At 45.1% G+C, this 71001-nt stretch overlaps 3 protein-coding genes across 6 annotated transcripts in view; 1 reads left to right on the top strand and 2 right to left on the bottom strand.

Annotated features, from left to right (window-relative positions):
* Positions 1–11670: 11670 nt before the first annotated feature.
* HORMAD2 (HORMA domain containing 2) lies at positions 11671–33849 on the bottom strand. Its single transcript, XM_010563342.1, has 12 exons — positions 33759–33849; positions 32774–32918; positions 31564–31627; positions 30503–30539; positions 29189–29209; positions 28428–28454; positions 26978–27045; positions 23955–24106; positions 23137–23390; positions 22103–22211; positions 20966–21030; positions 11671–11775 (listed from the first exon to the last, which is right to left on the bottom strand). Exons 1-12 carry the CDS (start codon positions 33807–33809, stop codon positions 11671–11673), a joined length of 1098 nt encoding a protein of 365 aa, XP_010561644.1. The 5' UTR covers positions 33810–33849.
* Positions 33850–36789: 2940 nt separating this feature from the next.
* On the top strand, positions 36790–53917 carry LOC104829243. Its single transcript, XM_010563376.1, has 14 exons — positions 36790–36939; positions 40460–40692; positions 41322–41421; positions 42366–42483; positions 43327–43469; positions 43564–43713; positions 44260–44354; positions 44629–44728; positions 46244–46384; positions 47181–47273; positions 47691–47798; positions 53000–53174; positions 53424–53487; positions 53791–53917. The coding sequence occupies exons 1-14, from the start codon at positions 36790–36792 to the stop codon at positions 53915–53917; spliced, it is 1797 nt and encodes a 598-aa protein (XP_010561678.1).
* A 6342-nt stretch (positions 53918–60259) lies between these two features.
* The window catches only part of MTMR3 (myotubularin related protein 3), an 82143-nt gene continuing 71401 nt past the window's right edge, over positions 60260–71001 (bottom strand). For 3 of the 4 annotated variants that reach the window (XM_010563338.1, XM_010563339.1, XM_010563340.1), the window contains 4 exons: positions 69087–70503; positions 66493–66603; positions 65874–65962; positions 60260–61873 (listed from right to left, as the gene is read on the bottom strand). In XM_010563338.1, the coding sequence (XP_010561640.1) occupies positions 61702–61873; positions 65874–65962; positions 66493–66603; positions 69087–70503 (1789 nt within the window). In that variant the 3' untranslated portion in view covers positions 60260–61701. The remainder of the gene's footprint in view (positions 61874–65873; positions 65963–66492; positions 66604–69086; positions 70504–71001) is intronic. The other variant, XM_010563341.1, reaches the window with a different exon arrangement.

Genomic DNA, 71001 nt, shown 5'->3' with positions numbered 1-71001 from the left:
GCCCAGATTTTCTCTAACCGGCTCCTCTGATTTCCTCCAGCTGCCTGCACGCGAGCGCTGCGCAGCAAACACCCGGAGCGAGCCGGCAGGAGAACTGCCGATGTCCCAGCGGGCACGTGGCCGGTGGCATCCAGCCGGAGGAAACCGCTGGGCACAGGTTTCGTTACCGGCACAGCTGGGGTGACGGCAAGGTGTCGGCACAGGTTTAGGGACTGAGCTGGATGGGGACCACCGAAATGGTGCCCAAGGATGGGAAAGCGGTGGGAAGCAGGGCTGGCACCAGCAGGTTTCAAAGCACGGATGAGTGTGATCTGGCAGTGACCGCGGCAGCAGCTGGTAGGGCACAGGAACCCCTCTTCCCCCAGCTGCCAGCTCATGGGATGATTTGAACACTTCAAGAAAGCCCTGACCCAGCCGGCACGGGAAGCATAGCCTGCCAGAAAGGATGGAAAAGCCCAGCACTTGCTTAGCCTGGAAAAGGTGGGGTGGGAGTTGCAGGGGCTGTGGCAGAGCCAGGCAGAGCAATCTGTTATCCGTCAGCAGAGGGTGGGACGATAAACCCCAGGCTTCGACCAGTGAGAGACGTTTAGGGGAGTTTTTCCTACGGCCAGGCTGGGGATGCGCCGGGTTTGCTGCCTGTTGAAGAGCCCCAGGAAGAGGCAGGACAGGGATGCAAAGCAGGCAGCTCGCTCCCACGGAAGAGCCACTCGCCACAGCATCTTGGAGCATCGTTCCCCAATTCCACAGACTTTCTCCCACCCTCAACTTCCTGGCCGGGATGTGCAACCGGTTTGGTTGAGAGCGGACGGAGGCGACAGCCGCTCGGAGACGTCGAGGGCAAGGGTTGAATTCAGGCAGCAGAATGGGTTTGCTGGTCTAAATCCCTTCTGGAGCCGGAAGGTTTTTTTGGCTTCCTTACAGCAGTGTCCAGCCTATTGTGGGAAAGCACTGAGCACCGATCACCACTTTGCCTCCGCTAAAGGCAGTGTCACGAGGTTCGCAGAGAGGGGCTGGGGAACCAAGTCATTTTTGGCTGAAAAACATCTTTTCATAACCACAGGGGAGGAGGGACCCAGCTGGGCAGAAAACACAGGCAGGACAGTTCCCTAGAAATATCCAAACTCCTCCAAAAAATAACCTGAGGTAACAACTCTCCCCACCCAGCCCTCCCCAGCCCCATGTGCACCCAGCCGGCTGGCCGGATTCATCCCACTCTTATCTCCAAAATCCCCTCGCTCTCCTGACCCTGCTAGTCACCCCTTTTGGGACAATTTCTGCAAAGTTCCTTCGGGGCTGGTCCAAAAGGCGGCGAGGCAGCCGGGGTGCCCCCGAAGCCTTTTTGCTGATGGCCACATTGCTGGGGCAGCATTGGAGGGCGAAGGCGCTGCAGCTTCCCTTCCCGGGAGCTGGAGGGGAAGGAAATGCGGCCGAGCCAGGGCTGGCAGTGGCCCGGGCCGCTGCCAGGAGCGGTTCAACACGCTGGCAGCCACTTCCTCTGCTCCGAATTGCGAAGCCGCTTCCTCGGGCACCGCAGGCAGCTGGCGGGGAGGAATGGGGCGCCACACGCGGGCAGGCGGTGGATGCTCCATCCCAGCCCGAAACACCCGGGCAGCGGTGACCTGCCATCCACACCGGGACGTGTGGATGCCAGATGCAAGTGTGGCCCCAGGGGGGGGTCAGCCCGCAGCCCTCAGTGCAATGTGCTGGGAGATATCCAGACCCGCTCGCGAGTTGGTGCTGACACAGTTAACTTTCATACCCTGAGCCTGGTCTAGAGCGCAGGATTTTGGTCTAACCATGAAGCATGTCAACATTGAGCAAGTGGCAACCCTGAGGAGCAGGGCAGGAGGGAGGCACGGTGTGAAATGCTGCTGTTCCCTGGAGCTCAGGCACCTCTCAGCCCCGAAGGGTGGTTGCTTTCGGGGAAAAGAGCAGAGGAGGCTGTTTGGTGCTGCCCACCTTTGATACAGGGACACAGCTGAGTGCCCAGGGCCATGGGGATGGCTCCCTCCCAGCAGCATGCCGCACCAGGGGAAGGATGGGAAGAGCAAGGCAGCTTCTCCTCTTTGACTCTGGATGGGAGAGCACTGGGAAGCAGAGCAGCTTGGGTGAGGGGAAATCCAAGGTCCTCCTACCTCTTTGCAAGGTTGTTCATGCATTTATTTCCCTGGGTAGGACGTCTAGCCCAAAAGCCCAAGGGCACAGAGCCACCTCGCTCCCGACATACCAGGGAAGCCACGCCACTGCTGCCTGCCACAGGGCTGGACCCGCTCTGCCCCATCAATGGAGCAGGCTGCAGCCCCGCAGTCCCACACAGCCTGATGTTTTCCATATTCCCCTTTGTCTTCCCCAGGTGAGTCCCTGAGAAGGAACTTCCCACCAAGAACAGACTTGCCTTGCTTCCAGCAAAGGGGAATCTGCACCCTCGCTTTGCTTAAGAATTTGCTCTTACTCAGAAGGCATCAAGGCTTCTTTGTAACCTCCTGCCTACCAGGGGGGCAGCTGTCGTGGCTGGCCTCCCTCTTCCTCCCAGCCCACGCAGATGGGTTCAGTTCCTTGCAAAAAGCTGCCTGTTCATGTGTTTTCTTAGCAAAGGTATGTTCCTTGGCTGCGGGAACAGCAGCAAAAGAGCAGGTGGGCCGCCAAGAATGGAGAACATTTTTCCCTCCTTCCTCGGCTTAAGTATGTCAGCACAGCCCTCGCCGCATCCTGGAAGCAGAAGGCTGGACCCGGGGGAAATTTATCACCCTCCTTTGCCTGCCATCTTCTTCAGACGATGCCGGTAGATAAGGCTCAAAAATCTGTCCCCCAAGTGCAGCGCGGCTCCCAAAGCACCTCATGGGAGTGTCCTCCCACAAATTCTCCGCAAGCCAGTTTTTTCAGCAGAAAACCGAGTTTCTGAGGAGTGGGAAATAGTCACCGAAAACACCCGAAGACAACCCAAAGCTCAGACCCCTGAATGATTCCCATACATTTTCATTCCATCTTTGCTCTGCTGTTACATGTCAAACCGCCTTCTTGCCCACCTCGCCCCAGCCTCGCACCCACCCGATGATGATGCTCGCACAGGGACGGGCAGGCGCAGGGTGGCCCATACACACGTCCCGGGAATGCTGTATACACTGCAGGATTTATGGGGATCAACTCTAATCTCCGGGATCACCAAACCCAAGGAAAGTGACTCTTTCTTTCTCAAAAGGCTGCAGAAATACTGCAGTCAGCAAAATTCTTGTCCTTCCTGCACCAGTAAGTGATGGCTAAACCTTATTTTAGATCAAAGGAAGACAGGAATGGCCAGATCAGACCTAAAGCCCATCCAGCCAGTCTCGGCCTCTGGCAGTAACTCACACCAGATGCTCCAGAGGCAGATACAAAGCCTCCTCGGTGTGCAGATGCAAAATAATCTGCCCATGCATGACTTCTCATCATCCCATACAAGGGCACAGGAGCAAGTCCCCTGGCTTTGCTATTCAAGACCAACGTGATGTGGATGGGTATTCACACCAGCTCATTCATAGACCAACATTAGGGGGGGAACGTCCCTCTACAGATAACAGAGAAAGAGAGATGAAAGACTTCCCTCAGAGTGATTCAGAAGAAGAGTCCATCTCTGCTCTGAATCATCCTGGGAAAGAGCTGATCTCTCTTCATTGACCAAATACGGTGTTTAGGGCCTTTGGCCTTCAGCTAGATCCCTCAAACACCTCAAATTAGGGTGAATACACCATCAGAAAGGGTTTCAGCTTCAGCATCCATGAAACATCCCTCTATAGGGACCTCTCTTACATGCCTCCCTCAAATATAAAATGTCTCCAGAACACACAGCTAAGGTGCAGACCACAGGCGAAAGTGAGATGGGATCCAGCAAAGAGCTGAATTTAGCAAAAACTTCATTTCCCAAAGCCCTGCTTCACAAGGCTCTCTAATAATATTCCAGATTAACAAAGGAAACTCTTAACAGAAGTCCACGCAATATCAGATAAGCATCTGATGAGAGCACCTTGAAGAACTGAGACCTCCGCCACATCACTCCTGGCAGAGGTGTGTGACCTCAGGAGAGTCACTTCAATTGAATTTAAGCTTCTCCCTCTTTATGGTGCGAATAAAGATGTTCAACCTCCTTTGCAAAGAACCTTGTGACCTGTGGATGAAGTAAGTACCGACGCCTTAATGGAATTATTGTCGGAAAGCGGAGGAAATACCAGTTGCAAGACACTGAAAAATCCAAGTCTGCCCACGGGCAGCATTTCCTGCCACGGCGATGCACGCGGGGCTGACTACGACACAAGCAAAGCCCTCGTGACGTAACAAGGAGCTCTCAGCACACCACCGTGAGATCACAGCAAGTCTGAACAACAGCCACAACACTTCAGTCCAACACGGTTTCCTCAGCTCGAGAAACCCAAGTGGCAAGGCGCTTGTGGAGTGACTTCAAAGGCATCCTGACATCAGCAAACACACCCTTCGCGTTTCCACCGGCATGGCCGGCTGCATTGCAGGTTCGTGGAGTTTCACACACTGTGCTCCAGGAGCAATTATCAAAGCACTTGAGTCATGAGAAGCCTCACTGACCGTTACTGAGTACTTCCTTTGTCCAACGTGGAAGGATGCCCAGGCAGAAATATCTGACTTTCACATCTAACTCTTTCCTAACAGAGCTTCTTACACAGCAAGCTCTGTTGCTGGGCTATAGGGAATTTTTGTCCCAGGCTTCTTGACGTGATCCTTTTCAGACAGAAAATCCTGACTCATGAAGCCGTGACGTTGAATATACTGCTGTGTAAGGCCTGATACAATTAGATACTTGGCATTGGCTTGCTCTTAATCCAGCCAAGGAGAATATATGCATTTTTGAGAACTGAATATTTTTATTTTCTACTTTTAAGCGACGGGCAGAGGAGGGAAGCCTTAGCAATGCCTTAGTAATGAGGGTCACCCAAATACAGTCAATGTCTCCCACTGGATAGTTAAATAAGTGAAATGGAAAAATAATGGTTTTCCCTTTTCCTTTGCAATCAGTGGCCAAATATGCTGATTCTCTTCCGGAATGAGCAGCTGCCAATTTCAGAGAAGAAAATCTCTTGTAGCCAAGTAGCTCAGCTCTTACATGCTCTAAAACAGCCTGGGAAAAGGAAAGCCAGCCAGCCAATCGGCTAAATAATTTCTGAAAATAAGTAGGTAATGGCCGTCTGAAACACCACCAACATAGCAAATTTACTTGCAAACTGACGTCTCTTTTAAAGCAGAAAATTGACACATCCGTGTCAAATCCTTCCCTGTGCTTGGACCTACTTCACAGAAGCATTGTGGGTTGACTGTGGGTCCAATTTCCAAGTCACCCGAAGCTTTCAAGGACACGAAGCTTCCCCAAACTTTGCGCAAGCACCAAGCATCTTTGGATGAGCCCATCTGGCCTTATCTAAAATGTATAGAGATGCTGAGAGTGTTTGGGTTTTTTTTGGGATATTCCTGCCGCAAAGCCTCAGGTTAAGCTCTCTTTGCAGTACTTTGAAAATAGAAAGTAAATGCTGTCAGGCAACTGGCCCACTTCTGTTTTTTACTTCAGTGTAATTCCACTGCATTGGCAGGGAAACCAGGTAACAGCCAAACAACCACAAGCCAGAGGAAATATTTGGTTGTGTACAGGCAACTACGCTTTGTCTAGATGTCGTGCTTACCAATATCTTCCACGTGTCTGAAGTCTGCACTGATTCAGAATCTCTTTACCATGGAATAACACCAAGATTGTTTTGAGGGAGTTTTGCTGTGTGCTGTGCTACAGTCTCCTGCTCCTCTTGAAGTTGGTCTACATGGAGGTTGGTGCCAAAACAAGAGGTCCTTGCTCCTTGACCCACACACAGCCCCTGAGCCTGTTTTCACCATTCCTCTTGCACCACTGTCAGCCCATTGGCCATGGGGAGAGCCAGATCAGGGAAAAGTTCTGGTTGAAAACTAACCCAACAAATAGGTAGTTGACCTAAGCTTTTAGGAGAATAGGTAATGCAGTGGTTGTAAGCTACCTGTGCTGTCCCTTCCCAGCTCTCTGCTTAAGGGACACAGCTAGGAATCACCAAAGCCCAGCTGATGCCTGATCTTATGGCCTAGTAGGAATGATCAATGGCAAGTAATTGCCTCCAACAAACAAGTTCCAGTCCCCAAAAAACGGGGGGGGGGGGCGCGGAGGGAAGATGCTGGGACTGGAGAGCTATGGAAGAGGCCAGCTGGAGATATGTGAGCAGAGCTCAGCAAAGGTCTCAGATGCCAGGGTGGAACAGCAGAGAGAAAAAAAAAAAAAACCTTTTTTTGCATGTAAGCAGAGCTCCTTCACTCTGGAAATACTGGTCATTAATGAAACTGCATCTCACTATGCTGTTTTATTAATGCTGTGGAAGCATCTAGAAATGTCTGACAAGATCAAAGCCCTGTAATGGCATCATCTCCTGCAAGGGCTCATGAGATGTGGTTCCTGCCCCCAAAGGCCAGTGCTCTCTAGAGGGGGGGGAAGAGTGGAAGTCCTTCAACAAACCACTGAATGCCCCCACTGGGGCGTGCAGAGAGGTCTCCCGCATCCCAGTGCTGTGCCTCACCCACATGGACATGCAGTTTCAATTTGCTGGTTAGATTGAACTTTTAAGAAAAAGTATTCAGGGACAAAAAGCAACTGTCCCCCTGGCTCTCCTGACAAGTCCCTGACCCGCGGCTGCATCTCTACCACCTGCTCGGGCTGACATTCACGGTTCTGAGGCTGGCAAAGGCTTGGGTAGATTCTAGCCAACTCAAAATGCCACTTTGTTTTCTAGAGACACCATTTTCCTGTGTTTTAGACAGTCTTACCCTCTGTTACTGAAAAAAGGTCTGTGTGTGATTCAAGGTCAATTTACTGCACAAAGGACTTGGTTTCCTGTTATCAAGCCTAGACTTTCATCAGAATAAACATCCCCTCACTGCACGTCCTGTAAAGAAATACAAGTAATATGAACAGAATATATCATGACATGCTCATAAAAGAAACCGGTATGTTATATTTGCCTGCCACATCCCCCTTCTCCCACTGGTAAATGCTTTCTCAAAGTCCTCCAGGGCAGGTCTTGGGTGCTTTCTTGTAAATAGCAGCAACAGGCCTTGAACCTTCCTGAACTATGCTTAAGTGTATGTCTTCTCCATAACAGATCCCCTCCTTAAAAAGGTGTTAAATGCAGAGCTAAACCATTAGCTAATCAGACAAGAAAACATCAAGATGCTTGCATGGGCAATCGTTAGCCCTTCCAAAACAAACCATGCAAAGTAAATGGGGACAGCTGTATTATTTCTGTAACAATCAGACCATACCATCACTGTGTTGACTCCACAGATATTTTACAGCTAGAGTATCTTAATTCCTATTTTTCTAGCATAAAAACAACAAACTCCACAGCAAGGTATTTAGAAGACGTCACAAGGTGGCCAATCGATTCTGCATTAGAACAGTAGGTCAATGATGCTCCGGGAAATACCATACAGGCATGTCTGGCACACAGATACCCAGGGCGGCGTTTCCTATGGAAAACTCCTGTGAGGCTTTCGAATCTCAGCCTCCGCTTAAAGGAAAGATATACATGCCAACCTGACTTAAATTAGCCTTGGAAACTGCTTATGGAAAACGTGCCAGCTCAGATGCAAATCCCTCTTACTTACCTCGTGATGACAACAAAAGCCTGATGAAATTTTACTCATCCATTAACAAAAAAGACTTTGCCCAGTGACACATGTGGGTGGGATTCCAATAGGGTGACATTATGCTTTTGGCACGAGGATCTTGGCCCCCAAGAATGGCAACCCTGTGGCATGACAAATGCAGGCACTCCACTACAGCAGGCCACAACTACATACTTTACCTGCTGACTCAAGAGGAAGAATGCAGAACCTACAAAAATTAAAGTTCCAGCCAAAATCCCGAGATGGTAATCTCATGGAACAGTTCTTCAGGTAAAGATTTAAGATTAGAATTATACCCGTGAAAATACTAGCTGATTTCTAATCACATTTATAGCAATGTATATTCAAGGTATTTCACTGGTATCACTTCAGAAATCCACTGGAGGAAAAAAATGATCGCTTAGCTCATTTGGACAGTGTTAACAATATGATTTTTGTATTACCACCCCAGATAGAGGTTCCTCCACACTCCATTGAAATCAATGGCAAAACTCTAACTCTCCTGTTTTAAGTGTGGAAGAATCTTCATTTCTCCTCCTTCTGTGTTGTGTTTCATTTCTTCTCTCTGCTCTCCTTCCAAAACTGAAAGCAGCAGCTATCAGATCAGATGATTTCCTAGAGCGCATGAAGCAGTGGAAATCCCGAAAGAATCCTGTTTTCAGGTGAAAAATGAATGTTGACACCTGTCCGTAAGATTACTGTGCAGTACCAGGGGCTGGGGTTATTTTCTTGTTGAGGACAGTGTATTTAAGGATGTGGTTGAGACAATGCATTTTCCGTTTGACTTCAGTTTGACTTTCAGTTTGAAACAGAGATACTACTCTTCTCGTTAAACGCTATCCCAGAAACAAGGAACGATTTTTAGAAGCACCACCAACCTGTTTGTGGCTCGGCAGGTTAAGGATATCCACATTATATCTATTAAAAAGCCTGTGGTCACAATAAACGAGAAAGGGTTCCCCTTCTTCACTAATTTTCTGAAAAACCCTGTGAAGCATTCACTTTCCCCTTACAGAATGTTCCCAATATTCTGTTTTTTAAAGGGGCTTGTAATCTTAATTGCTGTTCGTATCTTTGGGAGATCAAAGGGAGGATGTCTGTGATTCTTTGTATTACTCACTGTTACATTAGCACAAAGATCACCTATTCATTTATTTTGGTTTAAGAGGTAACAGTCTCCTTTCACTGCATGCACATAATTACTGTAAGCATTCAGGGGACTTGCCAAATGATGCATGGGGGGAGGAGGAGAATCTTTGAAGAAAATTGTTCAAACGTAATTTAGTTCACTAATTGGCAAGGGACCGTTACTAACGAATTGCTTCTGTTTTATGTCAGTAGTGAATCAGGTTGATGATGTGTAACATACATCAAGTCAGTTAATGAGTATTAACTAGAAATGCGACTGAAACACAAGAAAAAGGTTTTTTTACCTTTAGCTAGCCAAGCAGAATTGCTAATAAATAAAAGGATATGTGTAAGTGGCTTATATGATTCCAATCTGCAGTGGAAAGACTTTTCTTAGAATCTGATGGTAACCACAAGTTTGTGGGAAAGAAAAATCAGACGCTTACTGTGGCAGTTCATCACAAGTTACTTTATTTCTAACCAAGCCTGAAATGAAAATGACTAAAAGTCATTACCGTAAAATAGCTGATTAGAAGCCAATGTGAACTGAGACAGTGAGTCTCTGGCCATGGCTACAAGACCAAGACATCATGCAGTCAACTAAGCTGTGGATGTACTTCGTGGTGTCTGCGTGCACACTCTTACTATGTGGTAACACAAGATAGCTTACTTAATTTTCACTGTGGGACAAGACACTTTGCATATTCCAGTGTGCACCAAGCAAGGTGGCATGCCCCTAAGCCTTGTGGTATCATACTTATAGGAGAAAGACTAACTCACTGGAGTAGCCATAATCACAGACACGTTTGACTTTCTCCTACAAGCAGAACACAGCACATGACAAGGCTTTGAGCGCAGGCAGGAGTCAGTGGGCTGAAGGAATATGGAAGCCACACGCTCTAGCAGTGCCAGGGCAGAGCTTTCAGGTCAAGGCAGGTCCTGAGCTGCAGCTGTCCTGTGAAGAACGCAGGCCTCCCAGGGATGTGCAGGCATAGGAGCAAATATCATTACAAAATCTGGGCAGAAGGAAGAATTCTGGTTTGCTCTGGCATGTGAACAAACTGGCTTATTAGGCCACCGGTGCAAAAATGAGAACACAGGACTGAAAGTGAGGATAAAATGGAGAACTCTCATGTTCTACAAGTTTTGTGAAATAGGCATCAAGCCACGAAACCTGCCAGACACTGCTGCAGGCTCACGGACAGTCAGTGGTCTGTCTGCCTTGGGCCAAGTAAGGACAGCTGTGGTATTAGCATTAGGATTGCCGTGCATTACTCAGCTACCTGGAGAAGAAGGTTGACTGAACATCTAGGGGTGGTCAGCTTCAGCGTTATCTCTCCCCAGTCAGCCAGTTCTAGTCTGGCTTTCAACTCTTTCAGTTGGTCAACCAGAGTAAAAGCACAAGAGAGATGCGTCAATCCCCACTTTTTATCCAGTCAAGGAAAGATCACTGTTTCAGCAGTGAGGAGTCTCATGTCTGAAGCCAACCTCAAGCACTGCCACAGCAGAAGCCATCACCATATTAATGGTGATAGGAAACCTGGTGTGTCAAACGATGGCACTGGTGGCCGAGGTCCTTCAATCAGATGCCCCAGCCACCATGGGTCACATAATTGTCAAGCAATCCTCACTGCTTTCTACAGAGCTGTCTGACATACACCACGAAAGAAACACCTTACATCCAAAACCACCGCTGCTCTTCAAGTCCTGTCCTGAAATATCTTTGCCGCATATCTGAAATGTCAGGGATGCTGCTACGCTACTGGGTGCATTACTCTCTTGTACTCTAGTGCTTTTACTTCCCCATCACCCTAAGATTTGAACACTTCAGGCAATCAACATTATGTTGGGAAGAGAGTACACTACATTCCCTTCTTCACTGTTTCCTATTTCAGAATCTCTTTTGCGATGTGCATAAAGTAATGCAAAGGCTGTTCCTTGAACATCTTTTTTAAAATGTCTAAGACCAGTTAAGACCATTTTTCTCCTCCCACTCCAGTAACAGCCATTAGGTCGTGACAGAGTGCCTGCCAGGCAAGCTACATGACACAAAGCACATCACCTTTGCTCCAAGGTACACAGAAATTTTTTCTTTTGTTGCAGTTGTTCTCCTTACCTGTATTTGCAACCACAAGGTACCTTTACTAAAGTTAGGTTTTAAATGTGATCTATTTCAAGACAACTTACATCGTACAACTGTCTAAGGCTCTTGGTACATGGTGGGTTGCTGTTTTAGAAATAAGCTGATAATACAGCTATAGCAACACTACTTGCAGAGTCAGAAAAAAAACATTCAGCACCAGCAGAAAATTTGTATAGATTACTTTATCTCTGTATTCAAAATAGATAAAAACCCTGCTTTGAAAAAAAAAAAAAATCTATGCTCCGGAAACAGTAGATAGGATGAAGCTAAGCACAATCTAGTGAATCATGAGACTTGTTGCTTGCTGGCACTGATACCTCTGAGAGTTCATCTTGCAACAGCGCCATTAAATATTGATGACATATTGGCAAAGGACAGTCCAGCCACAGAGGAGGAAATTTAGCCGAGGCGGAGGAGGAGTAGAGGGGGGTGAGAGAGATGGAGAGAAAGAAGCACAACAGACACCATTCACTTGGAATCATAAATCCTCAACTTTAGAACATCAAACAAGTGCTGTCGGTTGACATTGTCATGACAACTATGGTGCTTGCTGTCTCTTCACAATCCAAAGTTTTCACGAGACAAATAAACATACAGAAATACATGCGGTAGGTGGAAGAGTTAAATATTGGAAGAGAGTAAAGGTCTTTACTAGCCAGATGACAATGTGAACTCACACCTTCTAAAATGTGTCAGAATGAACATCATTTCCTGCCTTCCAGAAGCAGCTTCTCTGGTTCACTGACCTTCCTTTTCTTCTTGGGTCCTATTACCTCTTCCTGGCTAAATGCAAGGTTCAGGCAGCTTATCTGTAAGAACCATCAGAAACAGTGATCATTCTCACGGTACAGGCTCCTGCTAGATGAGTCAAGAAATACAACTTCCAAAACTACAATGTGTTTTCCTGGATCCTCTTGGGTTTGTTCAGTGTGATCCTGTTCTCCAGCAAAGTAATTAGGCAAGGAATCAAAACTGGAATGCTGGATGGAACTGGGACTGTAAGATTCGTGAAAGCAACAGGTTCAGCTTCAGGGACAGAGAATGGTTTTGGTGGCACAAGGAACAGTACCCATCTTCCCACCACCAACAGAAAACACCAGGAGCAAGGAGACCTTTGAGAAATACAATAGCTTATATGGCATAGTCTGTTTCACCAACCTGAAATAATCATAAAAGTATTTAAAAGCGGGGGGCATGTATGTCAAATCTGTGGTCACTGGAAACAGCCTTCCGGGAGGAGACATACAGTACCTCTATTTGTACATCAGGGAATTTCAACGCGAGTTGGTCAATCTCAGACTTCAAAGACTACCTGAGTCTGTGAAAAATAACTGATCAAAGCAAGCTTTTTTCCAAGAGGCTTAACTTCCCTCTAGAAAGACACAAACCTCCCTCCAAAATATTCAGGGGCCTACAAACCAAAAGGTTAAAAAACATGGATAAATATATGTTAGAATATAAATGGGTCAACAGTACAGGCAATTCGGACAAACCACAGAGAGACGGACAGCCAGAACAACAGTTGAAGTGTTGGCTGTGCCAAGTGACAAACTGACTTTTTCTCATTATTACTTAACATATTTGCATTTTTACAATGATAATCTGGAGCTACAGAGAGTAACGTGTGTTGTTGCCCACCCAGAAGGGACAAAGCACACAGTCTAGCAATGTAACCTCTCTTGCTCTCACTGGAACTGAGCTGAAGGGACACATCACAGCACACTGCTTCAACTTTGCCTCCAAAAGAAAGTTCATTTGGATGAAAGTAAGGTGAATGAAGAGGGAAAAGAGTGCTAACCGAATTCCTGCTCCAAAACAGGAGTACCTTACTCCAGTTCCACCATAAAACATGAGGAATCCCGAAACTGAAGCAGGATAAACACAAGGAGTTAATAAAGAGCTATTCCAGAATGCATCCTGGAGACAAGCACAAGGTCTCCAGATTACAAGATGTGGTCATTATAGAATTCCCCACTCACGTCATCAAGGCTTTCTTTCTATCTGACCTTGGTATGAGGCTTCGGTAATCTCTACATAGCAATGGTCTTTCTAATGTGTGAAATAACTCTGATTATGGATGAACAGCAAAATAGTTTGAAACAACCTCACTTCGCCTCTCTATCATGTTTCAAATTGTTTTTCCTCCCCTCTTCCCTCCTCTTCATTATGAGCAATAAAATATTGCTTAATGCAGAAAGTACAATTTCCTTTCCATAAAAACAGAAAACAAGAATCTGCCAAAGTGGGATGGGCAGGTTCTCCTTCACCCTGCACACTCAGGCTGACAAAACTTCCAATGCTGCCCAAGGCATATTCGCTTGAGGAAAGAGTGATGAGTGGATCTCTGTGTTACAGCTCCTGACCTGATATCCAGCTGCTCAAACTGGCATTTTAGGCAGTTATTTACTTTCCTCTCCCTGGCATCGTCTTAACCTGTCTGCTTCCTTTTTTGAAGTAAAGGACCCAGAGGGGGGAAAACACTGCATCCAGAAACTCTCCAGTGCTAACACAGCTGCAGGGTTTGTACCCTGTCCTGCTGGCCACACAATAAAGCAAAGTGATGATCCCCAGTCTCCCAGCCCCCAGTCACCTGAATAAGGCAGCTCTCCTTCTATTTTAGCCTAAACTGCATAAAGAGAGCATCAGCTAGAGTCAGTGCTTTTATTTCCTCCGTTGAGGAATGGATCTTCTGCAGCACAGACAACTACTCAGTAAAGTTTTTACCCCTTTGCTATTCCTCCTAAATTTTCTGCATGGATGGGATACCTTTGAGCAGGAGAAATAGCCACAATGAGCAGCTGCTCACGCAGAGTCCACTGCAACTCTCCCACAGTTTTCCTCCCCTCTACCACAGGCAGCATGACCACCTAACCTGAGATGAGAAGAGTAAAAACATCTATGCAAGCCATCCAGTGCTCTAGGCAGGCACTATTCATCTATTGAATGAATAAGATGTCAACTGTGTGACGTATTTCACCAAAGCCAACATGTCCTGTCCTGCCCCTGCCAGGCTACAAGTTCATGTAGGAACTCAGAGCCAGGAACAGACCCCAGGTCCAACTTCCAGGTCCCATCCTTTACCAAACACTCAAGCTTCTTCCCCAGAAATGTTGCTCTAAATGGGATTAAGTCAGATCCTACTTATGTTTATTTGACTTTAACCAGAAAGTAAACCTCTTAAACGGTGTGGTGAAAAGCAGGAAATCCCTCCCATTGACTAAACATACAATCAAAGCCTCCAGAAGTTGATTAATTCTAATTTTTCCCATGTACTTGACTTAGACTAACTGATGGGAGAGCTTGCGCTGTATAAATGTTGTTTGTCTTACACAACCACTACAGGCACTTGGCTCACTGAGGAGCCAGGTGCTATAAAAGCACATAGGACAAGGCGCAGGCCCTCGCACGCTTACCCTGCAAAGGGACCATGCTGACTACGGGACAGGTGGGACAAGTCCAGATCAAGTAGCAAAGAGAGGAACAGACCCGTGACCTCCTGACTCTGAGTCCAAGATGTAGTTTTGGATCGAGGTCATACCATGAACACACAGTGAGTTTGAATCTCCTGTTTTACAACACTGCACTACATGTGGAAAAGTAGTATGTTGCTGCAGAATTTTTCTGTAAAAATACAGCTAACTTGTGAATCATACAAGTGTTACTAATTTCTGGCATAAAACTAACAGGACAGCTGCACATTGTCTGGAGAAGATATCAGGCTAAAAATAGATTAGACTTAGATTAAAGCCTTCCCAAGGCAGACTGGTGGATGAAACAGAATGAGCAGACCACAGCTACACTGCTATTCTTAGATAGACAAAATCAGGACCTAGTTTTGTGCTCTGCAATTTTCAATCCCCAGTGTCCCCATGTATTCCAGCCAAGAATTCCCAGCATAAATCGAAGCAAATTTACAGCTCTTTTGACATGTGTTTTGCTTCCCAAGGCATCCTATGTAGAAAAGCTAAAATTGCACAAGAGCATTCAACTGTGTCCCTTTTTGTCTGTGGCCTGCCCCATGCTGAGGTTTGGCACTTGGCAAATTTTATGCCCTCAGAAGAGTTCCCTTTGTCAGGGACACAGGAGTGTTTAGTTTGGTACCTTATAACTATCTTGACAAATTCAGAAGCACATTAATGTCAAAAGAAGTCCAGTTCCATCAAGCAAGCTAGAAGAATAAGGACTGAGATACAAGACTCAACTGCTGAAATAAGGCAAAACGATCCTCAGGTGCCAGGACAATAAACAGTACCTGCAGGGGACGTCTATCATCATCATGAAACTAATCAGAGAGAGCCAGTGCCTGATGTATCCTGTGATTTCAGCTGCAGCTAACATTGACTTGATAGCACAGCAAATGCTTGCCACTTTCAAAAATCAAGTCAGTGACTCTTTAAACTGATCCGGTTGACGGCAATAATTCCCATCTACTCACTGACAGTTGGCTGCTCCATGCTTTCCAAGCACAGCAAAAATCAAGGTTCACAATGTACATCATGGTGTCCAGTGAAAGGATAAGAGGAAATGGACACAAACTGAAATACAGGAAATTCCATTTAAACATAAGGACAAACTTTTTTTTTACTGTGAAGGCAATCCAATACTGGCACAAGTTGTCCAGGGAGGTTGTGGAGTCTCCATCCTTGGAAATATTCAACACCTGACTGGACAAGGTCTTGAGAAACCTGCTCCATTTCACCCTACTTTGAGCAGGTAGGTTGGACGTGACAATCTCCAGTTGTCCTTCAGCGATTCTCTGAAGGCGGCACAGTGGTTAAACGCTCGACAGAGGGCTCAGCACTGGTGTCGTATCAGTTTCCATTAAAGTGATCACACTGACATCAGTGGAATTAATCCTGGTTTTCATCTGTACAAGTAGAGGAGAATCATGCTGGTTAGCATGAAAGCCAATTTACGCAGGTGGAAGAATGAAAGACACTCACTGTGGTGCTTCTGTGGAAGCTTGCCACATTTTTGTCCCCAGGAAGCCATGCCAACACATCACTGACTACCACTAGTCCTCTTCCTTTCCATAGCTCACTGTTAAAATCTTTGACATTCAACGCAATTTCTTTTTCACAAACTGGAAGTCTCACAGGCCTACTCTGTACCTCATGTATCCTGTAGCATTTAAAGGACTAATGAACAGATTTTTCCAGAGTGTAAAAAAAAACTTCTTCAAAAATACCTGTTGAAAAAAATTTATCCATCCTTATAATCTCTTCCAGGGCCTTCAATCACACTGTACACTGCCATGCCGGCCATTCTGATTGCTGGAACACAATCTGATATGCCTCCCCAAACCAGAAGCCTTCCCCTGTAAGATTACAGCATTGTAACCGAGGAGGTGAAAAGCAATGGACACTCCTTCTACATACTAGGCTGCTACCCAGCTTAGTCCCTCATGGGATATTAGATGTGTCCAACCTTAATTTATGCAGATTTCTCTAGAGGGTCTGGTTGCTAGCATGTACATTATGAACATAAGTAAAGGCAGCCAGTGCAGAAGCTTCACATCTTCCTGTGGATGTTCCTGAGGTAGCTGCCAGAGAATCTGAGGGTGCAAGGGTTAAATCTCCCCGGATCTGCGGGGTGATGGGCCTCACCTCTGAGTGAAGAGATCACTAGGAAACTGTTTCCTGCACACTAGACAGGGATAACTCATGCAAGGGATGAATGGTCCCAAGATACAGCTAAGGATCTGATGTGAATTGAGAGAAGCCAGGAATTTCCTGACCTCCCTGTCTCACTCCTCCCAGAATGGCCTGAGCTCACAGGAAGGAGAGAGGCAAGCTCATCTCCGAGTCTTTCTCTCTTCATTGTTTGGGTCTGTGTAGCCTCAGCTGGTTTGGAGGAGAAAATGTTCTGGGAACTTCTCATCAGATATAGCTCTCTTGATAGACAGTTAGAGATAAACCTTTCTTTTTTTTTTCTTTTCTGCAAAAGTTCAAGATAATGACATTGCCACAGAAAAATGCTTTCCTATTGCTCTGCAAATGGTAGGCTTCACCCTTCAACTGTTTTCTGTCATGGCAATTTTAAAAGTGGTTTGCCTGGGAAAAATCAGACAACAAAGGTCTTGATCTCCAAGCTGTTCTGCAATTGAATCCACTTGTGCTGACCTTCACTTTCAGACAGAAGCTGTGTAAAACACGGAAAGCACAAGAATCTCCATCAGGATGACCACGACCCTGGGCACCAACAGGACACTGATCACTGGCAAACACGGCAGATACTACTCGCAATGTGTCATCCATGAAAGACTGTGTTCACACTGGCTTCTATCGCTGCCACAGTCCCTCTGAGAAAGAGGACATGGCCAGGTAGCCAAGGAGGAGCAGCAGCTGGAGGCGAGACAGGCTATCCTCTAAGGTCTAAACCAGCACTGATTTACAATATTTAGGTATGAAATCTCTCCCTAGACATATAACTTTCAGACAGCTCCAGTTAAGAGAGCTAATCTGCATGGCAGGAGTATGCCTACAGCAGGCAGTGAATCCCAGTGCAGAGATCCCTGAGCTATCATTGATTCAAACTGGTATGTCCACGCAATGCCAAGTGTCAACACACTTCCTCATGTCCCACAGCAGTCTAGTAGCATAAGCACAGCCAGTCTAGCAGCTTAAGCAGTGTCTGGCGCTAGCTAATGAAGCCAGAAACTTGGGAGGCAGAGCTGACTTCTGCTGTGCTGATACGGCCACACCACTTCCAGCTCTGGCGCAGGCTCCGTCAGGGGCGATTCAGGGCTCTCTGCGTGGCTGCTTCACGGTGCAGTGAGACTGTGCTCTAAGGACCACCCCAGAACTTCAGCCCACAGCTTCCTGATGGGAGATAAAAGCCTGCAGAGGCGTCCACATGGTCAGATTTTACTCATCTTCTAGTTCTGTTTAATTCCAAACTCATTCCACTGCAACACATTTGCTTACATGAAGACAAAGCTGACCAAAATCAATTTGCAGGATAAGAACATTAAAGGATTCATAAGACGATAAAGGAGGATGCTGAAGAATTCAAAAAGTTATCTTAAGTTCAATGCAGGAAGCCATTCTCATCAGCAGATTCCTATAAGCTAAACCAATGGGCAGCAATTCCCTATTCTACCCAAATCTTCACAACTCCTAGAATGCCAGTGGAAAGTAGCAAGGCGCATAAAGATAGCACACTGGGCCAAATCTTTGGCTGATGCAATCAGAAAAACTCTCCTGAAGTCAGCAGAGGTAGGCTAATTTACATGCTGGTGTCTAACTCTGGATGATTAAGTACAGAGATGCTTTGCTGGGAAAGGGCAATCTCTCATTTGATCCTAAGTATCATCAATCATGAGATTGCAGATAACAAGCCAGTTGAGTGCATGTAAATTTTCCTCCAATCTGAAAAGCCCTCTGTCAGAGACTCTCCATGGCCATTACTATAGGCCAGTTACAGTTCTAACTGGACAGGAATAGCTGCTTCTCTTTTGGCAGATCTGCATCCTTTGCCTCTCCTATGTCGATTAGATAAAAATAAGCCTTTAATACTTTCATTCCTGGTTTTCCTGAAGAGCTATAGGTCAGGAAGATAATGACCAATAAACTCAGTTCCAACAGCACAGTTTTTATTTTTGATAACCAAGGAATCAGAAGGAATAAAGCAGCTCACTTCAGGTGAAGAGCAGTAATGGGCTCGTCCACATTTCCAAAAGCAACTTGTGACTGTGGGTACCATTTCTGAACTCAGCACTTCTTGAATATTAAATCCTTGTACAGACATCAAATTCTGGGACACTGCAAATTGTTTTAGTTAGTTTTGAAAATCTTGGCCTGAACATTTAACTGTACAGAGAGCACCTTTAAACCCTGAGGTGCTGCTCCATGGACAGCTGAACAGCTAACACTGTGTTGCCACCAGAAGGGCATGTCTCCTTCTCAGACCCTTTTTGCCCGTTCCTTGCCACCCAGTCTTGCTCGCTCCCTTACAGTAGTGCTGGTACGTGAGCAATCATTCAGTAAGCTAGTTGAAGGCAAACTTCTTCTGATGGAAACCTAACAGTGTCACGCACTAGTACTGCAAATCTGAGGGCTCATCTCTGTCTCAGTAAAGGGAGACCTCCATGGCTAAGGCTATGTTGTTCCCCAAGGCCCTTCACACACCATGCTAATTAAACTCTGAAATCCAGGATAGAACAAGTCACTTTGAACACCTTATAGCTCTTTAAAGCAGAGAGCTTCTCTGAAAACACCTGACAGTATGAAAATGCCATTACTTGGCTGGATAGCAACAAGGTGTTTGCATTCATATCCCAACAGGACTACTTCCACCCAGCTTAACTATATTTGACCCTGTTAGATAATACCTAACTCATACTTCCCATCCACCCAAGCTTGTCCTCATTTTTTAAGACAGACTTCACTCACCAGCTTGGCTTCCTGATTCAAGCGGAATATACAATGGTCATTTGTTTTAACCACTTCCCTCAGAAAAGAAGGGAAAGTCCCTCTCATATGGAAAATAGTGTCAAATTTTTATTAGTGCTGGCTTTACAATGATGATCTGCACTTTTTAACTAGTGACTTGACTTTGTTTTTCCCTAAAATGACTGAAATATTAGCCAACTTCTAAGCTATGATGGTTTAAAAAATAGTATCAAAGAATACATTAAAAAAAACCCTCTGCCATGAAGAATCTACCAGGCAGAGGCTTGGAATATTTTTTTTTTCTTTTTTAAGTCTTTGGAAGTACACAATGGATAAAGTGACTCTTCCATTTTTCAGCAACTAATGCTGTTTCCACCACCTTCAAACACTCTCACTATTGCTACCATATTCTAATGAAATTCACATGCTGCAAGAGAGAGGTGTCTGGTGCTCTGCTTACAATCGTGACAGACCCGAAAGAATGTCAGAGCATGAATCAGTGGGACAACCATGAGCTACAAACAAAAAACGCTCCTGTTTTCACACAGACGACAGAACAAACAATGATCAGAAGGAAACTGGAGGATGTGACACAAAAAAAAATGTGGTTAAAGTTTGAAAAATACCAGCCTAGGCACAGAAGTTCATTTCTAAGATCCAGAGTCAAGGCAAATACTTCACAGATGCCTTTTGAATGACACGTTAAGTTGTAGTCTCCAGTTGCTGTCTGGGTTAGACACCCCGGGATTCTTTTCAACAGAGGCGGGGAAAATTTTAGTAGCAATTTCCTACCCTCATTAACTTATCCTGTAAAGATTCAGCTTCTGAACATTCAAGCTCACACGATTTTCAACTAATTTGAATGGGAGGAGGATCAAGTGGCAAGTCTGGTGGTATTCAGAGATTTGCCCTGTCACTGAAAAAACCTCTGCACAAGCCCATGAATTTGAGCTCTGATTCTGACTCAGGGTTTGGCCTGGGCAGCCTTCAGGATGGAATTAATTTCACATAACTTTACTTGTCTAAAATTACATGTCTGGTCTACCCTAGTTCTTTGGGTTACCCCAACAACCTCTGAAAAAGAGATCAGCATCTCCAGGGGATAATTCTTTCTATCCTAGAGAGGCAGCCAAAAAGGGATAGAATCCAGTAGGTACCTGTGACTCACATGTAAAGATAGTCTGGAAGCAAGAAAGGAGAAGTGAAGACCATGTTAGGCAACAGACAAACACACCCTTCAAACCTAAAACAGGGTGGTGATTTCAGAACCTTAATCCAAAAACACACACAGGTAAACCAGCCTGGTTGGGACACCAATACGTTTAGTCTGCATGTGTAATTCACAAGTGCCAACTCCAAAGAACAGTACAAAATTCTTGTACTGGATGTATGAAATAAGCTGGCCATGGAAAGTTTTCTCCTAAATGCTTCCAGTTCATGCTTATATCCCTGTGCCCTAAAACTTTGTAGCCTCTATGTATTGTGGTACTGTACAATAAATCCACTAAGGTTAGTTGAATCTTGTGCCATCCTAGATGACATAAAGTTCCATGGCAATGAATTCCACCTTGCCTGGTGTATCTTAGAGCCACTAAAATTTCCTCACCTGCTGAGATGCCCTTGAGCAAGGCATCCTGACCATCTCATTTATTCCTGTCTTCTTCTTTCCACCTACAATCCAAACATTGAATCAAAATTAGCTCCAAAGTTAAACCCCTGTATTTAATTGAAAAAAAATAAAAATCCAGAAGCCTGACTAAATCACTGTAGCAAAATCCCATGCCTGATCTGAAATTGTGTAACCTTTGCTCTCAGGCACTGCCAACACTGGCAGTTTATTCCTGGAAACAGAGATTTCAGAATAAACTGTCAGCTGAATGTGTAACACTTGCAGCAGCTCCTATCAATTATACTTAAGCTCGATTTTAACCTGTGCCTGCATGTGGTCTATCCAAGTGTGTGTATGTGTATGGGGAAGGAAGGGAGCTGTACCCTGACCAATAACTATTGACCTTATTAGACAGTTTCAATAAAATTTGATGGGGAGTCCCAAAGCGCCTCAGTTTCATGAAGATAGGCAACTGGTTAGAGGAGGAAGGTCCTGTTAATATTCCCAGAGTGGAAAAGGTGGCAGTATGAGTTCACCCCGTATTAGTCATCGGAGAATCTGCAGGAGAAAGACCTGAAAAGGTGACTTCATAGGCAGACAAGCTGCTTTATTCCACTGCTTGGGGATCTCAGGAATGCTATTTACCATTTTGTCACTAGATGGTATTGTTCCACAGCCTATATCTGAGAGCCTCAAAGGTCAAATACAGCATGGTATATCAGAAGCTAGGTTGATTGAAGTGAGAGAAAAGGCTTTTTTCCATGTATCTTCATGTATGTTTTCACATATGGAAGTCATTGGCAAAATCATACTGTAACAGCTAAAGGAAAAGAGCTTTGGCGAAAATGTAGATAATGTAACTCGGTATTGATGAACTGTGCATTTCCTCCATATCTGAAAAAAAACTGCTGAGATAAAGAGGTGGAAAGATATTGATAAAAATTTGAATGTTTCTCTTAAGAAACCAAGCATATACAACAAGCCCTCTATTATAGTTCAATCTGATCTGATACAAAATTCAAACAGCCTGACAAACTCTCTTCATCCATTTCAAAGTAAGTGAAAAAACCTAAATATTATGCTAGGATACAGTCATGAGCACAAGCTCCTTCAGTTTTGAAACTGGGTGTTTACCTGTATCTTGAAGGTAAAAAGAAGATGCTTCCGTTTTCCAGCCTGGGTGGGGATCACTTTTGTCCTTTCCATGCTCACTTGAATCTGCTCTGAGAGGGAGAGGGTGATTCTGTAAAGAAAATGATGTTTTGTCTTAATAGAATAACCTAAAAAATATGCCCAGTTGGTAAATCCACAAACCCAACACTAATAGGGATGAGATTTTCACAGCTCCTCAGTGTCCAGGCCTTCCTTCTCCCAAGCACTCTTCCTCAGGGGGAAATGGAGAAGACACAGGTCTTTCAGGTGAGAAATTTTCTAAGACAAGACAGAATTCCAACCTAAATGGCTTCCTATCTTCAGGAGTTAGTTATGCTGGGGTTTACTCCCTGACACTGACCACCTAAAATTAAATTGTCAAGTCTGAGCTACCAGTCCAGGCTGCCCCTTCTGTCATTTTGGAGAGAGGCTCCAGCAGAGGACCATTCATTCCAGCCTACCTTGATGTCTAAGGAAAATATCAGAATTACCTGCTACAGATGCCTCCTCCTTCACTAAGTGCAGAGGGGGGCTAGAGAAATTAGACACAACACACAATTTTTAGATGGCTAGAGCAAAATGGAAGGAATCCCACCTAACTACACAGTGGAACATGGCTTAGTCCTGAGAAATGTCAAGTGGAGATGCAAAACTGTTTGCAATTTTCTCCATTTTGTGCATGTCTGTGTATAAGTGTGCGTGTGTGTGTGTGCGCGCGCTTGTGTGTGTGTGCACGCGCATGTGTTGGGTCTCTCTGTACAATCACTGCCCTCTTCTGGGGGAACACACTAGACTCAGTAAATCAGTGGATATGCTGGAATGAAATTCACTTTATGTCTATGGATTTCCAGCCTTGGCGTTCAATCCGCTGTAGCACTGCTGCCCAACGCAAGCTGAAACCCTTATTAAACCCTTATCAAATCCTTAGGATTCTGAAAAAAACGTTTCTTTTAAGGAGAGTTTTGCTAGATAAACTCCATTCCTCTAGCAAAAAACAAATAGAGCTATTTCTATACCTTTGTACTGCCCTCTTCTTCCTCTTCATCATAGTCTAACCCTTGATGTGAGATCTCCGTAGGGCTATTATTCTGGAGCAGGTTGCTTTCAACAGTTCCCATTCTTTTCTTTTCAGTTGTCACTCTCACTTTCATGAGGTGGAAGCCAGTAGAGACTGACCCTACTTTCAGGTTGACAGGATCGCCATCGAAAAACAGGTCACCAGGGCTGCCATCTTCCTTAAAGCCAGGAGGCTGGTAATCTTTGGGAGTTACTACAACAGGGAGAAAGAACCCACTGAAGTCAGAGAAATCAAGTTCCATCTCTCCTTAGTCTGATTTACAAAGAACAAGTGTATACCAGCCTTGAGTAACAACACCAACTACTAAAAATATTCTGGTGGTTTTTTTCAGGAAGAAGGGAGAGAATTCAAAGATAAAAATGAGCTGAGCAAATGTCATCAGGAAGCTCAAAGAAAGAATGACTTTAGGATGCTGAGAGACCATTAATGCGGTCAACTTTCTGGAGCAGAACCTGACACTGCCTGTTCCTTAAAAAAACAAAACCAAAAAACAACAGTGAAGGAGAAGGATGTCTCCTTTTCACACTGCATGGCTGTATGTCTTACACAGATGCTCAAACTTTTCTTAAAAAGCATCTGCCATCCCTGTGTGTCAGAAGGCTTTATTATGTTTTATACCATTTCTCACTGTTATCAGCTAACAGCTTCTACCGCTTCACCTTTCTATGCTTTATTTACTTTATAGGGGCTCACAATTATTACAGAAACTGATGGAAAGGGAATTTTTCCCCACAGCACACACTGTTCTCCACCTACCATCATTGTAGTAGAGGAGTTTCATGGTCAGGGTAATGTCATTGGGAAGCGGTCCAAGGTTTTGCATTAACAGGTACAGTTTACGGATCAGGAGCCTGCTGGCCTGTTTAACATCCTTGCTGCACACCCCATTCACAAAGTTCATTTGGTTGCTATAATTGGAAGAAGAATAACAGATTTGTTTTCCTCAGTCATGAATATTCACAATCTAATTACAAATACAGAGCACCCACTGACTTGTCTGAAACCACCAGCACAAAGCTACAATGCCTTTATGTAATTTCCAGATAAACAGGGAAGTGAAACAGACTCCAGGGATGGGGTGGCATCAGCAAAACAACAGCTCTAAACTAAGAGGCATGGCATTTACATTTGAACAGACTTCGTAGCTGGGGCAATGGACCCCATTATACAAATGTCATGACTCACTTGTTTGAACATGATTAAATTGGATCAAAGGACCATAAAACAAGTGCCTTTCACCTAAGCAATTTCAGGAATGAGAGGAATGAGGTGAGAATCCCATATAAAGCCGATTCATCACAGGGGCTATTTTCAAGTCCATTTTGCAGTTTGAAGAGAAGCGAATTGCGTGTTCTCACTTCAATTCCATGTAAGAAAAACTAGCTCAGAAGCACATTTTTCAAAAGTGACTAAGGGGCATTCCTCTCACCTCCTTCACCCATCCAAATGTCAGCTGGCTAGTCTAAGCAAGCAGTCTAGACTGAGATAAAAGTATAACAGAAGTGGGATGAATCGCCCTCTGGAGGAGTTTGTTTCTCTTGACTACAGAGGTAGATGAGATGAGTAACTTAGATCAGCCATCTACTTTAGATGGTTGAAGATGGACTAGATGAATCACTGCGTGACTAAGGAACCTAAACTTCCTTAACTTTCAATAAGAAGGGGCCATAAAAAGAATGTAATTCCTTCACTACATCTTTGGAAGACCACTGGCAGGTGAATGAAACTCTATACAGGCTGGATGGTCCCTGATACAATCATCCTAAATTGCTTCAAAAGCAGTAAGTAAGCTAAGAGAGCAGAGAGGATCCCAGGGCTGAATAGGACTGAATAAATCACTGGAAGGAAGAGCTTCATTAGGACTGATCTCCCCTTCCAGTTGAAACTTCTTGGCTCGTTATGAAAACGGAGTGGCTGTTGAACAGCTTCAATTCCCAGGGTATGCAGGGTATGGTTTGGTAGGCTCCAAACTGCCAACAGCAAAACTCTGTGCTGAGCACACTGTGCCATTTAAATTAAATCCTGTATGTTCAGAAATGCACATCAAGTGAGAGGACAAATGCTCGCAATGCCTAAGGTGGAGTAAAGAGAAAGTAGGCCTTCTCTTACACATCACCTTTACAAGTCTCGGGATTAGCAGAATAGAAATGGTATGGGGAAAGAGTATAAGCAAAAAAGAGATGAGACTTCCATAGGAGTTAACAGGTCAAACACTGGTTCAGTATGGGAGTAACATTGTGGGTTTGATGCAGGAATGTGTCAAAAGGTAAAAGCTGAGGAACTGAACCTCTCTGAAGGACTGGGATCCATGGCAAGGAATTCCTCCAAAATCCATCTAAAATAAGGCAGAGACCATTTAGGAGAAAGTTTCCCTTTACCACTCAGATACAATGATGCAGACCCACAAAACATCTCTCATGGAACATGACAATAAACCTTGCAGGTGTGCAAAAGCAGTTTTATCAGCTGAAGGAGCTGATAGCAAAGATGACACAACACTCTGATCAATGCCAGAACTTCAGTTTACTAACGACTGCAGGTACATGCAGTGTCATTCACCAAGGAAACAGAACAGAGCCCAGGAACCCGATGCCATGGGCTTTGAAGCCTCAGAGCAGCAATAAGATTTTGACAGAGCAGATATAAACACAACAGCAAGATTACTTAGCCTCTTCTTGGCCAGTACGATGGACACCAAGGGATGCTGCATTCCATTTGGGGACTGTTGTTATTTCTAGCAACTAATGACTGATCTGAGTAAGGCTGATTAAAAAAATCAAACTACTCAAGAGCTATCTATTATCTTTCAGATCCCAAAGGTCTCCTCTTTCCCTCAATGTTGTGAGGACAACTGACAGCAGCTTCAAAGCAGAAACAGAGGGTACAGTCAACAGGACACTCTAGGCTCAGACATAGTTCAGATTTTCCCAACAGAAAATCATTTTGCCACATACTACAAATTATTTGGATGTGTTTAGTGAAAGAGCAGCAAATGGCACACTACAGGAGCATTGCAGAGGGGCTTCCTGAGGAGCATATGGGACAGCAGAGCTCTCTTGCTGTACAGGCAGGTTCCAAGGCCCAAAGATCCATCTTTCAACAATGGCAACTGCAGAAGCAAACTAAAAATGGGTTAATTATTTTTCTTTGCTTTGGTTATAGCCAATGGCCTTTGATAGTATTTAGTTTAAACTACACAGGATTATGGCCTACTAAACACAGCTTTAAAATATCTAACAGACAGAGAGAGCCAAAAAGATGCAAAAAGCTGCTGCTTCCTGCCACATATTTTGCAGCATCAACTCAGGCATCATAAGCGAAAGTTCTCTCTGGTCACCCACGCAAGACTGCTCAAGCAGAATACACGTATGCAAATGCCCAAGGAAAAAAAATCGTGGGTGCAGGATCATGGTGAAAGGGGTCAAACCTGAAAAAGGCTATCTTGTGAAAGTGGAAGAACACTAGCTATTAGTTGAGACAGTAGCAAGCTCAACAATGCTGCTGGTTTCTGCATCGTTACCCTGATTAGGCACCATTTCTATAAATTGTCCTTAACTTGCTTCTGGTGCACTTTAAGTGCCTCACTGTGCTACGTGACAGCATTTCTACTCATCAGCTCAGCAGATCATATCCTGTAGGGCAACTGTCCTCAACTCTGATGATATTTACAGCTGCTTAGCGACTCAGACATGCTCTAATCATAAAGTGCAGTTTCTTCTTAATGCTTCAAGAAAACAGTTTTCACAGTGTAATTCTGAGAAATAAAACCAAACCATTACCTGATGATGTCCATCTGGGGCACCTTCTTTTTGTACTTGAATTTGAATTGATACAGTTCAGTCACTGTCTAGACATTTAACAAGAGAGGGGAAAAGAAGAAATGGGTCTCTTTCAATAACAACTATAAAGATGCACACTGAACCTAGCAGTGTCCTTTCATGACTTTATGCCAGAGCACAGCATTAATTTAATGACACGATGACAGCTTTAACTTTATTATTGCTTGCGTGGGCTTTGGCTAATTTTCTTAACCACCACAGCTTACCTAACACTGAAAGAATCACAAAAAAATGACAAACTTCCTGCTTCCTCCTTCCACTTCCTCTGTGGGCCTAACTCCCCAGCCTAAACCTCTAACGAGGCACCAGGGCCAGCCAACCATCACAACGTACATACGTATGTCCTCCCTTACTAAAAGGAAAAATGTGAGGCTTCAAGGGTGATGGAGTGTCACAAGAAAGCCTGGCCCAGTGTTCTGTACGGAGACAAGGGCCTGAAGGACTCTTCCTACTAGGAAATACAAACAATACTGCATGGGCAAAAGTTGCTGAATTTCACCGGTCTCAGAGTTTTCTGAGGGACATTAAAAAACTAGATGATTTTCCATTTGAAAGGAAAGGATTTGTTATGATTTTAGAGAATGAAATAATTAGGAAGAACAGACAACTTCACCACACGAGAAAGGATCTATTGTAGTCCAATTCCATGCTTATAATTCACTCTTTCCAGAGGCAATGAGGTCAATTAGTAGGAGCTCAGCTGAGCCCTTAACTCTAAGCCTTCCTTACAAATCCCAGCCTTGGTATGGACTAATCTCTTGCTGTCTCCCCAGATGCTGAGGTGCGACGCAGCAGAACTGTAATCAGGTGAGCAAAGATTCTGCAGCCGTTCTCTGTATCTGCTCTGCAGAGACAGCATGGATGCAGAACCTCACTTATATATCGCACCACCCAGTCTGTCTTCACCAGCTAGATGTAAACAAAACAGAAACACAACAGAGAACACCGAATGGATAAGGACAGGCACTATCCAACACATACATCCCAGGTCTGAAGTGATTCATAACTTCTGTCCTAAACCTCTCTGCATGAAAAAAACAGCTCTCTTCTCAACACTACTGTTAAAAAGATGGTTCATAAAAGAATTATTTTGAACTTCCCATTTCTTCTCTTCAGGCAAGGAAAACAAAATTGCAAACATGCCCATTAGGTGCCTGTTAACATCCCTGCCTGAGGCCCTAGATGGGCCCAAAGCCGACTGCCTGGTAGGAGCGTTTGATCACAATCCAGCTCACTGAGCTGTCATTCTTGAGTGAAGGCAGAAGAAGAGAAACAGGGTCACCAAGCAGCTATGTCAGGGTAGAATTTAAGCCTACAAGTGCACTCTGAATACAGATCTACTCACCCATGCCTTCAGTTGCCTCAAAGATTAATTAAGACTCTTTCTTACCTCCGGTTCCTTGGGATTCGTGTAAATCTGTTATAAGAAAGCACAGTGAGGGCATTCTCCCCTTGGATAACTTGAACCAGTGAAAAGTGTCTGAACAATGATATTTTCACTTTACAGTAGAGATTGTACTATCTTTAGCGTGGGATCAGAGAAAGGAATGGAGAAACAGCCCTCCTCTATCAGCAGTCAATACTTACCACTTCAAAGACAGGTAGAAGACACTCATCTGTGTAATTGTGGAGGAATGAGGTTAATTCCCATTCCAACCTTCACAGGCAACTATTGATGCCTGAGATTTAACTACTCAGATTTTGCACAGAATAGATGCATAGCATAGCTCTTGGTGCTTTACAGAGGACCAGGGCAAAAGACTTGCCTTGTAACCACCAGTGTGTGGTTTCTCCAGGATCAGATTAATAAAGAGCACTCTTCTTCAGGGGGAAATGGCGAAGACACAGCAGCTTCCAAGGGTGGAGGCAAGAGTTTAAAGGAAGCAATGATATGAAGCACATAAAAGCACTTCCAGGAGTTTAAAGATGCATGCAAGGCCTCAGTCGGAAGTCTGACATACTGAGAAAAATATGAACTTCCTAGGCTGCGTGGGAATATTTACCATATTTAGGAAAGGTGACAGCTCTATTAAAAGCCACATGCATTTTGACTTCCCCTTAAAAAGGCACAAATACATTGGCACAACTTTGACGCCCTATATCTTTCAAGCAGGGTGGGGGAAGAAAAATGCCTTGTATTTGTTTACTTACTGCGAGGACAGCAATGTGTAACTAAGGAGGGAAAACCAAAACAAAACACAAAATCAAAATCTAACCTTAGTGAGCAAAGGAAAAGAAAGACCTATCAAAATCTAACCACCTACATACAGTGAAGGAATAGATACATTCAACAAACTAGGAGTTAAAAACCTCTATGCAGATTCTTCATAGTACAGCATCAGCAACACCTAGTGGCCAGTTTGCTTGGCTTTACTTGCAGTTCCCTAAGAAAACAACTGCATGCTCAGACTTCTCTCTTGGGACACTTTCTAAACAAATCTCCAAAGGCTATGCCGATTTAAAACTCTTTTACAAGAGCACCCATCCCTGCTGAAGACTAATATTTGCTCTCTGCTATGAAACTCCCCAAAGGTATTATTTCATTTATCCCACAGCAAGAAAATGTACATGGGACTCCTCTTGAAAACAATCCTACAACATGTGTTAAGTATCTCTGTTTCTTCCTTAAGCCTTGTCAAATAACAATTAATTTATGTGTCTCATAAATAGCAGAGGACTAAATACCTCCTAGAACTGTCAGCAAGCAATAAACTAAGTTCAAAACATTTTGAATTATCTGATGCACATTGACAGTTGTACTGATGTCTAAGAGCCCATCTGATCATCAGTGCCGAAACTAACACCACTTAATCTGATCTAGATGAGAGCTGGTTTGATGAACAGTGCTGACAGAGATGACAACAGTTGGTGCTTTTTCCTGTGCAGAGCTGGTTTTATGTGAGAATCAGCAAGGAATATGATTACTTACTAGCTGATTTTGTCCTGGAACCAGTTATATACCTTACTTGATGAATTACCTTCCAAAAAAAGTAATAAATTCTGAACCCCAGAGAAAAGCCAGGAGGGTCAAAGAAGATAAGAAGGGAAAAGACTAGGGGAAGGAGATGAAGGAAAGCAGAAGCACAGAAGAATCTCTCTCAGGAAAACAGGCATGGAGATCAAGACCTCAGTTCTGACTGTCAGTGTCTCTATCCAGACATTAGACAACACAAATGAAGAACACAGAACTAAGGAAAATCCATTTCAGGCTGCAAATTAGTTCACACACCATGTACAGGCAAGCCTAGAGAGCAACAGCAGTCAGTATTTGGGCTCAAGGAATAAAATCCCAGATCTCACATGTATATACTCAGGGCAGGGTCTTCCCCCTGTCCCACAGCTGTAAATGTGTGTTGTGTGCATGCAAGATCACTACCAAAATATAAAGCTGGAGTGGAAAGATAGTTTTGTCCATTCTTTATGAAGAAATAGGAAACTCCATTAAAAAAATGTGAAAAAACTTACATACTGTCTCTCCAAAGCATCAAAACAACCTTGAATCCTGCCAAGGAAAAAGCATATTAATACTAACCAGCAATATTTATCTCCTGATCTGTAAACACACACTCATTAGATACACTTTAAAGTGCATTTTTTTCTGGAATTAAGACAACACAGCTAGCAACATTTTGGGATTGTAAAGTCCTTTTCAGGTCAATCATAAAGGCACTGTCCTCCCTTCTGCATTTGTGCATTGTTTATACTTCTAGGGCCACATCCTGTCAGCCTGGAGCCCACCTAAATCCTGACAAAGACCAGAATTTGAGGCCTAAGGCCAGCTCTGAGTAGGTCTCTGCTCAGTGCTCTACTCTAGCTCCCCAGCTTGATCTCTGATGGCTCTTTTTCCCATCGGCCTTGTACAGAGCTTGGCTGAAACTTCAATCTGAATGCAGCCTGACATGTCTGGTCTTGTAAATTTTTGTTATCTGATGCATAGTTTACAGCTATGGATTTTCTCAAAGTAGTAAATATTATTTGAGGTAGCAATGGTCAGATATTTACTCTGAGTCAAAGGATGTGCAGCTACGTATCTCATTAGCACATCAAAGTCAGACTCGCTGCTTGTTGGGAACACGCCAACTCTGAAATGTATCCTAAAGAAAGCTGTAGGGTGCTTAGACACACAATATCCAGGGAGATAAAATACTGCACATACTAAAAACCAAGCTACAAGAATCCCTATAAAAGTGAAATTAGAATAGACTAAACAACAAAAGAATCAATCTCATTATTTCCTTCACCCTCTCTCTGTACCTATGCTGCCTGCGTGTGCTCTGGGGCCTGACCACGAGCTCACTACAATCAACACTTCAACAGACCTTCAACTCACATGATCTTCGTCAGCTAATTCTGTCTTGCTTACGCACAGGGCCAAGCACACATGCTGCGGCAGTGGGAGTTGCACTGGCATAGTCGATAACACTACTGGGCACAATATTTTCAAATTCAGGAAGAAGAAGAATGCGAGGGGTAGATGTCTTGCTGTTCAGCACAATCTTGTCTTAGTTTCGCTGTTACTCACTTACCACTTGACTATCTGCAATGATCCCAGACAGCTTTTATCTTCTCGGAGAATTTTTAGACAGAGGTCTGCAAAACCAGATTTAGCACATAGTTACAATCCTTATCACAGCTGTTGGGCAAACAGTGGCACTAAGCCAGTCACCCTCCCATTTTTGGATAAAATGTGTTATCTGGAGGTCCTTCCTGAGTGGAAATGTTGGTTTTCCACTGAGTCCCAGGTGGGCTGACACAAGCTTATTGCTGCATTTTCAAATGTCAAGACTTTCCTCAGATGCTCTGGGCTCTCCCAGAAAAAGTGCTAGCGTTATGGCTTAATTTCAAAACACCAGCAGCTTCTGTCCTCTCCTCCCTCCTCTTCTCCACTCCCATCTATTCCACCATTCCCTAACAACAGCTTCACTTCTGCATTCAGACTTCAGCAGCCTCCCTACAACATAAATGACTGTACACAGAATAAACTACTTCTGTTGAGCTTGTCCACACAGTCCCTTCTACCTCTGTTTTCAGGCATTCAGAGTGGCAAGAGGAAACCCATCCTGCAAATGAAGAGGTGAATTAATACCACCTCAGGATTCAACCAAGGAGCCCTCAAAGGCATGAGCAGGCCAGATGTTAATATTCCTGATCAAAAAGGCACTTGAAAGACCTGCCATTTGATTAGAAAGACTAGTGGCTTTTCAGGGTTAGGTGATCAAAAGCCAGTTTGGCTGTGCCCTCAACCAAGTCCACCAAGTACATGTGACCATGTTTCAGGTCAACTGAGTAAGTGAAAACATGGGAACAGATTGGAATGTATGGAGACATTTCACACCGTACCAACACATCTTGAATGAACATAAAGATGTTAGTGAATCAAAGCATCACTCATTCTTGTGATCCTATGACAAGACTTTGGTTCTTAAAGTTCTTTTTTTTGTTAAAGTTCTGGTTCCCGAGAACATGTGGTTATGTCAGGTTGATTATAAATGATTATAAACCAAAAGAAACATTAACAGAAAAGCCATGAGTTGCCAATAGCTCTAGGTTGTTGTCTATGCTCTCTGTCTGATGCAGAAGCACTGCGTACATCCAGACTTGAGAAGGCCTGTTAGCTAACTTCCTAATAAACTGAACTCATGCATATGTGAGCAGCTGGAAGCTAACATCTAAGGGATATAATAGCTAAAATATAGCAAGTAGAAATAAGAATTCAGCACAAATTGAAAGTGTTACCATCTAAACAGCGAGTTCCGTAAGAGCTCTCTGGGAACAGCCCTCTCATGTATGTTATACAGGATACAGAGATGGCCAGAAGTCTTTTCACCAGCGCCACAGACTGCTGCTCAGTAGCAACTTTGTCAGGGAATAACACTGATTCCTGAAAAAGAAGGGTAAAGCCAAAAATAGCACCGTTTTTGTGTAACACAGGGATTATATTTAGAAACAACTCTAGGAAACAGGTGGAAAAAGAGAGTAACTTAGAAATGTAATTTTAGCATTTCTCTGGTCTTCATATTACACAGGGAAGACTCACGTCTAACATGGGTGGGATTAAATGTTTTAAGGATAGTTATCAATAGATCTGACATGATTTACTCAGATACAGACTGCATTGGTTGGTCATTCCCTCCCCTTTTATCAGGGCTGAATGTTCCCACCCCTTCCACTGCACCAATGCTTGCACTTAACTGACAACCACCCCTAAAAAAAAAAGTGTATAGTTTTCTGCCAGCTTAGCTCTACAGAGTTAATTGTGGAGTCAAACAAATGCCAGTGCTGCTGGGGCATTCACTGCTGTACCAGTGGTTCTGACAGCAGACTGAGTCTGTCAATGCTGTACGCAGACCTAGTTTTCAGAGTGATTTTAATGCAGAGTTGTAAACAGTACACGTCTATGATTGGAGAGGATTTAAGTACTAAACACTGATTTTAACATGAACAATCTCAGCGGAAAGTATACTACATTTAGTTACTCCATTAGTTCGTTGCTTTTCTTCCTGCTAATAAGGCTCTGTGCACACCTAATGAGCCTACATTTATTTAGTCAAATACATGTCAAAGCCCCATGCTGTATCTTCCTGGACTCACTAAATTGGAAATAATCCAACTAAGAACAGCACAAGCAACAGAAAGTGTTCCTGTTCCCACCTCACCAGGCACAGACATGCCAGGTCCAAAACTGAGAGCTAAGATTGTCAGTACATTTCAAGTTCTTTACCGTAGAGGACTTTTTCTTTTGCCTAGTTTGTAAAAGCTGATGAGTAGCCATCCTATACTTCAAAGACCTGCCTTCCACTTCTAATTAAAACCTGAAAAAAAAGAAGATATGAGACATCTGGAAAATACACAGTCATTGCTATTTCTCATCTTTCTTAAACTGAGAACAAGACTCTTCAGCTTATTCAGGTCTGAAAGCTAATTGGCAGCCAGGACGCCTAAAGCAAAGCAAACCAAGGATACTCCATGGCACTGTCTGAGAGTCTGCAGAGCAAGAAAACTCCCTATTCACTGGTAAATGATCAATAGTATTTGAAATTCAGGGCCATAGCTGTACCTGGTGTCAGCTGGTGCCACTTCAAAATGCATTTCTCATATTCCAAACCACAAATGTTAATTCCTACCACCATTAAAAAGTGTGAAGGGGGAATGTGAAAGAACTGGAAGTCTGCCAATAGCAGCCAATATTTTAGCAAGGGTAGGCAGGAAATACACTAACATCAATCCTGGCCGGAATAAAGGAACGATTCTTCTGGGACACCTTGAAAGGAAAAAAAAAAAAAAAAAAAAAGGGGAGAGAGAAGTCCACATTGTTTCAATGAAAGCCGGCCCTGTTAGACAAGCCTGGGTTAAAGAGGAAAATATTCTTTTTAGAAGAATGGAAAGCTGATTGATAAAGGCAATAATGTGGACATTACATGTTTCGCACTTTGGTGAGGTGCTTGATTTAGCACTGTCTGACATCTTGATTAAAAACTTCCATTAGATGGAATTAACAAGGCACGCGTTAACTGGTTTGAAAAATGGCTCGCTGGGAGATCTCAACATGTAGTTGCTAACAGGGAGACGTTAATGAAAGGAAACACCACAAACAGGTCCCCAGAGGACCGTTGCCTTGTCCGCAGCTAGTCAATATTTCTATTAACAATTAAAATAATAGCATAAACATGGTGGGTTGATTTCAATTGTAACCTAATGCAGTGAGCAGCGGACTTCTATCAACACAATTGATCTAATCTTGTTCTGCATTTGCACCTTTTCAGCTTTTTTCCATGAAAGCCTCACTTCCGTTTGTTGGCAGTCATTAAGACATGTTGATTGGAACATGTTGACAGCTTTTATGCTAAATTTAGCACTTCATTTAGTAATGAGGACAGATTAGAGCTATAAAAGTATATTTAAACAAATATACACCTGCAAAATTTTTAATATGTTAAATATTTTAGGAAAGTGGTTTTTTGTTTTTTTTACTCATGATTGGCTAAGCGCTGTGAACGGGACTGGAATGCAATTAAAGCAGACAAAAGCATTATTCCAGTGTGAGGCTATTAGCTAAACAAAGCCGATTTAAGCGAGCCAGAGAGATAAGAAAACACGTTTTCTACAACCTACCACACTCGAAACCCATTTCTTGAGCAAAGGAAACATCACCTAGGCTGAGCTTACCCACTCGGACCCGGTTGTTTCGGCACGTGCGATCCTCCAAGGCCTCGCGTTGGCCAAACCTGCACCGGCTCCCGCACTATGAGAGAGAGAAGGGGAAGAAGGAGCCCTGGCTCTCCACAGCCCCGCCGCTCGCCCACTTTATCACACCGAGTATCAGGAGATTAGTATTAACTGGGAGAAGCACCCCAGAAACCCCTGTCCCCCCCTCAGGGACTTTGCCCCCTCAGCCCTGCGCCCACACAACGCCTGCCCCTTCAGACTGATTTTCAGGTGAGGTGAGGCTACAGCAGGCCCTAAAAAAAGCAGCTGCGGCTCCAAAAAAGTGGTTTTAGAAGTCTTTTTTTTTATTATTTTTAATGCTTCTGTTGTTTTGAGGTGAAGCTCAGGCCCAGCCGGGTCCTGCCCCCTCTCCCGGGTCTCCTGAGGCCTTCTCCTCCTCCTCGCCCCCGGTCGGGCCGGAGGCAGCCGCCTCACACCGCCATGGCAGGCCCGGCTGAGGAGAAGGGGTCGGTGGGGACGGTTTCTGCTGCTGAAAAACCCGGTGGTGGCACCAGCACCCTAATCCGGGGCTGCGGGTGTTTCAGAGGGCTGGTGTGAGGGCAGCCGGCTCCTTCCCCTGGCCCTGCATGGGGGTTTAATGCCGGACCTCACCAGTTCGGGCAGAACAAGGTGATCCCGGGGAAGGAACAGCAGCACAGCTGTGGGCGGTGGTGTGGCATCATACCTGTTTAAAATCGCTTTAAAGTAAACCACTGGTTTTATTAGCAGCATATCGCCCCACGTTAGGTGCAGGTTTTAAATGACTCAAAGCCAGAAGACAGGTTCTTAGAATATTCCGGTACTTCCCGAGGGAAAGGGAGACTTTTAATACCATCCCAACTCAAATTAAAGACAGCAGGGACTTAATAAGCAGCAGATTATTTTGGAGCTAGCGTCACAACCCACGCAAGGAGGATGGATTCTCTTATTTCACCAGTATCTTATTTACAAAACAACCCGTCTAAACCATTACTTCCCATTTCCAGGCATTTTGTTACCCTTCAGATGAGGAAATGTATTTTTTCCTTCTCACCTCTACCCCGTTACCATCCCAAGCAATTCAGGGGGATGCTGGTGGGAACACAGCCCCTGGTTCCCCCAGCTCGGGAAATGTCAGCCGGTTAGGATGGTTTGCCTGGCTCGCAGGGGAGGACACAGTGTTTTCTGAGTACTTGTATTTTTCCAGGCTGCTTTCTGATCTCTTTCCAGAGACCTTTTCCCTAGTTCAGTTGACAACAGCTGTGGGAAATCTCCTCCCTGAGGGAGGGACAAAGACATGATTGATTTTTTTTTTTTTAAAGAATTGCTTCACAACATCAAAACAAAACAGGATTGGTGCTGCTTCCAACCGAGGAAAGGTCTGGCGGTGCGTGACACGCTCGGGGCTTTGCGGGATCATGCTAACCCATCGCCTGCCTTGGTGGAGATCCAGTGCTACCTGCAAGCTGTGGCAGTCAGGTCGCTTTCTGCCTGGCGTCTGGGAGAGGTGCCAACCGCTGAGTCGTAAAGGAGTTGACAGGACCGCAGGCCAGGGGCAACAGGTCATCATGCAGCAGGAACAAGTTTTAGAGGATCTGGAAATACCCCTTGCAAGGAGAGAAGCTGAGACCCTCTTCCAAGAGCAGCCTGAGACTGGGAACCCATATTTGGAAGATGCTTTGCTTCGGAGTTACTTGAAAACACACCTTCCTCCCAAGGTCTGGCATGCATGTTTGTCTTTCTGTGTGTACACACTACAATTCTGGCTAGGTCACTGTTGAAGACTGTGAATTGAACACTTCTCTGAGCCCTTTGGTGCCTTCGAGTGTTTAACTGGGGGGAATTTATCAGCATTCTTTAAAACTTGTTATCTTTGAATCAGTGCAGGGGTGGTGAAAAATACTGGCAGGACATAAACAGGGAACAGCCTGGTGCACTCCTGTGACTACTCTGGGTGTTGTTGCAATGAGGGTGTTGTTTTGGGATTGTCAGCCCGGGCATTTGTTGTCTGGTCATCCAGAGAAAGAAATTTCAGAGAAAGGGAAAAAAATCTAAGGTGATTCCAAACTCTGCTGTGCTCTTCCACTTGTCTCTCCCCCCCCCAGGGAAGAGGGGCTTTTAAGGAAATTCCTTTCCAAAGAAAGGGGAGGTGGGGACATACGACTGTTCTCAGCTGAGTGCTCAAGAGGATACAAAGGTCCATGGAGGTTTGCTTGTTCTCAGCACAGGTCATTGGCTTTTCTGGGTTGATTTTCAGACAGCAAAGGCTCCGTACAGATTGCAGGGGTACAGAGAGGTGGGGTGAGATCCCTGAGCTGCAGATCTCTGTTCTGTGAGGTCCGGTCCTACAGGAACCACTGGGAGTAGGCAACTCATCTCACTGGCTGTCCTGTGCTGTCACCCCAAGGACCGCAACTGTTTCCCACTTTGCAAGGACCAGATCTCATGGAGCAGAGGGTGACCTCTCTCCCTGATTTACTCCAGCAGAAGCAATGCAATGACCTGTAAAGCCACCGGGTGAGTAGCAGGGCAGAACCCGGCTTTCAGTGACCCTCTTCCTGCCACTGCTTGCTCTCCAGGTCTGTGAGACCTTGCAGTCATGGGTAGTAAGAGTGTGGTGGCAGGATTGGTAGCCTGCTTTTGTCACAGCCCTCAGGAAAGATGGGAACAAGGCCTCCCTAAGCACCACTGTGCCCTTATTGCCAGACAAGAAGATGGGGGAAAAGGAGGATGCCTTTGGGCAACCATGAAGGTCTTACTCCTAATCTGCACCTTTGGAAGCAGCATGATTCAGATGTCCTGAAGACTAAAAGGAGCAGTGATGTCTTTTGCCAAGGCCGAGAGCTGCTCTCCGCTCCTTCCCCAAAGAGACAAAGCGGCTGCAAAATCTACTAGAGAATCAGCAGCCTCTCCCTTAAACGTTTCTGTGCTTGGTCCCAGCGGGGCAGTGTTGCCTCACCGCTGAAAGGGAGAGCAGAGTCTGCCGGCTGCTTCATGCTGCAACTGGAGAGCTAGCCCTCCATGTGAACACCTTCCTGCCCAGGAGAGCAGCAACAGATGAAGCTTTGTGTGTTCCACTGAACCAGACACCATGCTGGAGGTTGATTCCTGTTGTACTAGTCACCTGTGTTCAGTGGTGAACACAGAAGTTTTCCTGGAATGGAGCAAAAGATTTCTTTCTTTCTTTGAAGCTGATTCCTGGAGAACACAGAAGAAAGTACCTGCTTTTTCTGGGGACCGTTTTGGAGACGTGTCTGTTGGTCTTTGATCCCCCTGAAAATATGTCCTTTAATATAAAGGATCATCCGTTAGCGCTATTTGTGTGCAATAATTTGTGCTTTTCCAATATATTCATCCCTGGGACATCAAAGGACAGATCAGGGTGAATGAGACCACCCAGCAGATGCTGCTAGGTAGCATCTTCAGCCCTGGCCCTAATGGTTTACAGATGCCATCTCCATAGCCTGGTGCATGTTTTTTGGAGTGCCCAGGCTGCTATATGTTACATTCAGCAGTCACAAATGTAGGAGCCCTGATTTTGTTCTTTTACCTTGGAAATAAGCACGTTCACTTGGGCAACACGGTGATTTGTAAACCTACAAAACCCAGCTCACAGCTAAGCAGTTGGGTTTGGTTTCTTTTAGAATACATGGATGAGGTGAAGGGACTGTTGTAGTTTGAGTTCACTGTAGTGTGCTGACCAAGAGACCCGTTTGCTAAACTCATGTTCTTCTGCCCACAAAAAACTACCAGCTAATCATTTTAAAGGTTTTTGTGCTTCAGGGATCAGTGAAGTCCATGAACCCTGGATTCTTAGGTTGTGCCTCTAAAACAACCTTCAAATTGTTGTCAAGATATGAGAAGCATTGGAGGCATACACCCATCCCAGCTGAATTCCACCAAGAGCAAACAGGAGTGCAGCATGAGCTGTACCAGTTGACAGGGCTCTCATGCATGGGTTTTGGCTTGTTTTGTGATTTTTAACGCTGAGTATTTCACTGCTCACCTGAAGGAAAACTGGCTGGTCTGAGGATGGAGACTTCCAGAGTAGTAACTGGGAAGTGTGTGTTGGATCCTCATTACACACACTGAATGGCAGAGTGATGAAAGAATCAATCATATGGGATGTAGTTTAATGAAAAGTCAACACAGGGGGAGGCAGGGAAAGGAAGAAGCAGTGTTTGTAGTTCATCATCAGCAAATTAACGTGTTTTATAATTGCACCATTTTGGGTACAGCAACTATGGCATTCACCTCCACGATTGTTATATTGAGAAGGAAATGAGCATCTCTTGAGGGGTAGAGAACAGCAAAAAATATTCCTCTGATAAAAGCAAATCTAGATCAGGTGGTTCTCTGACCCCCAGTACAGTCTTGGATGTATTTATGCTAACAGGGGTCCAACAGTGCTAGAGGTTGGGTCCGCCTGGCCTAATTTTAATCATCTATAAGTCAGGTTATTTAAGTCTAGGCAACTTCACTAGGCTTTGGCCACAGACAGTGAAGACCACTTGCAGAAGGCAATTCCTGTCACCTTGGAACAGGTATCTAAGGGGGCTGGAATGAATCACTCCTCTGTGAGTGCCGTTAACTATGGACAGACTACTTGGTCCAGGTGACCCAAGCCTGGCTGAAATGAGGGCACATGAATCCTTATCCAGGGCCTTTCAGGAAGCTGGATGCAGGGTGGAAGTTTGAATCTAGATACACTGGGTGCCAGGCTGAATTTCAAATGATTGCTCTGTGCCTCCTTTTCTAATCTGTTAGGCAGGTAACTACTGAGCCCAGTGGAAGTTTTCCTATACAGAGGAAGGGTTTCTGTTTTTGGCAGCTCTTCCTCTGGCATTCTTCTCCAGCAGTAAATCACAGAGTGGCTGAGGTTGGAAGGACCTCTGGAGACTGTCTCGTCCAACCCCCTTGTTCATGTGCATCTGTGTCATTCTCAGCCCTGATACAAAAGCTCTTCTGTCTTTTGTAAAATCCTGAGGTAATGCCAAAAGTAACTTGAAAAAATGATTTGGGGGAAGAAAAAAAAAAAAGTGACAGCTGAGCACAGCTGTGCCAGCAGAGGCTAAGAGACAAGCTGTCCTGTTGCATTACAGAATGCATGGAAGGGCCAAGTGGCAAGAGACCACTAGCACCGCAGGACCATATGGTCAGTCCTCTGCCTTTCCAACTAGGACTGAGGCTTCTTGCCTTCCAGGGGGATGCTGAAGGGCTCTTCATGTTGCTTCACAGGTACTCGAAGAGGTGAATCAGGATCTGGAGACATTTGGAAACCGTCTGCTAACCAAGATCAAACATCTAGGATGGGAATGCGAGTTGAACCCCCCTGTGTTTCGGCAGTATGATGCCTGGGGGCGGCGGGTGGATCACATTGTCACCTGCTCGGCCTGGAGGAGGATGAAAGAGATTGCAGCAGAAGAGGGGCTGATTGCTGAGGCCTATGAGAGAAGATACTCCAACTGGAGGTAACTGGGGGAGAATGGGAATGACATGGTGCCTTCCTGGTTATTCTTAGCAAGGTACATTCAACATCTTGTAGGACTGAACTTCTTGTTGTATAATGGGTAACAGATGATGCATGGACAAAAGCACACCTACCGCTGTACCGAACAGCAGTGTCTGTCCACTGTAATGTTCCACATCGGCAATGATAAGCCATAACTAATGGCCTACAGTTGATCATAATATTCTTTGATGTCACCTTCCTGATTCTGGGGCCTGGCAGTTCCCTGCACTGCTCCAGCTTTACATGCATTAGCTTTAACATGGCTAAAGAGCTGGGATTTTACTTGCAGTTTCATTGTATTCCAGCCTCTGGAGATAGACCCCCATTTCTTATTTTTAAAACCTGCACCAGCTGACAAGCAATGCTTTCCATCCAGCCTTGCACTGGCAGCTTCTCTGGGACCCAGAAACACTGCTGCTCCTCTTCTCTCTTCCTGGCTGAAACAGTTTTTGCCCTCTCAGAAATGAGCAGTCTGATTGTCACCTGTTTTGGCTGTATTTTGTTCCTCTCTTCCTAGTCAAGATGTTTTATCCTCCTGCTGTTGAACTGCTGCATAACCTGTCTGTTTTCACTCACTTTTTTCCCTAGCCGTCTGCATCAAGCTGTCAAACTGTACTTATTTTCAAGCTCCTCTGGAGGTTTCAGCTGTCCACTGGCCATGACTGATGGGGCAGCCAAAGTCATTGAGGTATGAGCTCAGCTGGTCTCCGAGGGCACAGCCCACATCCTGGCAGCGCTGATTAGAGACTGGAGCATCGGCCAAGGATGGAGGAGAGCTGATCTGCCATCTGTCTCCGGGCATGGCCCTTCCTTGCTCTGTGACTCAGCTCCATCTCCCACTGCCTTTCTCCTTTAGTTACAAAGCCTTTGTGCCCAGGCTAGCTTTTATGTTTACTTACAACACTGTATACAATAAGGCCTTTGCTGCACATGAAACCTGTGGCACTGCCGGTAGTTGGAAAAGTTTTCTGTATGTTTTTACTACGAGATAGTTTGTTTTCCTGTTCTTGGTGTGGAGTGGCAGTTAAATGTGTTGGGCCAGATCCATACTTGATGTAAACTAACCAAGCTAGCAAGACTTTCCCAGTCTGAAGATTTGGCTCTGCATCTTAGTGACACCCTTTGCCCTATGTCAGTGGCTGTGTAAGATGCAGAGAAAAGTTAGCCCTTAAGTAGCCAGCCCTGGGCACTTTAATTCAATAAAAATAATAATAAAAAAAAAGCACGAGGCAGTTACCTCTTTCCTCCAGCTCTTTGGGTGCTGATGACATCCAGCATATATGAACATATGCTGATACCCTGGCACATGCACTGTTTTGAAAGTTCTCTGTCCAGATGTCTAGCGGTGCAGAAATCCGAGGGGGGTAGGGATGCTCAGCACTCTTCTTTGCAACACAAGCCTGCACCTTCTGTCTGCACAGTGCTCCAGCAGCCATGTAGGAGCTGGGCAGTTTCACAGACTCTCAGCAGTACGTGCAGATGCACTGCAGTGCAGGACACTCAGTGCCCCGCTTGCCTGCTTGCAGACCATCCGTTCTGAGCCTGGGACACACCACTGTTAGTTAAGGCAACTGTCTAATTTCATCTACTGAGTTATGATCATCTTGGTTTCTTTTCCCTCCCCCAAATCAGTCACTAGGTATTCCTGGATCTCTGAAAAACGCATTTGACCATCTGACATCCCGTGACCCCAAGAAGTTCTGGACCTCTGGCCAGTGGATGACTGAGCGCAGAGGAGGCTCTGATGTTGGTACGTGTTCTGAGGTGGCAAGCAACTGCAGCAGCAGCTAGATATGTGTTAGCGAGAACTAAGAAAATGAAGGGTGTGGGGAACTTAGAAAGCCTGGTAGCTGGTTTAGGAAACTTCAGCAGAAGTCATCCAAATCCTCTGCATAGCTCTGCTGTTTAACCAACAAAAGGCCCAACTTCTATCCACTGATGCATGCAGTACACACAGGCAGGTACAGAGCTGTGTTCCTTGCACAGATAACACACTAACGTCCAGCTCTATAATCTAAACCTTGAGTGAGACAGTCAGACCCATCCCAGCTGGGACTAGGAAAGCATTCTTGGTCTTCAACTTTTATTCCTTGGCTAATGTTAGTAATAGAGTGATGGGCCAGGAAACCTCAGAAGTCTGCTGCAGAGACAGAAATGTGGAAGGGGAGCCACCTGCATCTGATGAAGCTGCAGTTGGTTTTCCTGGTGGAAGGGTCAGCTGTGGAGTGACGGATGTGCATCATTGCAGGACTCCATTCCTTAGCACCCTTTGTTCTTGGCTGTGGTAGCTCCTAAAGAAATGGAGGCATTGGATTATACACCGTGGTACATTCTGCTTACAAAGCACTGCCATTACCAGCTGTTAGTCTGGAGCAATTGCTGGAAAGGCTTGCAGTTAAACAGATCATACTTCCTTTCTAGTACTTAACTCTGGCTGCATTTCTTATCCAGGGTCAATGAAAGAGATTAGCAGGTAATCCATACTCCATCTTGATAGCAGGAGGTGACTTAAAAGAGCTGCTGCTTAAACCAAAAATCGGCATTGATCGATACAGAAGTTCCCATAAAGCCAAGATCTGCTCCTTTCTTGCAGCTAACGGCACCGAGACAGTGGCCAGAAAGCAGCCAGATGGTACATATCGTCTCTATGGTTTTAAATGGTTTACATCGGCTGCTGATTCTGATGTGGCATTAACCCTGGCCAGGGTAGTGGACGCTGAAGGACAAGTAAAACAGGTCTGTTTGATGGTGGAACCAGGTGAAGGAGCAGGGGCTTTCTTCTTGTTTCATTGTAATGAAATCCTCTTTACATGCCTTTCAGTGGCCCCAGGGGTTCAGCAACCTGTCCCTGTTCTTCCTGAAGGTTCGAGATGAGGAGGGGAAGCTGAACAGCATCCAAGTGCAAAGGCTGAAAGATAAATTGGGCACACGGCAGATGGCAACAGCAGAGCTATGGCTAGATGGAGCTAAAGCAGAGCTAGTACGTGAGGTTTCACCTACCTCTTGGGACTGGACTGGCTTGGCATGGAAGACCACTCATGGGTGTTTTGGCAGTGATACCAGCTGAAGTTCCTCTCTTCCACCTCTGTGGCTGGCTGTTCACTTTGCAGAACACTTCACCAACAAGGCTGTGTGTGGGACAGAGCTGAGAAGAACTCGGGAAAAGACGGGAGGGAAGGGAAAAAAAAAAAGTCATTTTAGGCTGGTCATTTCCCTAATCCAGTTGCATTGACCCAGCCGAGGGACAGTTCCGTGTAGCATGCAGGTAGGAACAAGCAACAGGGACCAGAACTGATCATGCTGACGTGGTCTCCAAAGCCACCTCTCTGGTCACGCTACAGACTTGGCTAAAATGAGACAGCCATATTTTAAAGCAAGCAGATCTTTGTGGTGCCTGATGACAGATGGAGATGAAGTGGACAGCCTCTATCTATCTGTCTGTTAACACAACTTCCACTTAGATACACGTCCACTTCTAAGGCTGTGCGAAAGGCTTACATCAACCTTTGTTCCTTGATGCTTTCAGATCTCTGCAGAGGGTCGTGGAGTGGCCTCCATCTCCAACATGCTGAACATAACTCGGATCCACAATGCCATTGGTGCAGTAGCTTCCATGAGAAGGTGAAGGCAGCATGGATCCCCCCAAAGCTGAAGGAGCAGCTTATCAGGACAAGGGGACTTTGCAATGCTCAGCATTGCAGCCAGTTTACATCTAATGCCTTTGCAGGCACAGGTCTGGAAGCCAGCAGTGCTGGAGAAGGTTGCCTGTGGGTGGGTGACCTCGGCTGGTGTGGTACAGCTGAGCAGGGTTCTTCCAGTGGGGGTGGCTGGAAGAGAAAGCTCAGAAGTGGAAGGTTGCTGGTCTAACTACTTTCCCTGGCTGTATTCTCTCTAGGATGATCAGTCTGAGCAGAGAGTATGCCCGTAGGCGGGTTGCCTTCGGGAAGCTCCTCAAGGACCATCCCCTACACATGCAGACGATAGCCCGGATGGAGGTAAGGCTTTTGGGAGCTGAGCCACACCTGTTGGTGAGGAAAGAGGGCAGAAATCCTCGGCTGCTAATGAGCACAGCTAGCCTACCTCTGTGTGCAACAGTCAGATGTAGAATGCTCTTCCTGGTAGAGTGAGATGTATGCAGCAGGGTAATTGCTATATTTTAGCGGGATTTGATCTGATGATAGACCTAGCTTCTCTGCCAGACTTCAGGTTATCCTAAACAACAATTACCTGGGAGCTATCCTGAGAAGAGTGCCAAAGTCATTCATGCACCTACTGTGTTATGCTGTGACCTCCGAAGTTGGTCATTAGCATCAGAGTCCAAGCATGACACCACAGTCTCCTAAACCGCAGTTAACAGACTCTTGTCCAAGACCAACACAGACTCATCCAACTTCCCTGGTAGCTCATGCACCAGGAGATGGGCTGTTCCCAGCAGGCTTGAAGAATTCCTGAGTAGTCACCATGCACTTTAGCTTCTGAGAAGTTTGTCTTCCCTGTGTACTTGCACAGTGCTCATCACCACAAGACACTGAGCTTGAGTACAGCCTCTAGATGTGAATGTCATCTAGGGCAATAACAGACAACAGAAAAGACAGCAGCATGAATTGGCACTCTTGCTCTGGGCTTTGGGAGGAATTTCACGTGTGGGCCTTCACTCACTGCAGAATGTCTCACAGTTTTGCCACAACGCTGAGCTGTAGCAGCTCACTAGATCCACAGGACACAGGTGGCTTCACACCTCTACTAAAACTTCAAAAAGAAGGCACACAGTTCTCCTCCTCTCACCCATCCAAGTACGACTCCTTAAGTGGTGTTAACACCAATGCTTGCCCTTGGGCTGCGGTAGGTTCATGCAAATTTTTAAAAAAGTATTTAAAAATCCTCTTGGAAGGTGGGGGAGAGGGAAAGTGGTCAACATCTGTCAAACATAAGTTAAAGCTCCAGCATCTCTTAGCCTGTGGCCAGAACTTCACCTCTGAAAGAAAGGCCAGATCCTATATCCCACAGGACATTGTTATGCACAGGGGCTACAGAGCTCCATAACCCAATGCTTCCCAAATCACAACTTGCCAGGGAAGCAAGTTGCTCAGCAAGAAACCTGTCAAAGACCTTGCAGATCCTGCTGCTCAGAGGTTGACCATCAGATGTGCCATCTCATGTCCCTTACCTTTGGAAAGGATGTGGATTTGTGACCTGGATGCCCGATAGGAGCTTTGATAAAGCTCCGAGTAGGCCTGATGAAATGGCACTCCCCCTTTCCTCATACTAGACTGCAGTGTACAAGAGCAGCAGCTCTGGACTACTTTTAATATTTCATGCCTTGTGCCTTGGCTGGTCAGCGGTCTTTGTCTTTGAAGCTGTGGGTCTGTACAAGAAGGAGTGGCATTTTGCCCAGGTCTGAGTATTGCACATCCCTTCAGGATGGTCTCTTGGCACCTCAGCAGACCAGGCTGGAATCAGCCTGAGTCAAAGATCCTTGCCAGTGAAGCTCCCCACTTCTCTGCCTGCAGGTACAGACGCGAGGGGCGTTTCTTCTGATTATGGAGATCGTTCGTCTGCTTGGACTCGTAGAAACCAACATGGCGAGTGAGCAAGACCAGCTTCTCTTGAGACTGCTGACACCAGTTGCCAAACTGTATACTGGGAAGCAGGTACAGAACAACCAGTTTGATTAGCCCGGGGTGGGGTTGTGTGGCACATTAGCAACCACAGAGCTCGAAAGAGGAGTGATTAACACGGCCAACATGAAAGGCAGCGATAGCAGGGGATAATGGCAGTGACCTCTAGCTGCAGGGCCTGCAGCAATTATTGGTCTGTACTGAGGCTGGATTTTGTGGGTAGAAGACTTGTCCCTTTGCTCTCAAGGCCACAGATCAGCTGTCTGGTCAGAACAGACAGAGCCAGCACTGTGAAGTACTCCACATGCCACAGAGGAACGCTGCTGAGGCTGCCCCAAGACCAAGGTGGGGCACTGAGCCACAGGGAATATCTTTCCCCTAGTTATGAATAAATAGCAGAAGTGTTAATAGTTTAGCATTAGCCTTAATTTCAGGCATCTGCCCCTCTTCTAATTGCCCTCAGCTTAAATACACAGAAGGTTACACACCATAGGAAAGTAGAAGGTAAAGATTGTCCTGGACTAGAGACATGTACTCCCATGTACCAAGCAAACCACAGGCTTAACCTTACCTAGAGAGGACTGTACTGAGACACACTGTCCATGGATCTTCTTCCAAGGTCTGACTGCTCCTGCAGGTCCTCTCTCGGTGTTACTCAGTCTCCATTCCCCAGGCTGCACCTGTAGCATTTAATGAGCAACTTGCCTCAGCAAATAAGTGGGATCCAGTCAATCCCATCCCAGCAGGAACTGCTGTGTGACGTTAGAGGTTTCTGGCTACTCTTTCCCCTTCTGCAATGTGGATCATGTCAGCTCTCTGCATTTTGCAGGCTTCTGCTGTTGTTGTTGAGGCAATGGAGAGTTTTGGAGGACAAGGTTACATGGAGGATACAGGCTTGCCAGTCATAATCCGCGATACTCTGGTAAGAAAGCAGCAGGAGAAGCAGAAGAAGCTCCTGGGTGTCACCTAGTCCCCTGCACAGTAGTCCATGGTTGTCTGCTAAAGACATGCTCAAGGGAAAACAGAGTCCTCCCCAGACTCACTCCAGGCATGGCAGCTCTTTTCTAGTTGCCTTCTTGCCGAGCCCAATCATCACCAGGGAGGGGACGCGATTTGTTCCTGCTGCTGGGGCTGTTCCCTAGCTCAGTAATGGAGCTGAGCTCCTAGCTCTCATCACCACTGCTCCTTTCCACTTGTGGTGAGGCAAGACATCTCTGGAGATTTCACTGATATCCCTTAGGTCTGCCCCATGTCTTTGTTTCCTCACGTTCCCTTTTCTTTATTGCAATTGCTCCAAAAGTCTCCTTCATGCTCTTCCACAGACTCTTCTACTCCACAGGTGCTGTCCATATGGGAGGGAACAACAAATATCCTGTCACTTGATGTCCTGCGATCCCTCACCAAGAGTCAAGGACAAGTGATGGCTGTGTTCTTCTCCACAGTGCAGGTGAGCCCACATCAAAAGCACTGGTCAACCTGATTTGCCCACCTTAGCAGAGTCTTACTTGGTGTTTATGCTCCTACCTGAGACTGGCAAGGAACATGACCAAACTGAAAGCTTTAGACAAGTATTCAGAAGGTGTCTTACAATTCTGGTCTTTAAATAGCACTTACAAAAGCAGAACGCAGGCAGTGCTCATTTTGGGATCCTTGTACGCTGCAAAAAATGCAGATACTTTCATCTCAGCAGTGAAGAGTTTTGCATTGTCAGAATTCCTCATGACAGGTACCAATACAAGTATATTTTTAACATGAAAGAGTCACCTTCCTGAATCCAAAATAATTTTGTGGTTTTGTTTCTTAACTGCAAAAATACCACAAGACTGCTGAATATTAAACCATCACTAGGGCTACCTACTACCTTATGACTTTCTATTTTTATTCCCACTGAAAAGATGGAAAGAGCCAAAGGAATTCCATTGCTGCCTCTTCAGATTTGCCATTCTCTGGCTTTACCTACAGGCTGCTCTTTTAAAGGTGCTCATATGACAGGCAGTCAGGGAGAGACCAAAGCAGCTCAGAATTTCATGAAGGAAAATAAGCATCAGCTGGCTTGGTATGTCCTGTAAAGGGAGACAGGAACCAGCCTGAAAGGCATGATCAGCATATCAGAGGGTGTTCTCTCAGAGATGACATTATTAATCCAAATAGAGCAATCCAGATTACATTAGCCCAGATACAGTGAGAGAATCCTAGGCATCTGGAGTGCTGGATTTGACTGTGGGTAGCCTTCACTTTCTCATCCAGACCCCATAAGAAGGGAAAGGTCTGGGTCACTGCACTCCCTGCAGCACCGAAAACTGGCTAGGTCTTTCAAAAACACAAAAGCAAGAGCCTGACTCCTTCTCACCAGTGGCTGCAGTTGGGAACTTCTGTTACACTTCAAACCCCCAACTCAGCTGTATTCTGTACAGAGCACCTCTCTGACCTCCAGAGATGAGTGTTGTCTTGCCATCCTCTCAGACAAGTTTTGATAAAGGAAAAACACCTCAAACAATTTGACTACCAAACAAGGCAGCCAAATCTGCTCATAACCAGGAATAAGCACACCCGCTAATTAAAAAGCCAACTGGTCCAGCTGCTGATAAAAAGCAGCTTAGTCTGACACTGAAGGTAATGGAGCGGAGAAGGAAAGGAGCGGGTGGTAGGCTCTAAAAATAACTTGGAAAGAAGCCAGCCTCCACAGGCTTACACTTACGCTCATTTAAACAAATACCGCACAAAGGTGCCATACTGCAGTCCTCAGAGCACCTCACTGGTGTAGCTGAGAGGGCCCCTCCAGCTTCTTAACAACTGGGTAATCAGAGAAGCATTAAAGAACACAGCGACGTGATTCAGAGCAGGTACCTGCACAGCAGTAACACCAAGTATTGAGATTTATTAATTAATAAGCTTATCATTGCTCTTGCACTCCCACAAATCATGCTGTATATGAGACTGGAGGGTGAACAAGTCAGCAGTGACTTCAAAGGTCTCCAAATTCCGGTAAGTGCCATTGCATTTGCTGTTCATGTCACACTGAGGCTGCTTCCATTTCCACAGAGAGTGACTGGAATGGGCTTAGCTGGGAGAGCAGTCTTGATGCACCAATTCTGGATATAATAGATCATACTTGGCAAATAACCGGGACATGTCAGAAAGCTTTTCCCTTAAGCCTTTGACAGCCAGGCACTGGAAAGGCAGACTGGGAGGTATTTCTGCAGAGTGCCTCTGCAGCATCGGGCAGGAACGTGCTGAGTTTCTACACCGGAATCAGGGTTTCACTCACAGGTGATAAACAACCTCTTTTTGAGCTCCAGGTGTCCAAATTCTCTCAGTCTCTGGGAGTCTGGCTCATTTTGAAACATCCTTCCCATTCCTGTCTAGTAAGGAAATCATTTAGCCCTTCATAAAGGGATTTTTACTGCTCCAATCCATTTCCTTTTTATTGATGCACACAAGACTAGTACAATTTATTTTATGTTTGTCCATCAAGGTTCTCAGTTTGCAGGATTTGTGCCCAATGACAGGCTGCTTTGAAGAAATCAGCATTAGTACTTAGTATGGCATAGCGCTTTTTTCTCTGAAGGTCATATCTCAGGGTAACTTCCCTGCTGACCCCACTGCCACCTATTTTTGCTTTTATCCTGTGTCAGTTGCCCCTACTGATGGTGGGATACCCAGTGCTGCTGGTGCTGTGATCTAGGAGCAGGAATCCAATGTTGTAATTACCCTCAGGAAAAGGGAAATGCAGAGAACTTCCTCATCCTTGCACAATGTGATTATGAGAAGCTGAATTTTTAGGGTTCTTGATACACAGGCAAGTTTGTTACAAACCACCTTGTCCAGAAGTAATTAGTCTGCAAAGTCTCGGGAGAACACATGGCGAGAAGAGCAAATGTGAGAGACAGTCCTGGATTCCAGCTCAGCCGTGGTGGGAGTTTCAGGTGGATACTGCATGGGGGCAGTCATTTCATGTTATACTAAAAATTTATTAGCTGGAATTTTGAGCCAGAGCATTGGGTGTACTTTAGAATTCAATTACAGTCTGAAAAGTGACTCTAAAATAGCACCGGGGAATTATTTGATTTTTGCATTGTAGTCACTTTAGATTAAATTTGGTCACATCGCAATACAGTTGTGTTTCTGAATGCCAGTCCTGCAAGCATCTTGCAGAGCTCAGAATCAACTGCCTTATGCATCAAGAATGACTGCGTAGGGCTGAAACTCTAGCTGTAAATCAGACATACAATCTAAGCCACGTCATGGTGTTTTCAGGTCCTTTTCAGTCCATAACCACAATTTTAACACAGCAGGAAATAAATCTAGGTTATTAAAGCGAGACTACATGTTTGCTTGAAACATTAATATGAGATTTGTGCTTCTAGCCCCATTTTGGATGTTCTGCCTGTTGCTGTATTTTTAAATACTCGTGATTATTCTTTAAGTAAAAACCATTCTGACAATCCTGCTTGGTAGCTAGTGAGAGCAAACAAATGAGCGGCATCTTAAAATTCCTCAGTGAAAACCAAAGGAATCAGAAATATTTGAGCTCTAAAGCTCTTTTGCTCTCTGATGATTTCAGCCAGAAAAGAATGGTACAACTGGCACAGCGACGCTGTGTGTGTGTGCCTCCCCTCAGTTACACCCTACAGGAACTGGAGCAGATCAACATGCGGGAGAGAAAACAGGAGCTGCTTCTGCCTCGAGCATCGTCCCTGAAGCAGCTCTCCAGCCTCTTGCTCTCAAATGCAGTGGAGGACGGATCAAAACTCAGTTTGATCTTTCAGAAGATTCAGTGCTTTTGGTTAGGAAAAGAACGAGTGTAATCTGAAAACAACAAAGCGTAAATTATTGGAGAGCAAAGAGAATACAATGTCTTTTTTTCCCCCCTAAGGTTAAAATGATGGTTTTTTTATTCCTGGTCCATACTACCCAGGTCTTAAAATCTTAAAAAGCAAGGCAGCGTAGGACGTAGCTGTTCGTACCCCAGCCATTAGCACGAGGGTGCCGACAGAAGCGCACATGTTGTCGCTGTGCTTGGCCTCTGTGATGCTGGCTTCCACCCAAGCTGCTGGGAATATGTTTATGCCTTTGGGGTCTTTGATCCTTGTTAGCAACAAGCTCCAAGCTACTTTTAAAACATCTTATTAGCATTCTGTGGGCTTGGAGGGTTCTTTGGACTTTATCTTGGCACTAGACCTAACCGCTTTAATGATGATGTTTTCGTATTCGTACAGCATATGCTGCAAGTATTTATGTACCGCTTCGCCTAGAGCACAGAATAGCATCCATTGAGGATTGTGTTTTTCTTGTATTAACAGTCAGAAAATACAGGGCAGTGGTCAGGCAGAAGGTGTCATGCACAGACGTACTGCAGAAAACAAAACCGCGTTCAGCTTGTGCAGTCCGAAGTCCTACTGTGCAAATAAGCTGTATTTTCATGTACTAGCAAGAGGAACTGCATGATCACTTAAGCACCAAAAGCCTCAAAAACATAAAAAAATTCGCTCTACGCAGCAGACACTTACAGGCTTTAGCTTCATAAATAACCTGCAAATGAGACTAATTAATGAAAAGCACCTCCTACCACCTGCTATGCTATTTAAATACGTAACGGTTCCTTTTTGCAATTCTGTCGAAGGTAATCCTTTCGTTCTACTGCAGAGAGATAGGTTTGATTATTTTAAAGATGTTATCGCGGCACATGAGGCTCCTGGGCTGAGCCCACCGATGAAGGCAGGGCCAGCCCTGAGCGCAGGCAGCTGCCTGGGGCGGCCGAACGGTGGTGGCCTACTTTGCTGCAGCAGAGCCCAGCTGCAAGTGCTGCAGCGGGGGGGATGCAGGGTCTGGAGGTCGGTGACGGCTGCGTGGGTGAAAGCTGGCTGCTTCTCCGCCTGTGTGACTTCAGGGGGACCGAGCTGTCACCCCAGCCTGGCAGCTCTGTGCAGAAGGCACGCTCTTCTCATTCAATCCCTTGTAAGAGGGAATAACGTGGGAAATGCAGATTAAAGGCTAGCTTTTGCCGGTTGCATCCAGGCAGCCGTGGGCATGCCATGTCAAAAGAGCAACTATTTTAGTTTCTCTCAGCAGAGTATCGCTTGTGCTTTCACAAGGTATTTGAGACAGTGGAAAAACTGCAGCTTAGCTGAACCAGGGGGAGCTTTAGATGGTACTTTTGGGCACAGTTAAATGCCTGACATCCATCGGAAGAGAGCCACTCTGGTGCCGGGGCCTTTCCCACTGACACGACTTGCAGGGAAGAGCTCCTTGAAATCTGCATTTTCCTGCCTGCACACAACTCTAGCATCTTCGTGGAAGTAAAAATATAAAAAAGGGAGATTAGAACCTGATACAGGTATGCAATTAGAGGGAATTGGGGGTGTGATCTGGTCTCTGCATGCAGCTGGAAAGCCAGCACGGAAACAGCAACACACTCACAGGAATTCTCCGTCCTCAAGGCAAGGCCGTGAGTTTCCTTTTGGCGATGTCCCCTTTCCTGCTGCCGCGCGGTGCTCTGGCTGCTCCACCAACAGCAGTGCCCGTTACGGCCACCTTGATTTAAGCTTCTTGTTACTAGCTGCTGGGCGTGCTCAGGATTTCACCAGCCCCATTTCCTTGCAGAAGGTAAACATGCTGTAATTTTTCCTGTGATTGTTTTCTTTGCAGAAAAAACTGGAACTGGCTTTGAGCACTGCAAAACTGGAACCTGCCGTGAAGCAAATGCAGGATGCTGTCAGCGGTCTTGCACAGTTCATGCAAGCAGCTGATTCAAGGGGAGCCGTGACCGTGGAGCTAGCAGCAAGAGACTTCTCCTACACCCTAGCAAGGATCTATGCAGGTAGTGGGGAAGACAGAAATGATGGATTTCAGACCAGGAAAGGGCTAGGAATCAGTCCTAGAATGGCCTGGTTTCATACCTTCTGGGTAAAGGGTGGAGTTTCAAGGAAAGCTCGGTCCCCACCTTCTTTCAAACTGAGGCAGCTCTGCCTGGCAAGTGCTGTTGAGAAGTAACCACCACCTGCTTTTCACGAGCCCTTGCTGTTTTGGCTGGAGCCCAGGGATACTGATGTCTCCTGCTCTTCCACAGGAGCTCTTTTAATTGAGCATGCAGCTCGGCCTGATGCTTCCGCCGCAGACATCTCTGCTGCTCAAAGGTAAGCAAAAACCTCCTCTAGCCCTAACTGTTTTAGATGATTTCTTGTGCAATGCAGCAGGCTTTGCTCTGCCTCACCAAGCGATCTGACTCCCTGCCATGGTGAGACCCAAACTTCGTATCATCATCGATGGAGACAAACCCCATTCTGGGTTGGCTGCTGTCAACATCATGGCTTTTCCCTGCCATGGGGAATCTCCGTTCTAGTAGTGATGAGAGGGATCCAAACCGGGCAGACTTCAAGCTGAAACCAGCCCTGTCTGCGTAAGGGGGCTCAGACAAACTGTTTGCATCCTCTGTTCAGGTGGTGCAACCAGGAGCTGTGTCCTGTGGCCAGGGCGTTAGAGAACAGCAGCTACGAGGCCGAGGAAGTGCTCATGGACAGCACGCTGGTGTACGAGGGCAGCCCTGCCTGCGGCAGCCGGCTGTGACCCACCAGAGGCAACTGGGAAGCCCAACCCCCAGGGGAAATTAAAGGTGGGTTGCAATCCAAAAAAAAAAAATCCAAAAATCCTCAGACAGCCATGAATTACAGGCATGGTGGGGACAGTCTACCAGGGGCCAGACCAAATCCTTCTGGAGGAACGCCCAGCTGCACCACCTCCTCCGGTATGAAATCCACTGCTTTTGCGCTGAGTTATTTGCTAACACAGATGCAGCCATTGAGATTCAGTCCAAGATGCTGAATGTTCTTACTGTGTTTTAGGCAAGGACAAAGTGATCAAATCCAGATAGTGACTTGAAGCAGCAGCTCTTCAAGTGCCAACTGGTGTTCTTTTTAAAGAAAAGCAGCCAAAATCAGACTGAAAATTATTTGAAGCTGATTAAACACAGAAAACGACCGTGTTCCCTGTTCACCTTTTTGCTTTCCAATGCTACACGCGATCTTCCACCCTGGTACCTGCCAGGAATGGGGTTTTCTTCCAGGGCAGCCTCTTAGGCCCACCATGGCTGTGAGGGTGGTGCATCCCTTCATACAAGCAACCTCCCTGGGAACTGTTGTGCTGGGCTCAGGACCCCCAGCTCAGCGGCTGATCTTGGCAACTTGTTGGGTAAAAAAAAGGCTTTGTAACTTGAACTTTCCATTTTCCTAGCCAAGGCTATTGTTAAGCAAGGTGCTCACGGGACACTGCTTAGTCTAGCTCGTGCTTCTGATTTTTCCTTTTACGTTCTACATTGTCTCAAACAAGCTTTGCTTTTACTTTAACCTGGAGGAGAGGCTTTACCTTCAAAAGTACGGTTGGGTACCTTGTCCCCGCTAAAGCTGCGAACTCAGCTCCACAGTCAGCCAAGATGGGCAAGAAAAACATTCTCAGCCTACTGTGTTTCAAACACGGGATATAGTCAATTGCTATTTGCAGCTCCATAAATGGTCAGCGTCAACATCAACACTGCGGTGCAAAGTCCTTCTGTAACAGCTTAAGGGAGGAGGCAATTTCAATTACGTCACTCAAATTACATCAAAACTGTACAAGTTGGCAGCAAAATTAAAGAAAAAAATTAATTTTCTTGAATTTTTCTTAAGAAAGCTTTTATTCTCTGCGACCTCCAGAAAACTTATTCATTCCCTATGCCTGTATCCTAACAATGCTGCAATTCATACCAACATAAATTCTGACATAAGTTTTAGATTGAAATCCAGTAATCCTCCACCAAAGCAAACACCTAAATATTGACTGCGTGCTTCTCTTCACCCTCAGCCCATCAGTCTGCCTACTTAGTATTACCCTGATGACTAAAAGTTGCTAGTAACAGAAGAAAAACAATAGTAGAACAAAGACAGTTGGAATATATAGCTGTGAAGTGCTACAGCAGGTAGGATAGCGAGTGGGAAGAGAGGAAAGGAACCATTTTCTGAGCACAAAGTCATCCAACACTTCACTGAGGCCAAAGCCTGCCGATGCAGGAGGACCCAAACAACCAAACGTTGCCTCCGGGGAGGAGCCGAGCTGTGCCAGGGCAGCAGCGCCTGTGGGACGCGGTGAGGAAGGCTCTGTGGGCGCGCTCTGTCCCAGCGCCGGGATCGCAGGGCTGAGCCAAGCAGAGCTGCCCTCAAATCACACAAACACCGTTTAGCCAGACCCAGCACCCAGAGGCTTTCCACTGCAGTGTTTCTCTGTGTCCATTATATGTGCATTTAAGTGAATAAATAACATTTGGCTTTGAAAAATCTCCTACGTCCCTGTAGTTGTTTGGTGTCAAAGGTCTTACAGGTGTCAAAGCACGGAAACCTGTCGTGCCGTGTAAAAATCAGGAGAATGGGAAAGTGAGAGAACAACACGTGGCTCTAACCTGAACAATGATGGCAGCAAAGTCCGTCACCAGATTTGCACGTGGGAAGGGCAGAAGGGTCTGACGGCACGCAATGAATGCAATGCAAAGTGAAAGTCATCGTGTTAGAATTGTTTGCAGGGCTGCTGATAAACTGTCGGGATTCTCCGTTCTCACTAAGTGCTCATCTCCAAAGCACAGGGCTTTGGCAAGCAGCAGTGCTTTCCATGCTCACTGCCTGCCTGGGATTTCATGCCACCACTTTCCTATGTATTTTACGTAGTTTTTTGAACACCAGGGTTACTTTTTCCTAATATATGAGCTATAATTTGCCTAAAAATAAGCCCCACAAAGTGGGAGCCCTACAGATGCACCGATACAGAAAACACAAGGGACTGTAAAATTGTCACCGTGTAGGAAAATGACAAATTTATTAAGATCTAAATATTCACTCTGAGGCTACAGCAGAATAAATGCTGTTACAAACAATTAAGCGCTAGGGTCTAACACTTTATACTGCTGCTAAACAGCTCTCTGCTCTCATAGGTTTGCATGTTTTAAAACATTTAAATGTTCTTGAAGTAATTAATCAAGAATCAGATGTCATTTTAATACAAATTCCACCAAAAAAAATGTACAATCAAATGCATCACCTGTTGCCACTGCAAGGTAAAAATCATTTAATAACATAACTATGGGAAATCGGTTTAAAAAACATATTTGTTAAATAGTAAGATAAAACTTTAGCAGCATTTAAAAAATTTGAAAGTCTGAAGAATATGGTAATCTTAAATCCCAAAATTCAACAATCTGAGCTCCAATGCCTGTATTATGTGTGTAAAATGAAGGGATGGGAATTTGGTATTCCTCTGCCCAGGAAAGGGCACGTCTACATGGCGTAGGGACAGCAAGACAGATGAACGCTCATACAGACGTGGCTGTAGTAAAAGGTTACATTTCTCTTTCTGCATCCTTGCTCTAGTGCTGGTGGATTTTCTCTTTTAACAAAAAACTGAGCTGAATTATTAAAAAAGAAACTTCACGCTGCCTGTGCTTGGTCTGGGCTGCCTCCTCAGCCCTGTCCTGCCCTTCCAGCAGCAGATCTGCCTCTGAAGGCACCCCAGGGGAATCGCTCGTCTGTCCTTCAGAGAAAAATCCACCAGGAGCAAACGCAATGCCTGGCAGCGCAGACTGCACCGCTGTGCAGGCACCGCACGACCAGAGGTTGCATCACTCACCTTCCTCACGACTCAGAAAAGAGCCTAAATTGCTGCTTTTGCTTTTTAACCAAGAAAGGTAATTCCACGGAACTCACGAGCCAGTTCCGAGCGATGCCAGCGATGGAATCCAGCTGAGGGCAGCTTTAAGGAATACAAAACCTGATCCGGATCCTGCACCTGAGCAAACGTCCGAGAGCCGGGCTTCGCTCAGCACTGAGCATCCCCTTCCAGCACAGCCCAGTAAAACACCATCTTCTAACTGACCCTGGACACGGTTTTCTCAAAACCTTACACTGAGTAATTCAGGATCTATTAAAGGGACAATTGTAGACTAACCATAAAATATCTGCACAGCCCTGTCTGTTAAACAAGCTCTGAATCTGCTCAGCTTTCCTGTGCGTGGCTATTGCCCTTTACAGCCTCCTAACAGCCTAACAGTAGGACAGCCTCCCAGCACAGGCTCGGTCCCACACCGACAGCCTTTCCTTTGTAGCCAACTGGTTCCCGACACCAAAGAGCCTTCGGTTTTCCGTCCTGCACGCTGCCACCACCATACCTCACCCATACAATTAAGCTGTGATCAACTAATTGCTGCCCAGCCTGCAAGACTGCTGCTGCTGAACGACTCCTGGGCCACCACACTGCAGTATCACCACCTCCACCGGCAAGGAGAGGCTGCGCTCGCTGCTGTCCTACTTGGGGACGAGAGGGACCTTCAGTTCTCAAAGATTGTCTTGTTCCTCAGCCACTAATACTATCTGCAAGACTCCCGATAAGCCGTACACGTCGCCTTTGCATAAGGAGATTGTTTTACAGCATGCAAGACAGTGCTAAAGCTGTGTATTGCGATAGTAGCACTGCTCTCCTCTCAGGCTCTCTGCTGTTTGAGAGCTGTAACAAAAGAGGAAAGGACGTTCGTTAGGAAGAACTGATCACCAGGAAATGAGCTTCTACACAATGTCAGCTGTGTGCTCCTCTAGCAGAGCTGCCAGGCTGTTGCCGCCTCTGACATGAAGCCCTTCTGCACAATAATGACTTCACACTGTGTGGAAGTTAAAAAAAAAAGCTAACTCCCTCCAGCAGCAGCAGAGGAGACCCCCGGGGTTTTGCTCAGTGTTGCTGAAGCAGAAAACATCCAAGCAGTGCGGTGTCCGGGGCTGGCAGCACCGGTGTGCACATAACGTCTGCAGCCGCCGTGCGACAGAGTAATGAGTAACTGAAAAAGCACTTAGAAGTAACTCAAGTATGAAAGGAGCTATATAAAATCAAATTCTGGTATATAATTGAAAATCTGCTGTTCCTTTGCATGTTCTTAATAGTGCAAAACATTATATATGCTTTGCTTTTTTATTCTGGAAGCTGTAAATACTACCACCAGCTGTGATCACAGCTCTGCCCAGAATCTGCACTTTTATTTGATTAAATAAATACCATGAGATTATAAAGCAATTGTGCACAACATCTTGTGATTAGAACAGGCCTGTCCCAAAATAACTCACAGTTGCTCAAGGAGCCCTTCACTCCCTCTGAGAATTCAGGGCAAATCCTCTCTCTTGACTTCAAATATGTAAGGAGAGAAATAACTGATGGGAGTATGAGCTTATGTGACAGGAGCGCATGCAGCCAAGCGGCTGAAACGAGCAAGCAGCCCTAGGAAAATGAGAATAATCAGACCCTTGTGCAGGAGACTTTTGCAGGACAAACAGCAGTTGAGTTTTCCACCTTCTGGGAAAAGATTAAAAGATATTAAACCTGAGTGAGTTTGGTTTGTTCCCAAAGAGCCACGGCTCCACCATCCAGCATTGAGAATAAGGCAGAAAGTGTGCAAATGAGAACCGAGCTCTGATCTCCCCTCCTCGCTGCCACTGCGGCGAGCGCTGGCGCTTGCTCACGGCAGGGGAAGGGAGACATTGAGCTTCCTTTTCCAAACGTCACTGAAGGCAGGGTGAATTCCCTGGCGACCTGGGCCGCTCCTACATGTGGGCTAACATCATCGGATCAATGCTTTGAAAGATGATGGTTGGTTAAGGGGAAAAAGAAAAACAAGGTACCGAGGAAGATGAGACCCTTACACAGTTCTCCAGGCTCAGAAAACCGTGCCGATTGTACTGACAGTACCTGGTGGTGTGTGCAGTTTGTGTCTTTTCCCCCTCCCTGGGACTCTTGCACCAGGAAAACCAAGCTTAATGTTTTTTCTTCTAAGTTTAGGAGCAACAGTGTGTTGTTCCTTGCAAAGACACACAGTGGAAAAGAAAGCAAGAGGAGGCCTGCTGCAGCCTCCTTTTTCAAAGGCCTTGGTGTTTCTGCTGAACCTCAAATATATCCCCTACGAAAGGACAGGAAAGAAAAATAAAAAATTAGAAAGTGTGTTAGCAAATGCTCCCATGCAAAAGTCTAAACTTTATTCACTTTTATTTATATATTTAACAATTCTAAAGTATTTACTTCTTGCTTTGACAAAAATGAAAAATATAGGAGCACTTTACTCTCTTGAGGAGAGAACGGTTATATATACAGCTATGGAGAGATACTGGTTCCTCCTTTACATACAAAGAAAAATAATATTAATAAAAAAAGTGCTTCATCGATCAAAAAAAGACTAAGAGCTGCAAGCATTTATTCACACTGTACATCACAGACCCCAAAAACCCGTATCATAACCTCTTGGCACCTGTCATTAGGAACTGCAGAATCTTAGACTTATTTTTGACTGTCTATTTGCACCACAAACCCACACAATGTTAGTGTGCAGAACTACACCGTGTCCCCTACACCCCCTCCGTGGAAGAGCCAGAGACAGGAGCTGCGTGTTATCCTTTTCCTGCTCCAGCTGTCTCTGCTTTACACGGAACAGCAATGCCTAGAGTTCTGTTCCAGATACTCGCTGCACTGGTTTAGGAACAAATACTTCTAGATACAACTCGACTGGAGAACCCATCTTTATCTTTGCTCTTCCCTCCTGATGGTTTGAAAAACGTCTCAAAACCCATACCCGGGGAGATCCCAAGATGCTTCGTTACCAGATCCCCTTCCCATAAGGACACAGGCTGCTCTGCTAAACCAGCCTCCTGGACATTCATTTTTGTCTCATGAATCTTCTGCTTACACCGCAGCCACGTAATGATCCTTGCAAAGGGTGTGGGAAGTTCAAAGCCAAAAATAAAATACCTTGACATTTCCCCATCAGACCTAAGAAATATTCTGAGATGGTTTTCTGTGGGTGATACTCGCTTTGGATTATGTGATTCTGACATTCCAGGGAAGGGAAGCGCTCCTTTCCCAAGGTTTTGAGCTTTTCTATCTAGAACTCTCAAATACTCCAGCAGGATTCTTGAGAATATCATGAGAGAAGTTGGAACTTTGTCTAGGCAATACACTGTGAAGCAGGATCTACGTTTCTTCCTTGCCAAATTGCACTAAGCAGGCTCTATCAAAAGGAAAAGGGGACGAGTACCTAACACTCATTTAAAAACATGTATTCAATAGATTCACACTTTAAGGAGGTGACTTTAAAAGAGACTCAGATTGGGAGAGAAGGAAGAAGGGGAATCCATGATGTATTTCAGGTCTTTATAAAATCCTCAGGCAGGTTTTTCCTATCTGGAGTACACTGAATACAGACTGAAAAAGGAGGAGACATCCCAGGAGTATTACAAGCACCAGTGCACTCCTCATGGACCAAGCCCAGCAAAAACACCAGCATATCACAGTTGCTCTTTCGTTGGTTTGGATAGTCTCATTAAAGTGCGAGTCTGCACAACAGCACAACGACTTGTTTGTATGAACCATGACAAGTGCACTGCTCCAAAAGTAGCTTCACATCAAGTAAACCATCCTAGAGATGGGGCAAGGATAGAAGTCAAAGGTCTTCTACTTTCCCACTCGGTTTTAAATAGTGAGTTGCATTTACAGAACTTCAGAGAACGGTGCCAGTGTAAAACCCATCTCAGCTCGGCAGCCTGTTCAATCCCCTTCTCACCTCTCACAAACAAGCACCCACTTTCCTTAGCCAGCGTTGTCCAGGTGTTTCCACTCTGAGCCACAGCGGCAGGGCTGATGGCAACCAAACACATCGATTGTGTGTGCAAGTGCAGAGCCGCTGAGTATGGAAATCTGTGATTGATTCCCCCTTCACGCAGCGAGGATAACTAAGCCCACTCTAAGAACAGAGAGGGAGAGTGCTCTCTTGGGAAAGAGGTTCCCATTTCTTCTAGCAGCAACAGGTTCCCAAACAGCAGTTTCTTGTTTGGAAATAACAGGAGTGATTGAAAGCACTAGCACTGACGCTACAGGTATTCACACTTTGCACACTGGCTGGACTGATTCCCCTCTTCTCCTTTCCTCCACAAAATCGTCTGTCTGCAACAGTTCAGCAGTGGGACAGTTAAATACAAAAGGGAAATCTGGTTCTGGCACCAGCTCCCTTCCCACTTCCACAATCTTCCAGCAAACAAACATACATATATATTATTATATATACACACACACGCGCATAGACACATACACACAGATAGGACAGAAAGGAAAGGGGGAATAGCTGGAAAAGGAGAATCCCACAATCCAGCGGTACGTCCTCAAGGTCTGTCCCGCCAAGCAGTGTTCCACGCCCCAGCCTCCAAAGTGCACGGCTCCCGCGTCTTCCCAGCCTCAGCCCATCGAGAATCTACGTGTCTGTTGAGGAAGAGTCAGCATGGCTGCTCCCCCGCTGCTTCGAGGCTGGAACTTCAATTTGACGTGGCAGTGATGGGTTTATCCAGTTCGAGATCAAGGCTGGAACTGCTTGGGTGCAAGCTGCTGTAGCACGATTTGCAGACTCTGCTGGGTTCAAAGAGCTGCTGGCTAGGAACGGGCACCTTCTGGTTACAGCAACTGGAGCAGAACACATTTCCACAATTCCTTGCATCAGGAACAGAGGAAAAATGGAAAAGATAAGATTAGAAGCAGTTTGACAAAGTTACTCGAGTTCTAAAATCATACTATTCATAGTGTTGTGATGGGGTCAGCCCTGGAGACTGCAGTTGCTCCTCCCTAAGTACCATGATGCGTGCAAAGACAACCACCACCATCTGCACCCTGGGCTACTTGCTTCTGAAGCTGAAGCAGAGCTCTAGGGACATCAGAAAGGAGCACAAAGCAGAATTACAGCTCATTAAACGCCTCTACAGTGACAGCTCTTCTGTACAACACTGCCTCGTGTGAAACTGGAGGGAACTTACCCCTCCGTGAAACAGGGGTAAGCTCTCTCCCATGTCCTGCAGAGAAGCTGAAGCATGGTGCTACTCATCACTGTCACTGCTACCTTGGGGGCACACAGCTAAGAGAGGGGCTAAGGGGGAGCAAACAAGGGGCCTTCCCCCACAAAGATGTGGGGAATGTGGTGTCCTGGCCCCTGCTCACATCACTGATCCAGCTTTGCGTTAGAGACAGATCAGATACTGCAGTCCTGGGAGGAGTTAGGAGTCTCTGCTCCTTTACTCTTCTAAAAGTGTGTGCTGGTAAGTACCAGCACAGAGGCATTTTCTTGTTTCTTTCAAGTGCACTGCTGGAAAGTTTAAGCATGGGACAGATGAAAAATTAAAACCAGTTGCGGTTGATGCAATCCTCCCATTGCCCCAACAGCGCAGTCCCTTCTGCGGCATTCCCGGCAGTCCCTTGCTTCTGCATAAAGTAAACTGAGTCAACAAGGATCATGCAAAGCCATGAGATGGGCAGCCAGGTATTTCATGCTTGGAAAATGACAGCAACACTGCGGCAGGGTGAGCGGTCTCATACACATTCTTGTCAGATGTCAGCTGGTGGAGGCACGCTGGCACATGCACCTCACAGGAGGCGGGGATAAAATTTAAATCTTGAAAATAATTACCTTCTCTTCTTGCAGCCCCCTCAAAACCTGCTGCTGCTCAAGCTAGCCTGGTGTGCCCTGTCCTCCAGACTCATCAATTCTTATAAGGAGTTCAGAATGGCACTCCAGGGACCTGAATTTTGCAAGCTTACCTCCATGCCTGATGCCCTGTTCATTAACTCTTTGGCATCAGGATTTTGTGCCATTATTGTTCTGCGCTAGAAAAGATTTGCTGCTGCCAAGAGACCAACAGAGAATTCTGCCTACACCCAGCAGCTTTGATTAATCCTTCATTGCCAAGAGACAAGATTTCCAGATGCTGGTCATTGATGGGGAAAGAGTCAGCAGAGAAATCCCATTTCTCACTTAAATGGGCTAATTTTCTCAGCTCTGCACAGCAGCTCCCAGTCTCAAAGCTGCAACCCTAGCACTAGGAGGCTCACAATGGCTAGCCATTCTGCAGTGGTTTTGAAGCCTTCTTAAGGACCCTCTTAGAAATTACTATCAGAAAAACCAGCAGGAGTGAAAACAGTCCTGTGAGGTGTTACACCGAAACGCCCTGCAGAAAAGCAGTTCCGACAACCCACATCTCTGCTGCTCAAAGAAGGATTATCCAGCAGAAGCTTGCTGCTGACGGATGAGGTCAAAAAAGAACCAGAGGGATTAAAACAAATACCTGTTTGTTGTAGCTCACCAGCTTCCTAACATATGCTTGGGGTTTTTTTGTTGTTTTATCCTTCTGAGATAGATAATAGTGTTCTGTAACTGTTCTCCCCTGAGCTTCGGAAAGCTCTGAACAACTCATTCTTTCTATCCTGGTGGTCCTCTGCTTTGCTCAAGAGATTAAAGAGACCTTAAAAAACAGGCTGGAAAAGCGATCTTGCTCCTTTGAGGAAGGGTGACTTACAATCATGCTACCGACACCTCTTCTTACTAAGTTACAGATGTTTATCCATTTTTTGTGATACTAACCCTCTACCAGCTCTGCATTACCTGTTACTGCTACAGTATTTTCAGTCCTTCTAAAATAAGTGGCAGGTCTTTTGTCAACACACTGCACAGTAGTATTAGAATTGTTTCATAACACCTGGACCTCTCCCAAAAATAAGGCAAAAAAGGGAAAAAATAAAAAATAAATGCGTAATGGCTAAACTTGAAGGATAGTCTCTTCTCAGAAGTGAAGCATTCTCTGCTACTCAAACACACGATTTACTGATGGTGAGTGTTAGTGTGATCCACATCCCAGTTTAAGCTACCAAAAGCCAAGTCCTAAATGCCTTCTGTGGCAAGAGGAGCCTGTTTATACGGATCTAAACATCCAACAGACTGTGCTAGCCACCCACAGCTTATTTCTAGTGATTTCTAGGCAAGTGAAAAACAAAGAGGGGGAATAGATCGAGTTAGTTTGGAGAAGTTACCAAGAAAACGCAGACAGACAACAGACAGAGGCTGTTGTAAATGCTCACCAGATTTGATCAACACGTTCAATGTCCCTGCAAGGAGGGGAGAAAGAGCTCAGAGGGGAACAAGCAAAAGAATCAAACAGTGGCAACGAAAGAAGCTGGATATGTGTATCCTGCTCAAGGCCTTATAGAGTGTATGGGTTTCAACTCATTTTCACTCTCAGGTAAGATGTTGAGGAGACTGCCACTGATCACTGGGGGTTTTGAAAACGTATACTGTGGAAATACTTGGGTTTTCTTGTTGGTTGCCATTCCTTATTGGTCTCTGCCATAAACAACCAGAGCTTACGCAGACACAGCCTGGTCAACCCAGGTTAGACATTTGAAAGCTGAAGAAACAAAGACACCAAAGGGAAATTTGCAACCATACTTGAAACCCTGAGTCAATTTTAACTCCTCATGGTGTTGCGGATGTTCTGTGTGTATCCATGTGCTAGGAGTTCTCCAGAGCCCAGGCCTAGGAAACTGTAATGTAGGTGCCAAATGTCAGGTCAGCCTAGGGAGGCAGAGTGACAGTGCTGAATGGGTACGCTTCACAACAGATGCCACTAGGAGAAGGACAAAGGAAAACATCACTTTAACTCTTATAAAACCCTTCAGATGCATACAACCGTATGCTTAGTTAATGATATTTTTCATCTGAAGCCTTGAGACATACAAATTTGCACAAACACAGTGGACATGGAAAAAAATCAAAGCCATTCAACTTCTATTTATTCTATTTATCTTTACAAGGCGACTAAATGGAGCAAAATATAAAATGGACACAAACCAAGAAAGATGTTTATAATTATCAACAACTTCAAAAAGCAATGAAACATCAAAATGTGATAACTGCCATTTATTTGAATGATGGTTCTTGTAATAGTTTCCTTCATGTCCAGAAATCAGGAATAGGAATTTACTTGAAACAGGACTTAGAAATCTGAGATTCTCTGTCTTTAACTACAGTATGATCTAATCAAAAGGCCTCTGCCACCTGTTCTTCATTAAGCCCCTGCTGCCTGCATTATCTGTTGTACCCTCTGTTGGCAGTATGTTTGGCAAAGAATAATCCAGAAAACTTTTATTTCACATAGGTGTCCTTTTCAGATTCTCTTACAAGAGCACTTTAATAAAAAGGGGAGAATGGTTAGAGAAGGAAAGGAGAAGGTTTACAACCAGTAATGGGAAGAAGATGCTATTCATGTATTTGCAGTATTGAATTACTGCATGCTAAGATGACAAACCAGTATTTTTTATTATTTACACCCTCTTAAAAAGCTAAACAGCCAGCTGCCTCCAAATCCAGTTTGAGGAAAAAAGGCAGGATCTGTTTAGGCTGAGTGGAGCCTAAACCACATCTGGCTTTTTAAATATATACTCTGCATGAACTGGAATTGAACAGGAGAAACTGTTCTGTTCTTCCAAAGCGCTCGGTTCCTTCAGGAGCATGCACAGCCCTACTCTAAAACATTTAGTCTGACAGCCATCCTTGATAAAGGAACATGTCAAAAGAAAAATCCTTCCTGGTTTAACAGGAGAGGGAACAAACTGAGCCATGACCATGCCTCCCTCCCTCCCTCCCATCCTCTGTTGATGCATAGGTTACCTGCAGTGGTGCTTCCTACTGGCAAGCCAGAACGTACTGTCACAGCCATAGCAGTGTGCAGCGAGATGGTCTGGAAGCCACCGTGTCACCTGGGAGAAACAAAAGCCAAATTTATCAAGGAGAGGGCAATTAATTAGAAACAAACCCATCTCATTTGCACTCACAAATTCAAAGCAAAGCACCACGAGGGAAGTGCTTGTTCAATTTTAAGAGCACAAATTTGGTGTTTGCAACAATTGAAGAGAGACAACAGAAACCTTCCCTTTGAGAACAGATAAACTAAATTCCCCTCAGACAAACAGAAATAAAGTCATAAAGTCCAATTCCCATTTTTTTTTTGTGTTTTAACAGTATCCAGGCCAAGAATATTCACCAAGCATGTGTCCACCTAAGGCTCCTTTAGCTAACCATCCCTTCCACAGCTTCTCAGAGAGTTCATACACAGACAGCAGAGGGCTTATAGGCACAGGTACCGATATTTAAAGCATAAGACACAAGTGAAATGCAAGGAAGATAGTTCACAAGAAGTGGCACATGACCAAAGGCTGTAGGATAATTCGAATTATGAATATCCCATCCTATCAGAAGAATAAGCAATTTACAGGGATTTAGTCTGTACCTCTGTGTCCTGTTTATCCACCTGTTCCCAGCTGGCTTCAGAGAAAATCTCTGTGCTGCAGCGAGACAAGCAGTTCTGATCCAGATTGCTTTCCGAGTCGGGTATAGAAGTCTGTTGGCAAACAAACACAGCTGAACAGAACCTTCCCATATTCCTACTTCCATACAAATAAAAACCAGACAGTCATGGGGAGGAGTGGAAAGGGTACCTCCTGCAGGCTAAGCTTACACTTGAAGGGTTAATGTCATAACCAGTCACCTATCTACAGTGCCTACGTGGCAGCAAAGGCAAGAGTGCCTTTTTGAATGGGACTACAAATGCCACATGTTGAAGTGGTTTGTGCAGTGAACTGCAAAAAAAAAAAACCACCACCAAACCGCTAAGCAAAAAAAACCCAACACCCAGCAGGTCAGTTTTTGACCCTCTGATAACAGGATGATGTGAGGTAGAATGGATTTAAAATTTGTTTTCTGCTGTGTTAGCACAAAGTTCTGGCAACACTTTGGGTTATTAACCAAAAAAGCTGCTATCTGTGGCTCCAATTTCATGGTCACGTTTCCTTTCCAAGGTTGTTTCACTTTCAAAACTAATACTAGTGATATACTATCTTTTTGTCTGCAAAAAGTCTGGAGAATACAAGCCAAATCACACATGGGAAACCCAGAATTTGAGCCATATATATTCCATATATAGTTTTTGGGGGAATAATGCTTCCTTAATATAGTCTATCCAGGTAGAGTATTATTTTAACTGACTTAAAACTCAGCCAGCCCTTAAAATACATTAAAAATAGCAAGAAATCTTGACATAATGTCTTTTTGTGCCTGAGGAATGGGCATCTCTGGAGCTCCAGAAGAAAACCCATAACTCCCAAGCTGAGGCTCAAATAGAAGGTAGAGATCAGATTCTTAAAAATGGTGAATTTTCTAGAGGACAGCATGCTCTCACATCCAGCCCTACATTGCAGTTTGTGAAGGCCCTTAAATTTATTATACTCCCTTTTTTTAAGCCAAAGCACCAAATTTCTCCAAGGAATCCAAGCTTTTGTCAGTGACAGAAGCCACACCCAATTGAAATGACACTGAGCTGAAATGGATGCCCAAAAGGAGCACTTAGTGCTCTTATCTCCAATGTGAATAGCCAAGAAGGCTCTGAGTATTTTTCACAACAAATGTACCTGGGACTATCCAGCACCTCTGCCACTTTTAAACAATATTAAACGAAACAAACAGAAGTTGGAAACCTCCTGTAATTTTTTTTTCCATTTTGCAGCCATATAAGACACATTATAATGTGCCCATAGGAAAAGGAAATTTTTGATAGGTGTTATGTCACCCTCAGGAATTACAGGCTAATGCTCTGCCCAGCATTCAAACCCACAGGAAGATACAAACTCTGTTTCAGAGATTCTATGTCCCCTCACCTTCCCCTTCACACCCATTTCCTCCTCCCATGCCTGCCTGCTTCCCCAAGTAGCTCTCCCCTCTTCATTTATTTTACTAAGCTAATAATACTGGGCCTTTCGAAAAACAAGTTTTGCAGCAATCTACAGAACTCTTCTGTGCTCAAAGGCCTCTACAGAACAGGACTCCTGCTTGTTCTCTGAAGCAGTGTTACATTCAAGCAACAGTGTAAGGCCAGTGACTATTTCTTTTGACTTTTTATTACTATTTATTAGTCAAAAGAGGAGGAGGAGGAGAAGTTAGGTAAAAAAAACAGGTAGGGGAGAAGCAACTTAAAAATCCACCCAAGACACACAGAGACATATAGAAAACTTGCTGGTTATTGAGATCTTGAACTCAGAATTACACTTACTTGATTTCTGATTTTAAAATTTCTTTTGCAACCACAACTACATAGATCATTTAATCGCTACAGAAATTAGCGTATTGTATTTGAATCATGCCTCAAATTTAAGTCTCTACTTTTACAACTTTAAATACTTCCAAGTAAAAGCACAAACAGTTTAAAAGGTCCCTTAAAATTCTTAATGTGTTGAGAAAAAACCCTCATTGACATAAGGCTGTCACAAAACCTCTTAATTTATTCCAGTTAAAGAGCCTTGTGCAGGCCAGCCATCTGAAAAGGGAATGACTTGAACTTCATGGTTTTGAGCTAACAGAGCAGCCACTGCTGCATCTTTCTCACCCTAAGCATGCAAAGCACCATGAGATCAGTCCTACGCTACTGTCCCAATGAATGACGCATTAACATCCTTAAAAAAAGATCTACGCCCATATATGAAAACAACAGTAAAACAAATGTTTTTTTTTCAATAAGGCCAATGAAGGTGTTTAAGTATGTCCAGGTATGTGTGAGTACGCTGTAAAATGCCCAGCTTGAAATAAACCTTTGGTACATTTATGGTCAAACTGAAATACAGTGAAAATATTAGTCATCATTAATTACCATTTGCCATGTACTCAGTCAGTTGTTTGCCCTCTTCAGAATGACCTTGAGAGTTTTATAAAAGCCTGCATGGCCAGAAAATCACTACCTGACCAATGAACCAAGAGCTGACAATATGGTGAGAACCAGAACATGACTAACCAGCCCACTGTTTCCAGCAGTGGCCCAATTACCATTTCACTTACCACTTCGTCTCCATAATCACCATTGAGACGTAAGGAGCTATTCAGGAACTGGCTCTCCAACCGGCTCTTCAGCTCTTGCACTTGCTTCTTCAAGGTCTCCACTTCTTGCTGATGGCCAGTTTCTATCTGGCGCAGGCGCTGCTGGATAACATCAGTGTAGACAGGCATCCCATCATCGTCCAGGTGACTTCTGGCAGGTTGGTCTGGGCTGCTGGCTGCCTGCTGCTTACCAAGATGACTAAACATCCATTTTTGGTGCAAGTTCCTCAAGTGAAACTGTGCAGAACTACAGCTAGCTGTGGAGACCTGCCGACTCAGAGAGGCTTTCATCCGACTGTCCTCTCCATTCACACAGTGTCCGTTTGTCGCCTGGTACTTCTGGGTGATACTAAACCCCACGGGCTTCTCTGTCATCTTGTTCTCAGGCTCCAGCTCTCCGTTACACACAACCTCATCTTTACATTCAGCTAAAGGCAAGGCACAAGGGGAAGGCATTGGGATGTGTGTGTTGCTGCTACCAGAAGTCCTATGTACTTTTGTTCCCCGTTTTTGAAGTTCTAGCATGCTCTCCCCCTCTGGCCTATTTTCAATAGTTCGAGAAAGTTCGTCAGCACTGTTGTTGATCAGGTGAGGTCTATGGCAAGGACCCTTAGGAATGAGCTCTTGCTTTGCTTCATTCTCTGTTAAGGTTTCTGTAGAACTTTCAATGTTGGATGTTCTCACTTCATGTGGGATTGTAAGAGGTAAGGGAAGGCTGGCCTGTGCTGTATTGTACAGGCTCTCTGCTTCTCCTTCAAGTTTGCCATCATCTTCTTCCATATTCTTTTGAGCATCTTTATTTACAAAGCCCTCCAAAGGAACAGTCTGTAGTCCTTTCACCTGAGGTAACTTCTGGATTGTGTTACTGAGATCAGTACGCTCACCTTGTTGTCCTTTAAGCTCAGAAGCACCTTGTGAAACTGGATGTGGATTGGATGCTGGATTGTTCATTACGATACCTGTATCTGCCTCAGCCTTTTCACAGAGGTCACTGACATACCCATGTACATTTTCAGTTCTCTTCTCCTTATCCAGGGCAATCTCATCCCCTTTACCTACTGTCTCTAGGCTACCCCTTAAGTGCTCCTCCAGACCAACATCATCTTTAGTGGCCTCTTGCAAAATGTTCTCCATCTGTCCCTCTGCCACACCAGCTGCAACAGAGAGCTCTGCTCCAACTGGAGCCCTGCCTTGTTTACTCAGGCTGTCTCCATCAAATGGATCATCCCCAGGGTTACCGAGGCTGCTCAGCTCCAGAGACCGACGGTGCTCTTGCCACTTTTCATTGAGGCTGGGATCACTACTACGTCGATTGGTTGTAGGCACACTGCTATCACAGGCTGTTGTCAGATTGTCAAATGATCGTGTCTTTGGTAACCTATAAAAGTACAAATAATCAGAATCTGAAGTCAGGGGATTGGGTTGTTTTGTTTGTTTTTTTTTTTTTTTAAACATTTGGCTACTGTGGTTTAAGAACTCCCCGCACAATTAGGACAGTAACAATCAGCTAACTAATAGACTTCTGTGAAGTATTATCTAGGACCACATTTTGACCATCTGTAGTGCAGAACTGCTTCAGTACTACTTTTGTCTGCTGTCAGGAAAATACACTCAATCAGACTTCAAACATTCCCAGAATAATACCTTTACCACAAAGCACAAATGCTTACGGTCTGGTCACACCTCCTCATTAACATGTGCTCAGAATCATTATACAAAAAAGCAAAGAAATAGTCATGCAACACAGAAAAAGAACTCAAATTCAAGACAACCAAACGAAAGCTTATATCCCACAAGGATACAAAGAATCCTACAAGACTATGCAATACCCAGAGCTTAATTCTATTTGCTAGTCTTCTTGCTGTTAGCACCACTG

The sequence above is a fragment of the Haliaeetus leucocephalus genome, unplaced genomic scaffold, assembly GCF_000737465.1.
Source record: "Haliaeetus leucocephalus isolate CR32 unplaced genomic scaffold, Haliaeetus_leucocephalus-4.0 Scaffold165, whole genome shotgun sequence".
In the NCBI taxonomy this organism is placed as follows: Eukaryota; Metazoa; Chordata; class Aves; order Accipitriformes; family Accipitridae; genus Haliaeetus; species Haliaeetus leucocephalus.
The sequence above is the reverse complement of the archived record's forward strand: the minus strand, read 5'-3'. Positions and strand labels throughout refer to the sequence as shown.

Coding starts and splice junctions, on each gene's coding strand:
- HORMAD2 (XM_010563342.1), bottom strand. CDS start 33,809: ATGGCTACTCATCAGCTTTTACAAACTAGGCAAAAGAAAAAGTCCTCT. Junction 32,919..33,758: donor AAAAGAAAAAGTCCTCTACG/GTAAAGAACTTG, acceptor CTTCTTTTTCAG/GAATCAGTGTTATTCCCTGA. Junction 21,031..22,102: donor TTTTTACCTTCAAGATACAG/GTAAACACCCAG, acceptor TTTGGATTGTAG/GTGGAAAGAAGAAGACAGGA.
- LOC104829243 (XM_010563376.1), top strand. CDS start 36,790: ATGCAGCAGGAACAAGTTTTAGAGGATCTGGAAATACCCCTTGCAAGG. Junction 43,470..43,563: donor CTGAAGGACAAGTAAAACAG/GTCTGTTTGATG, acceptor CAGTGGCCCCAG/GGGTTCAGCAACCTGTCCCT. Junction 44,355..44,628: donor GCAGTAGCTTCCATGAGAAG/GTGAAGGCAGCA, acceptor TATTCTCTCTAG/GATGATCAGTCTGAGCAGAG.